At 49.8% G+C, this 68,908-nt stretch overlaps 3 protein-coding genes and 2 long non-coding RNA genes across 17 annotated transcripts in view; 3 read left to right on the top strand and 2 right to left on the bottom strand.

Moving 5' to 3' along the window:
- Positions 1-17,199, top strand: part of ZNF77 (zinc finger protein 77) — a 17,612-nt gene extending 413 nt beyond the window's left edge. Inside the window, exons 1-4 of one of the 2 annotated variants that reach the window (XM_055547424.1) lie at positions 2,848-3,002; positions 13,254-13,380; positions 15,187-15,367; positions 15,785-17,199. In XM_055547424.1, the coding sequence (XP_055403399.1) occupies positions 3,000-3,002; positions 13,254-13,380; positions 15,187-15,367; positions 15,785-16,880 (1,407 nt within the window). In that variant the 5' untranslated portion in view covers positions 2,848-2,999 and the 3' untranslated portion in view covers positions 16,881-17,199. Of the gene's footprint in view, positions 1-2,847; positions 3,003-13,253; positions 13,381-15,186; positions 15,368-15,784 lie in introns of those variants that run through there. The other variant, XM_055547417.1, reaches the window with a different exon arrangement.
- A 124-nt stretch (positions 17,200-17,323) lies between these two features.
- On the bottom strand, positions 17,324-20,132 carry LOC129628018 (uncharacterized). Its single transcript, XR_008702693.1, has 2 exons — positions 19,650-20,132; positions 17,324-19,034 (listed from the first exon to the last, which is right to left on the bottom strand). It is a non-coding gene; the product is annotated as an uncharacterized LOC129628018 (long non-coding RNA).
- Positions 20,133-27,382: 7,250 nt separating this feature from the next.
- On the top strand, positions 27,383-29,209 carry LOC129642088 (uncharacterized). Its single transcript, XR_008709532.1, has 2 exons — positions 27,383-27,679; positions 28,888-29,209. It is a non-coding gene; the product is annotated as an uncharacterized LOC129642088 (long non-coding RNA).
- A 6,791-nt stretch (positions 29,210-36,000) lies between these two features.
- On the top strand, positions 36,001-47,116 carry TLE6 (TLE family member 6, subcortical maternal complex member). 7 transcript variants are annotated; one of them, XM_055547380.1, is made up of 18 exons: positions 36,001-36,459; positions 36,975-37,096; positions 37,284-37,368; positions 37,882-37,955; positions 38,348-38,396; positions 40,152-40,193; positions 42,936-42,998; positions 43,089-43,383; positions 43,494-43,516; positions 43,796-43,856; positions 43,937-44,040; positions 44,131-44,168; positions 44,515-44,767; positions 44,858-45,108; positions 45,531-45,672; positions 46,082-46,232; positions 46,693-46,769; positions 46,941-47,116. In XM_055547380.1, exons 3-18 carry the CDS (start codon positions 37,366-37,368, stop codon positions 47,043-47,045), a joined length of 1,731 nt encoding a protein of 576 aa, XP_055403355.1. In that variant the 5' UTR covers positions 36,001-36,459; positions 36,975-37,096; positions 37,284-37,365; the 3' UTR covers positions 47,046-47,116. The 7 variants fall into 7 exon arrangements, with proteins under 7 accessions (XP_055403355.1, XP_055403359.1, XP_055403365.1 ...); XM_055547384.1 differs by lacking the exon at positions 36,001-36,459 and adding an exon at positions 36,625-36,712; XM_055547387.1 differs by lacking the exon at positions 36,001-36,459 and adding an exon at positions 36,698-36,712 and having other exon boundaries at positions 37,038-37,096.
- Positions 47,117-47,941: 825 nt separating this feature from the next.
- Positions 47,942-68,357, bottom strand: TLE2 (TLE family member 2, transcriptional corepressor). Of its 6 annotated transcripts, none has more exons than XM_055547346.1 (20): positions 68,040-68,357; positions 67,865-67,962; positions 67,463-67,526; positions 66,957-67,001; positions 64,550-64,612; positions 62,214-62,288; positions 61,825-62,008; positions 61,142-61,161; positions 59,912-60,019; positions 59,503-59,547; positions 58,796-58,945; positions 57,188-57,326; positions 56,375-56,535; positions 55,218-55,294; positions 54,189-54,444; positions 53,572-53,819; positions 53,304-53,451; positions 51,558-51,708; positions 49,966-50,042; positions 47,942-48,230 (listed from the first exon to the last, which is right to left on the bottom strand). In XM_055547346.1, exons 1-20 carry the CDS (start codon positions 68,061-68,063, stop codon positions 48,123-48,125), a joined length of 2,241 nt encoding a protein of 746 aa, XP_055403321.1. In that variant the 5' UTR covers positions 68,064-68,357; the 3' UTR covers positions 47,942-48,122. The 6 variants fall into 6 exon arrangements, with proteins under 6 accessions (XP_055403321.1, XP_055403328.1, XP_055403325.1 ...); XM_055547353.1 differs by having other exon boundaries at positions 54,195-54,444; XM_055547350.1 differs by having other exon boundaries at positions 61,825-62,005.
- Between the last annotated feature and the right edge of the window lie 551 nt (positions 68,358-68,908).

The raw sequence follows: 68,908 nt of genomic DNA, 5'->3' as shown, positions 1-68,908 counted from the left end.
GGCCCAGCGTCCTGTCCAGGGGTCCCGCAAGGAAGGGACCCAACGTCCTGTTCTGGGTCCCGACCCATTTCCCCCTTCGGAGTGGGGGTCGGCGGGGACCCGGCGTCTTATCCCGGGGTCCCGACCAGAGTTCCCCATCTCGACCGTGGGTTGGGGACATGGCGCTTTGTCCTGTTATTGCGCGGGGTCCAGGGCGTCCGGACACAGCCTGTGGTCCCGTGGGCGTCGGAGGGAGGACAGGACGGCTTCCAACGGGCCGTTAGACTCAAAGGGAGGCGGGGGCGGGGGTGATCCTCCCTGAACCTCACAGATAAAGTCAAGTCCAGACTAGTCGAGGAGACTGTATGATAAAGGAACACTGTTGCAATAGGGCAGAAGCTCCAACCACACCGCAAAGGGCTTTCGTCTTCAATGAGAGGAGGGGGACCAGGAGGAAAGTTGGGCGAGTGAGGCGCATGGCTTATGAGACCAGCGTGGCTGTGCTGAGTCCAGCTCAGCAACATAGAGCGAGAGACGGGTGCCCGCAGGGCATAAGAAAACACAGACAGAATAGAAAGAAAGATGGGACCGGAGAACTCAAGACCTCGAGGATCAAGAGCCCCGACATTCAATGCTGCATCACTTTTATCGAGCTTCTTGGTATGCAGAAAGTATCTGTTTTTTTAAGATAACATAAGTTTCGCATGTTCCCAGTCATGTCCCCAGTTAATGTTTTTCTTTTGAACTTCGATGTTATTTTCTGTACAAAGGGCACCATATGGCTGGGAGCAAAGATCCCCGCAGGAACATCAGAGAAACAATCAGTGCGTGTGCAAGCAGCTTTCTGACTTGCGCTGACCGGGCATTGCTAAGTCCACACTCCTCTCTCTCCATCTGCTCAAGCAGGTCACTCTGACCCCAGCCAATCAGCCCATGTACTCTGGTTATTTTTTGTTGCTGTTTCCTGTTATTTTTTTCTCATGGTTTTGCAAAGACATCTGGAGAATGTTTTCCCACATGGGTGGACTGGATAGAGCTCCTGTTCTCTGAAAAAGCTGACTAGGGACTTGTTCTGAACCTCAGTGTTGCTCAGATATGGGGGCGACCCAACATTCAGGAACTTGTGGGGAGGAGTGTCCTAATGTGGGGTAAGAAATGGGACACAGAGAACTTGGTCAAGCCCAAATGTGTGGGACTACGGACCTCCTAGTGCCAAAGGTAAAATGTCAAAGTGGGGCTGGCTTCTGCATACCTGCAGGGAGCATCACAGAGTATCTTGTACTCTGGGAACTGATCCACAGTGACTTTCCCCACAAGTTGATTTCTGCCTCAGGAGGTCCTAATGCCCTCCTGTCTTGTGTAGAACAGCAATCGGTATTGAGTCTGCAAAGAAAAAAGAGTTTTATTTGGGGTCTTAAGAATTGCAGTTCGGGGGGACATGGATTTGAGTTGATGGAATACTATTTATGTTTTTGAGGCAAGACAAGAAAATGTAAGCATATTGGGCTCTTCCGAGGGTTGATTTGTGCGGCTCCATTAACCAGCAGACCTTCTCAAAGGCAGGAGTGTCTGCTCCACAAGAAAGATTTTTTAAAAAGTATTCCTCCTTCTCCCACCAGCAGTGTAACTCCAAGATAATATTCCTTTCCTAATCCTGTCAGGGGTCATGCTGATCTCCTGCAGATTTAGACTGTGTATTTTTGGTGAACTTTATGAGAAATGTCATTGTGTCATTTTGATGTATGTTCCTTTGTCTCAGAAATGTATATGACTTAGTGTTCTTGCCTGGAGAATCCCAGGGACGGGGGAGCCTGGTGGGCTGCAGTCTATGGGGTCGCACAGAGTCGGACAAGACTGAAGTGACTTAGCAGCAGCAGTAGCAGTAGGCCTTCTTTGGAAGTCCAGTGGTTAATAATCCACCTTTTAATGCAGGGCACTCAGGTTCATCCCTGGTTTGGTCCCATAAGCAGCAGAGAGCAACCAGAAAAAAAAGGTATATGACTGCCTTAGACTTTTAGTAAGTGGGACAGTCCTCAGAGTTTTATAAGGAACTTATCTCCTGGGTTATAATCCTCAGGTTGGCTTAAATAAAATTCTCTTTATCTTCTCTATTCGATTCACTGTTAATTTTTCATCAACAGTGTAAAACTGAAAGAATGTTGTAGAGAGGAGAAAAGAGTATCAGGCTTATTAAAGGAGAAGCCACAGGGCTGTTAAAGTTGCCTGGAATGAATTATGGTAGACACTGACACAGGGAACCAAATATTTGTCCTTGAGAGACAGGCTGTCATGAGTTATTTAGGGGAAGGGTCCGTTTAAGTATCTTGACTTTCTGAACCACTGGGGCAAATGTTCTGGATGCCTGCATTAAAGCAGTAAGTACTGAAAAGTTCACTTTCCATCTGGGCTGATTCCTGCCTAAACCCCAGTTCTTCAGTGACCTCCTGGCTCCAGTTTATAGCGCTACCTTAGTAATACTGACTCCATTTTATTTTTCCTTTCACACCTGTCTCGTCCTGTCCTGGCTCCCAGACTTTGGGGATAGCCCTGGACAGGGAGCACTGAAAGGAACTGAGTGGCACTTTTATGTTCGGGAAAAGGGTACTGCAACCTGTGAACTGCTGCTGTGTCCGTCTGGCCAAGGGTAGATTCGGCTTGGAGTTCACCGGCGCTGCCAAGTCTCCTGGAACATAATAAGCCAGGCAGTAAAGGGCTGAAGCCGACTACCGGTACTTCCGCCCTGCTTGGCCACGTGGCCTCCAGCCGGCCTGTCCCTCACAATCTAGTCCTTCACCAGTTGTCAATCAAGGCCCGGGAGGGGGTGTTCCCAGAGGCACATCCAATCAGGGACGGGGGAGGGCACGTTCGCTGACATGGTGACGTCGCTGTGCTGCCAGGGCGTCCCATCGCACCTACCTCGCGGGACACTTGGTGTCCCCTCGCTGTCGCTCTGACCTGCCTGAGCCATTGGGCTGCAGGGCCACGGAGAGAGCCACCTGAATGCGGGGTGAGGGGCTCAAATGGTGAGTGCGTGGGGCTGGCGCTGAGACTGGCTGGGGCTGGTTCGAACTGGCCGGACGGTAGTCTCCACCGTCCACTTCGTTTCGCGTGCCGGCCTCCTATTCGGTGCTCATGGGGCTCCCGGGTCCCAATTCGAGTCTCCGGCCCCCGACCGCGATGTGGGGTCTCGTGAGTTCCGACCGCGTCCTTGGCCTGTTGGATGTCTGGCTGAGGACGAGGCAACGTCCGGAGCGGGTGGTCGGGTTCTGGGGTCCTTCCCGGGACCTGACAGATGAAGTCAAGTCCACAGTTGGTCAGAGAGACTCTATTGCAAATGCTGTTGCCAGAGCGCCGAGGCTCGGATCTCAGGGATGTGCCAGCGTCGCCAACCACACAGAAAAGTACTTTTCTGTGTGAGGAAGGCTCATTGACAGAATCAGAGGTCCTGTGGTCAGAGCATCCTCGGCCCAGGTCAGGGGGGACTTGTACTGCCTCTCAGTGATCCTCAGTTTGGTAGTAGTGGGGAGTAACCCAGAGTCAGGGGCATTTGGGAAGAGAAGCTTGGAGTAAAGTTTGGGTTTAAAAAAAATGGATGTTGATCTTAAAAATAACAGTTACTTACTAGGAAAAATGGATTTATTGGGGAACAACAAAAAAATTGCAATTAGGGACAGACGAGGTACAGCAAAAGCTATAAGCATGTCCAACAAACTTATGTATTGGGGAGAAAGGAGAGAATTGGGAGGGGTTGTATTGGTGTAATAAAATCCATGGAGAAAATGGAAAATTCAATTTTTCTCATTGGCTAGTTGCTGGGTAGCCAGTTTCTTGAGAAGATGCAGTGTATGTACATGTTTTTCTGTTGGGTGCTGTAATTGATGATTCTTGTTTTCCATTTTTCTCTTGGGGTCCACAGTCCACATTTCTTTCTCTAATTGATGTCAAGTGGTACTGGGTGAGGCTCTCCCTTCTGGCTCCACCCTTGATTTTTTTTAGGTAGTTTTCACTTTCTTAATTTCCACACGAGCCATTAACACTTGGTCAAGACTGTGGCATTGAAACAACCCAAACCTTCTAACAAGAGACCTTTATTCAAATGAGTTATTCCAGAGGGAGAAGGATCTGTTCCACCAGACACAGGGGGCCCTGCAGGAGAGAGGACACGTGACCCTAAGATCTGCAAGTGTCTCAAGAGCTGGGCAAGGAGAGTTTTCCTTTTACAGAGAGGAGTGACCAGAACCAGGAAGGGCCAGGCGTGGTGCTTGGACCGTAGATCCCTGAGGCCAGCCTGTCGTTGGGGATATGTGTGCTGGCTGGAGTGAAGCAGGCCAAAGTTCAGGGAGAAGTCGAGGGGCTGAACCAAAGTTTGGCCAACAAGCACCTGTTCTGCGTGGTCATTGGGGCAAGCAGGTCCCCTAATCACAATGAGGCAGAAATGGGGCTTTGGGGTTGGGGGGCAGTATCTGGCCTTGCCCTGAATAAACAAAGGGTCTCCGTGTGAGTCTTTTCTGAATCAAGTGGGGCAGTTTCTTGCAGCTTCCCATTTTCCAGAACACCGAAGTGTGAGGGGTCCTTTCACCTTCCATACGTGTTTCCAGGAGCACAGAGCTCACAGAGGGTTCAGCATTGTCCCCTGACATGGGGGAGCAGCCTCCTCTGGTCCAGCTCAGCACGAATAACTTCTCTTCCTCCAGCTTCCGGTTTCAGCAGGTGTAGAATACTGAATTCTTCTTGCCTGGCTTCTCCTCAGTGACGGTGGTAACATCTCAGGTCTCTGCTCTTTCCTGAAGGCTCAGGTTCTCCTGGGTCTTTGGGACTTAACCAGAGATGCCTCTGGGGAGAAGGGAATGTTCTGTCCTCCATTAGAATTGCCAGAAATGCAGGCATTCCCACCCCTTCATGTGAAGTGGGTGGAGATGTGAATGAAAAAGATTCTTAGGAATCTTAGCAACCCTTCCGTGAAGGGTGTCTGGTGCTGGTCCACTTCCTGTTATTAGTCAGTCAGCAGACACAGAAATTCTGGGAACAGTGACCTGTGCTATGGGGACTTGCTCACTTCTTTTTAGATGAGTCACAGCTTGTTGTTACAAGGAGTTAGTGAACTGAGGCCTGTCTTCTCAAAGGGATGAGCAGTAACCAGTTTCTTGAACCAGAAACCTGCCCTAAAATTTCCCTCCCCTGCGTTATCCAGGAACACAGGAGGAAGCAGCAATTTTGCAGATCCTCATTCACACACGGAGATGGGGCATCATGTCTCCTGTAAATGACCCAAAACCGGTGCATCCCCTGGGGTTGGGGACAAGCTAAGCCTGGGAACGAGGGGAAGGAAGGTGCCCTGGGGTCTTGCTGGTGCCCTTCCCCACATGGGTGGCCTTGAACCATAGAACCACCACAGAAGGAGCTGTTAATGGCAGGAGAGTGGGGGAGGGGATCTACCTGCAGAAGTGCTGGGGGTGATGTGTCCCCTAAGGCTGGCTGTTTCCTGACCTTTGCTTTGGGCCTCATCCAGGGAGTTGGTGGATTGTGAGGTGTGCGCCCTGAGTAAGTGTGACGGTCGGACATGGTGAAGTCTCCTTGGGTTCAACTGTTGCTGAGAGACAGTGGATGAACTTGAGCGTTTCCTCCTGGTGAAAATTGAAGCTCAGAGGAGGGGGCTTTTTTTTACCTCCATGGGAAAGCTCAGTCCCTCCCTCTGCCCTGGGTGCACCCCTTGACCCCCACTTCGCATAGCTTTGATCTTCTTACTTGGGGTCTCCTATGTACCATGGGCAGCAGGCTGCTGATCTGAGTGACTCACACTTGGCTGCTCTTCCCTTTTGTTTCCTTGATGAGAGTCTTCTGCCCTGTGGCTCATTGTACAAGTGTGTTAAGATATTTTTCTTCCATTATGTGAAGGTGTAGGGTTTTGTTTTTTTCAGATACACTTGCTTATGTGTGTGTACAGTTTTTTTTAAGAACTATTTACTTATTTTGGAGCTGTGCTGGGTCTTCATTGCTACGTTTGGGCTTTCTCTAGTTGCAGTGAGCAGAGGCTTCTCTTGTGGTTCCCAGGCTCTAGAGTGCAGGCTGAGTCGTTGTGGCTCACGGGTATAGTTGCCCCTCAGCTTGTGGGATCTTCCCAGACCAGGGATCAAACCCATGTCCCCTTCATTGGCAAATGGATTCTTAACCTCTGGACCACCAGGGAAGTCCTTTAAATCTATTGTTAATTTCCTATTGTATCCTCTTTTCCTTTCTTTCTGGGACTCCAGTGATACTAATGTTTTGTGTTTGTCCCACGGGTCTCTAAGACACTTGTCATTTACTTTTTGTCTATTTTCTCTCTGCTGTTCAGATTGTTGTTGTTCAGTTGCTCAGTCATGTCCTACTCTTTGTGACCCCATGGACTGCAGCACACCAGGGTTCCCTGTCCTTCACCATCTCCTGGAGTTTGCTCAAACTCATGATTATTGAGTAGGTGATGCCATCCAACCGTCTCATCCTCTGTCATCCCCTTCTCCTCCTGCCTTCAGTCTTTCCCAGCATCAGAGTCTTTTGCAGTGAGTCAACTCTTTGCATCAGGTGGCCAAAGTATTGGAGCTTCAGCTTTAGCATTAGTCCTTCCAATGGATATTCAGATTTGATTTCCTTTAGGATTGACTGGTTTGATCTCCTTGCAGCCCAAGGGGACTCTCAAAAGCCTTCTCCAACACCACAGTTCAAAAGCATCTGTTCTTTGGCGCTCAACCTTATTTATGGTCCAGCTCACATCTGTACATGACTACTGGGAAAACCTTAGCTTTGACTAGAAGGACTTTTGTTGGCAAAGTAATGTCTCTGCTTTTTAATACACTGTATAGGTTTGTTGTAGCTTTTCTTCCAAGGAGCAAGGGTCTTTTAATTTCGTGGTGGCAGTCACCATCTGCAGTGATTTTGGAGCCCAAGAAAATAAAGCCTGTCACTGTTTCCATTGTTTTCCCATCTATTTGCCATGAAGTGATGGGACCAGATGCCATGATCTTAGTTTTTTGAATGTTGTTTTAAGTCAGCTTTTTCACTTTCCTCTTTCATCTTCATTGAGAGGCTCTTTAGTTCCTCTTCACTTCCTGCTATAAGGGTGGTGTCATGTGCATATCTGAAGTTATTGATATTTCTCCTGGCAATCTTGATTCCAGCTTGTGCTTCATGCAGCCTGGCACTTGGTGTGATGTATTCTGTATGTAAGTTAAATAAAAGGGTGACAATATACAGCTTTTGACATACACCTTTCCCAATTTTGAACCAGTCTGTTGTTCCATGTCTGGTTCTGTTGCTTCTTGACCTGCATACAGGTTTCTCAGGAGGCAGGTAAGGTGGTCTGGTATTCCCATCTCTTTAAGAATTTTCCAGTTTGTTGTGATCCACACAATCAAAGGCTTTGGTGTAGTCAGTGAAACAGAAGTAGATGTGTTTTTGGAACTCTTGCTTTTTCTATGATCCAGCAGATATTGGCAATTTAATCTCTGGTTCCTCTGCTTTTTCTAAATCCAGCTTGTATATCTGGAGGTTCTTGGTTCACATACTGTTGAAGCCTAGCTTAAAGAATTTTGAGCATGACCTTGCTAGCTTGTGAAATGAGTACAACTGTGCAGTAGTTTGAACATTCTTTGGCACTCCCTCCTTTGGGATTGGAATGAAAACTGACCTTCTAAAAAAAAAAAAAAAAAAAAGGAAAGAAAACTGACCTTCTCCAGTCTTGTGGCCCCTGTTGAGTTTTCCGAATTTGCTGGCATATTGAGTTCAGCACTTTAACAGCATCATCTTTTAGGATTTGAAATAGCTCAGCTGGAATTCCATCACCTCCACTAGCTTTGTTTGTAGTGATGCTTCCTAAGGCCCACTTGACTTCACATTCCAGGATGTCTGGCTCTGGGTGAGTAATCACACCATTGTGATTATCCGGGTCATTAAGATCTTTTTTGTATAGTTCTTCTGTGTATTCTTGGCTCCTCTTCTTAATATCGTCTGCTTCTGTTAGGTCTGTACCGTTTCTGTCCTTAATGGTGCCCATCTTTGCATGAAATATTCTTTGATATCTCTTTTTCTTGAAGAGATCTCTAGTCTTTCCCATTCTGTTGTTTTCCTCTGTTTCTTTGCATTGTTCACTTAGGAAAACTTTCTCCTTTCTATTCTTTGGTACTCTGCATTCAGATGGGTATATCTTTTCTTTTCTTCTTTGCCTTTCGCTTCTCTTTTCTCAGCTATTTCTAAGGCCTCCTAAGACAACCATGCTGCCTCTTGCCTTTCTTTTTCTTGGGGATGGTTTTGATCACTGCCTCCTGTACAGTGTTATCCATAGTTCTTCAGGTACTCTATCATATTTAATCCCTTAAATCAGATTGGTTGAATTCTGATGTCCTACCTTCAAGTTGATTGATTCTTTTCTCTATCATATTCATGCTGAATTTTAAACCATCCAGTTTTTTAGTTCAGTTACTGTATTTCAGTTCTAAATTTTCCATTTGGTTCTTCTTTGTAGCTTTTATTTCTTTGCTGAGACTTTCAATTTTTTATTTGTTTCAAGTGTGTTTGTAATTACTCATTGAAGTATTTTCTATAGCTTTAAAATCCTTGCCAGATAATTCCCTGTGTGATTTTGCTGTTGGTGTCTGTTGGTTGTATTTGAGGTGTAGGTTTTTATTCATTGGTTGGTTGATAGCACCTCCCAGCAATCAGCCCCCTGGATGACGATTGTCCTGATCTTTTTTTATTCTTTGCAGCTTTGCAGGTGTCCCTCATCATCAGCGGTGTTTTATTTGGTTTTGCTTCTGCTGCATTTGTAGTAAGTGAAGGTGACCAGTTCCACACCAGTAGCGGCACACGGAAGGCGTCTCTGTGGTTCTCAGTCCGTCTGTTTCAAACGTGCTCATGTCAGAGGAAGGGCTCCCCCAGTTAATTCCTCCATCCAGTCCTCGTGGGGCTTGGGTTGTCTCACATTAAAAAAAAAAAACTTATTTGGCAGCTCATGGGGTCTTTAGTTGCAGCATGTGAACTCCTAGTTGCAGTACATGGGACCTAGTTCCCTGACCAGGGCTCGAACCCAGGTCCCCTGCATTGGGAGCATGGAGTCTTAGCCACTACCCCACCAGGGAAGTCCCTCACATTTATTTTTGATTTGTCAGCAGTGCTGTTATTCTCCTTTTTGTCTCCCAACTCTAAGTGCAAGGTATAAATATTTTATATCTAGGAGAAAAATTGTGGGATTGTAGATTATGGATAAGTTAGAAATACTAGGAAGTGTAGAGGGGTGACTGGAGTTGAGTGTTTATTCCATGCCATTTCTAGTACTTGGAGAATCCAACTTAATTTTGTTCATCTTTTGTGTCCATTTGTGTGAAATGGGGTCTGCTTGTGATTGTAAATTGGTTTTTACTGATAACCATTGGTGGTGAGCATTTATTTCAATGGGTAATTCATCTTCTGTGAAATAGTTTCCTCACCTTGAACTCATTTGTATGTCTACTGATTTCTTATGTTTTATTTACATACTGTGGACATTCATCTTTTTTCATTTCTAGGTATGGCAAATATGTTCTCCTAGATTGTAAGTTATCATTTCTTTTGAGTTTTTACTTTTTAAAATTCATTGTTAATTGGAGAATAATTGCTACAATGTTGTGTTGCTTTCTGCCTTACAAGAAAGTGGATCAGCCATAAATATGCATATATTCCCTCCCTCTTGAACCTCCCTCCCAGCCCCACCCCAATTCTGGGTAATTCTTAACTTTAATAGACTTAGATTGAATTTATCCATCTCGTCCTTTGTAGCTTACTCTTTTTTCCATATATAAGAAAAGTCATCCTACGCTCAAGTCATAAATGTGTTTCCCTGTAGTGTCTCACAGAGTGTCCTACTTTGTTCTTTCACAGTTAAGTCCACAGTGAATTGGTTATTGTACACGTAGTTATAAGAGAAAAGATTTCTTACTCCCCTGGAGATAGCCAGTGGCTGCTGCCCCATGTGTCAGTAGCCCCTTCCCAGCAGCACGTGCCCTGGCATAGATCCAGCTGGGCCTGTTTCTGTGCATTGTGATTTTTTCCATAGGTGTATCTATTCATCCCTCTGTTAACGCCATCCTGTCATAATCACTGTAGTTTAAAACGTTTTAATGTGCATTAGGAAACATCCCACCACCTTACTCCATAGAAAATCTTGGTTGTCTTTAGAAATTCGTCTTTTATTTCAGTTTTTAGAAGTGGTTTTTAAGTCAAACAAAGCAGAACAAACCAATCCTAAGAGAAACCTTGTTGTGCACTGGAATGGTACCTTCATAAAATTCTTAAATGTTTGGGAGAAGGTGACATCATAGTCTCTCTGTGGATATGGCTCATCTCTCCATTTCTTTCTTTCTACTATGGTCATTAAATGTTTTGGAATTTATCCACTAAAACATTTTTATAGACATAATTGAGAAAGAAAACTAGTATTAGTAACAATCAGTTTTTAGTTTTAATTAAAAAAAATTTTTTTTTCCCCTGTGGCATGAGTCTAGCCCTGTTGTTTTAGGTTATTACCCCAGTGCCGTTTTGACAGTCTGTAACCTTCTGCCCATTACACTACGAGTGGTAGCCCTGATGCAGTGCTGGGTGGGGTAAGGAGGGGGCCAGGTGAGACTGAGATGTGGGGAAGGCAAGGGTGTCTGGGCTGGGTGGCATTGAGAGAATGGGCTGGATGGCTCATGCTGGGACTCTCACTCATTTGGGGAACTCATGGGGCAGTGGGGAGGGCTGCCTGGGATGGAGGTGCCAAGTAGGGCACATGGATGTCGGGGGGACACTTGGGCTGAGGGCCAGATGGCAGCCTTCTGCTCCTGGGACACACACACACTCAGACAGCACTCTCAGATGAACACTTGGACACACATACCAATACGCTTCTTAACCTGCATCCTGCCCCCAGCTCTCTGTCTCTCACCCTGCTCTCCTTTTCTATCCATTTATCCAGCATAGCCAGATAACATTTATAGTGTTGTTTATGGTTTGTCTTCCTGCCGGAAGGCAAGCTCCAGGAAGGCAGGGTGCTTGGCCTGCCTTGTCCACTTCTATATGTCTAGCTCCTTAGGCTTAAGTGCTCAGTAGGTAAGAACCTGGTGGCTGAGGTGGTAAAGAATCTGTTTGCAATGCAGGAGAATTGGGTTTGATTCCTGGGTCAGGAAGATTCCTTGGAGAAGGGAATGGCAACCCACTTCAGTATTCATGCCTGGAGAATTCCATGGGCAGGGGAGTCTGGCGGGCTACAGTCCATGGAGTTGCAAAGAATCAAACACCACTGAGCACAGATGCATGCAGATAAGAACTGAGCGAACAAGTGAACCCTGCAAATCACAATCAGGTGTGTGCCACCTGATGCCTACGCAAACATGCCCAGTGGCCCACAATACTGCCACAGATGTTCTCAGACACTGATGTTCTCAGTCAAATGCATGCAGGTGCTTGCTCACCCCCAGACCCACATATCCATGCAACACACAGGTACACGGACCTTGCTGCCACTCACAGGTTCTTTCAGATTCACACCCAACTGTCCAGGTTCCAAGGCTTGTACTTCTGCAGACACACACCAACATGTCCCTGCTCCCCACCCTCTCAGCTTTTAAAAGTTGATTATATTTTTAAAGGATCTGTTTAAACATTTACATTTCATTTGCTTGTTTTGCTTGATCAAAATACATTGAGATTTGTTTTTGTGAGTTTGCAGTCTGCAATGATATGATACTGCCAGTGGGCATTTGTGAATTCTGATAATGTTTTTAAAGTTCATTGATTTTTTTGCTATGGATCAGTATTTCCTTCCTCTTGTTGCCAGTAATATTCCATTGTGAGATTAGACTGAATGTGTTTATCCAAGTCAGTTGATGACCTGAGTTATTCCCACGTTTTGGCTGTCACAACTCGTGTTTGTGTGTGTCTGTGTGTATTTGTTTTTGTGTTGGTGTTTTACTTTTGCCTCTCTTGGGTAGTTAGATAGCTAGAGTGCAATTGCTGTTATATGGTGCTGTGTTAATCTTAAGGATTTGCTGGACTGTTTTCAAAGTGGCTTCACTATTTTACCTTCTCTCCAGCAGTGTTTGAAGGTTCCAAGTTCCTCACATCCTCGCCAACACTTGCTTGTCTGTCTTACAGCTCTCCTAGTGGGTATGAAGAAGTATCTGTGGTTTTTATTTGCATTTCCTTGATGACTAATGTCCCTTTTTTTTTTCCCTTGGCCACACTGCACAGCTTGTGGGATCTTAGTTTCCAGACTAGGGAGCCAACTGAGCAACCAGGCAGTGAAAGCGCTGAGTCCTAACCCTAGGACCGCTAACAAACTCCCAAATAGTCCACATTTTCAGGAGTTTGATTAGCAAACCCCAGTTGCAGCCCAAGGTGAGGTAGCCTTGTCTTTGTAGCTGATATAGTAGGAATTTTATCATTTAGATTTCCAGAATATATCTTTGATTAAAATTCTAATTTATAAAAATAATCATTTGCTTTGTATTTCAGGGGTGTGGTGTCAGCCTATGTTGTCCTAAAGATAATAATTAGGTGTTTTTTTTCCCTCTCTGTTCAAGTAACCTTCAACTCTGTTGCCATCAGATCTTCTGCAGCTCTTCTTTGTGGGGCATCTTCCTTGTACTCTGGGCACTTGGTTATTTATCAGAGAGACCCTGCTGGCTTGACCAATCCCTCAGGAGCCAGGCCTCCTCTTAACCCGACATTAACTCCTCAGGTGTCCCAGGCCCTGGACCCTGACCTGTGTCTGTGCCCTTGGTGTCCACTTCATCCTGGCAGAGTGTTGTGTGTATGTTTCTGTCAGATATGAGGGGACCAGACCAGGCTTTTATATGCTGTCTCAAAGTGAAAGTTGTTCAGATGCAGCGGTCCTGGAAAATCTGTCCACAACCTCCTGACAGTATGCTCCTATTCTTGGAGAATCAAGGAAATAACTTACAAGCAGGCCCCATATCCATTTCCAAGTCATATGAATAATGATTTCATTTTCAGTACTTGTCCAGCCTCATGATCTGCTCTGTTTCATTAAAAACAGTTCTTTTTCATTATGTGTGTGTTTATCAGTTACACTTTGCTTCAGTGTCCAGCACTCACCATCACTGAGGAACCTGCATTAGATTTGCTGGCATGTGATCACTGCCTGCAAGAGTATGAGCTCAGGAGTCCTAGGAACTGAGTCCAGTTCCCGCCTGTTGGCCTCCCCATCCTTCCCACTCGGGGGTGAAGGAGGAGTCTTGCTGATACAGAACATGTGGCTGTTTCAGGACTCAGTGGTCTTTGAAGACGTGGCTGTGAACTTCACCCTGGAGGAGTGGGAACTGTTGGACCCTGCTCAGAGGAAGCTCTACAGAGACGTGATGCTGGAGACCTGCAGGAACCTGGCCACTGTGGGTGAGGACGGCTTCCTCCCTGCACTAAGTCTTTAGCGAACAGTTACTTCTTACAATGTCCTTTCTTATGAGTGATGAGGATGGGAATATTTTGAAAAAAACGGCAAACATGGTCCCCACCTTTTTAAAACCTACCTAAAGTAGATAGCTTTTCCATGACAGTGTTACTATACAGAATTGATTTTTATTACTCTTGATCAGAATCCTGAGGCTCCCTAATTTCACAACTGTGAGCACGGTCTCCATTGTCACCTTGGGCCAGTGAGAGAAGCATAATGGATTTCACCCTGTGAAAATTATCCTGTGATCAGTACACATTTGAGATGATCTTGCTGCAGTTAAACCTACACTTAACCTGTCCTCCACCCTCCCCATGAGGAGCATTCTCTAGGAGCATTTTGGCAGCTGTACTCTGTCCCACCTCCCAGGGGCAGCTGGGTCCATAGACTTCATCCAGGGCCTCTGTACCTGTGATCACCAGGGAGCACACCTGCTTGGGAGGAGCATGTTCTGGGTCAGGGAGGGATATTTGGATGTACCTGTTAGGAGCACAACTCAGGTCTCTAAGAAGGTGATAGGTGTCATTAACTTGGCTTCCTTCTTGGAGTTTTCATCCATTCTTTTTTTTTTATTTTTTTTTATTTTATTTTTAAACTTTACATAACTGTATTAGTTTTGCCAAATATCAAAATGAATCCGCCACAGGTATACATGTGTTCCCCATCCTGAACCCTCCTCCCTCTTCCCTCCCCATTCCATCCCTCTGGGTCGTCCCAGTGCACCAGCCCCAAGCATCCAGTATCGTGCATCGTTTTCATCCATTCTTGTCCACTTGAAGTCTTTTTGGAGCTCCTCTGACAAAGGGATCATTTGGGAAAGTGCATTTTGCCCAGTTCCTTTCTACTTTACTTCTGTGAGGTACTTATTAGTGAACAGACTGCCATTTTGACTCCTTTTCCCTATGATAGCCATCCCTCTCTCCTTGGGTTCAGTTAATATATTAATATAGCTCACAGAACTCAGAGAAACATGCTTCTTACTAGATCACAGGTTCATTATTAAAGGATATAATTCAGGAACAGCTAGATGTAAGAAATGCATCTAGATTTGAAAAGGAGTTTCCCTGCTTCTCCAGGTGCCAGTCTCACCATATCTCTATGTGTTCACCAACCCAGAAGCTGTCCAAACCTTTTTTTCATACCTTCATTACATAGGCATGGTTGATGAAGTCACTGGCCATTGCCAGTTGATTTGATTTCTAGCTGCTCCCCCACCCCCAGAGGTTTTGGGGGTGTTGAGGGATATGGGTGGGACTGAAAGTTTCAACCATTTAATCACGTGGTTGTCTTTATTGGCAATTAGTCCCCATACTCAGGTTCTTTACAACACTTTCTTTCATTAATATAAACTCAATTGGGATGGAAAAGGCTTGTTATGAATCATAGGAAACCTATTTCACCTTTCTTATCCTGAAGCATTTTCTGGAAATGAGCACAAGAGACCACATATTATTCTGTTGTTTGTATTGCTCAGGAAATTCCAAGGGTTTTGAGATCCCTGAGCAGGAAACTGTGGATAAGGACCCAGTTTGAAAAGTACATGTTGGTCATCTCAATAACCAAATATGTGTGTGTGTGTGTGTGTGTTTGATAGATTACAATATCACACATCTCCTTTCTTCCTTTATACAATTATTTTACGTTTTTGAATGAGTCTATGGAAAGAAATCTAGATATGGTCTCTCCTTCCTTCCCCCCCCCCCCCCATTTCTTTCCCAATGATTTAATTATGCTTCCAATTATTGCAGGTTCTTGCCCTCAAGTTAAGGTCATTGTATCAAGTCCTCAGTGGGATATCTTGGAGACTGGACTATGCATTGAACGGGAAGTTGTAAGATTCACAAGAAATGATTCTAGGTCTGTTTTGGGAGAAAACTGGGCATTTCATAACCTACGAGATCAGCATCTAACTCAGGAGAGGTGTGTGAGGTGAGTGGCACTCCCACAGGGAGAAGGGGGATGAGGGATTTCAGCAGAGTGTTAGACTCATGTGATGGTAAAGAAAGGTGTAAACTTAGCTAAACAATTGTAAAGTTAGCTAATAAACAATTGTGTACTCAGAAATTTTACAAACAATATTTTTATAAGTGTGCTATAGATACTGAGCATCAGAAACTTAATTCAGTAGGAAATGATGATTAGAAAACCTCATGTAAAAAACACTGAAAGTTATGGCTCTCTTTGAGCCCTCAGCCAGAGCATTAACCTTTGTTGCACTTTGTCATGTTGCAGGGAGTGCTGAAAACATGCCCATTCATTGAAAATCACAGATATATAGTCAAAATAATAATGAATAACCATAAACAAATCATTAATCCCTAATAATTCACTTCCTGTTTTGACCAGAAATCATTTGGTGGAAAGTCTCTGTGAAGGTAAAGAAGATCATCAATCTCTAAAAACGCCAAACAGGATTATAGATCTTACTGTGCATGAGAGTTATCAGACTAAAATTCAGCCTCATCAATGCATTACATGTGGAAAAGCCTTCAGGGATCATTCTTTCAAGAAGAATCAGCAAAAGTCTCACACTGGGCAAAAACCTTATACATGTGAGGAATGTGGACAAACCTGCAGTTGTGTCTTGTGCCTCAGCCCTGCTGGGGAAACAGACTTTGTAGAGAAACCTGATAAATGTCAAGATGATGGGCGAGCATCTAAGAGATGCGTGAAGAGTCACAGTAGTAAACATTCCTTAGACTGTAAAAAATCTGGAAAAGCTCTCACTTTTCAGGGACATAAGAGAGGTCAATATGGCCAGAAAATCTATGTGTGTGATGTGTGTGGGAAATCTTTCAGTTATTATTGCCAACTTAAACGGCACGTGAGAACTCACACTGGAGAGAAACCCTATAAGTGCAAAGAATGTGGGAAAGCTTTTACTGGCATCTCACACTTCCGAGAACATGTCCGAATGCACACTGGAGAGAAGCCCTATGAGTGTAAGCAGTGTGGCAAGGCTTTCAGCTGGTGCACTTACCTTCGGGAACACATGCGAACACACAGTGGAGAAAAGCCCTATGAATGTAAGCAGTGTGGCAAAGCTTTCCCCTATCTCAAATCCCTCCAAGGACACGTGAGGATACACACAGGAGAGAAGCCTTATGTGTGTAATGATTGTGGGAAATCCTACAGTTGTCCTAAGTACTTCAGAAAACACGTGAAAACACACAGTGGCGTAAAACCCTATGAATGTACAGAATGCAGGAAAGCATTCATCACTTCTTCATCCCTTCGAGAACACATGAAAACACACAGTGAAGAGAAGCCTTACCAGTGCCAGCAGTGTGGGAAAGCCTTCAGGTATCCGAGATCTTTGCAAGGACACATGATAACTCACAGTGAAGAGAAACCATACGAATGTCAGCAGTGTGAAAAAGCCTACAGGTGTCTCATATCCCTGCAGAGACACATGAAGACACACACTGGCGAGAAATTCTGAGTACAAAGACTGGTGGGAAAGCCTTCTCCCTTAAAACCTTATAAATGAAGCAGTCAAGGGGAATGGAAAGAATGCAGGGAAAGCCTTCAGCACTTCATTTATTTTGTACTTGAAAACTCAGGGTAGGATGAATTTTTTTAATGGAAATAAATATAGTTTTTCCTTATAAGTGCCTCATCCTGAATAAGGATCCCAGTGTGTTAATTTCTAGTTCATGTTGCTGATCTGAACACTTAAGATAGTAATCATCCCTCTATGTTCTCATCATCTTTACTACTTGTGTTTTGTTACTTTGGACATTAAATACACAATTATATACTACATGTCTCAATGTCATTACAATGTCTTTTGAACCCAGAGTGAAAGGTTTTTTGGTTTTTTTTTTTTTTTTTTTTTTTTGATTTGTGTTTTTTTTTAATGTGGTATCAGTTTAGAAGAAAATATTTTTGATCTTTACTTTGCCAAATGTTCATAGTATGTGATCATAATATGATCATAATATTGTTGAAAAGTCTTTTCTCATCCATTGTTATAGGTACTGGAATTTCCTGACTCAGTATTTACCCTCCTCTGGAGTCTTTATACTGAAAGGTATATCTTCCATGTTTCTTTTTTGCTGCTGCTGCTGCTTCTGCTAAGTTGCTTCAGTCGTGTCCGACTCTGTGCAACCCCATAGACGGCAGCCCACCAGGCTTCCCCATCCCTGGGATTCTCCAGGCAAGAACACTGGAGTGGGTTGCCATTTCCTTCTCCAATGCATGAAAGTGAAAAGTGAAAATGAAGTCGCTTTCTTTTTTGCTAGTGGATACTATATCTGTGTTCCTCACAGTAGTCAGTAATTGTGGAAGGCCTTGAAAGACCTCTTGTCTTGCCTGGTAATGTTTGTAATTTGGCCTCTGTGCATTGTCCTTGACCTTGGTTAGAAATTGGACACAAAACACTGAGTTAAGAAAAATGACTTGTTTGCATGGAGATGAAAGCTGTTGTCTAGATGATTCTACTGAACTGTATTGTCATCTTGGGTAAGGTTCAGTTCAGTTTAGTTCAGTCGCTCAGTCGTGTCCAACTCTGCGACCCCATGAATTGCAGCATGCCAGGCCTCCCTGTCCATCACCAACTCCCAGAGTTCACTCAAACTCACGTCCATCGATTCGGTGATGCCATCCAGCCATCTCATCCTTTGTCATCCCCTTCTCCGCCTGCCCCCAATCCCTCCCAGCATCAGAGGCTTTTCCAATGAGTCAACTCTTCGCATGAGGTGGCCAAAGTACTGGAGTTTCAACTTTAGCATCATTCCTTCCAAAGAACACCCAGGACTGACCTCCTTTAGAATGGACTGGTTGGATCTCCTTGCAGTCCAAGGGACTCTCAAGAGTCTTCTCCAACACTACAGTCCAAAAGCATCAATTCTTCAGCACTCAGCTTTCTTCACAGTCCAACTTTCACATCCATACATGACCACTGGAAAAACCATAGCCTTGACTAGACAGACCTTTGTTGGCAAAGTAATGTCTCTGCTTTTGAATATGCTATCTAGGTTGGTCATAACCTTCCTTCCAAGGAGTAAGCGTCTTTTAATTTCATGGTGGGAAACTGTATATCCAGAGTCCTTCTGTTAGTGATTCTGAGTTAAAGTTCTTGAGAAGAGGAAGATGCATGAAGTTTGGAGCTGGAGTGAGGAAGCCATGATTCTCAGCTCTTCTGTACCATCAGGAGACAGAGCTGCAGGGCAGCCTGGTGGCCTGAGCTCCAGCACTGCTTTCTCACTTCTGGCTCTGCCTGTGTGGAACAGCCCCAGTCAGACACATGTTTGATGTTAGTTACCTGCTGGGCAGCAGTGTGGACTCTGCTCAGCAGTGTGGACAAGGCCCCTTATCGTGGGTCCTCTTTGGTTTTCAGGTTCACACAATTCCCTGCATGTTCCTGTGGCTCTTTGGGGTCCATCAGGCCACTTCTTCAGGCTTCTGAAGATCCCTCAGTAATTTTTTCATATCATGTGGCCCTCTTCATGTCCAAGGAGTCTCCTAATTACATGATTTCTGCGGGAAGCATCTTGTTCCTCTAATAGGGGATGTTTCCTTCCTCCATCATGGCAGATGTAATACAGCAGCCACAGATGTGGGAAACCTCTTCCCTGGTTGCACTGTTGAGAGGCTGTAATGACACTGCATTTGTTGTTTTGAATACTTCCATAATTGAGATAAGCACTTTTGCATATATTTGGCCCCTGTAAATGTTTTCTCTTACAGCTGGCTGCTCTAAATGATAAACCTACTATGTTTAATAGCAACATTTTTACATGAACTCTGCTATTTTCTGTTGTCACATGTTTTCTTCACGTGTATCCTGCTGAGAAACTGACTCACTAGTTTTAGCCATGTCTCAATTTGAAACAAATGAAAAGGGGAATTTATTCCCAATTATAGATTGAGACAGGTTTGGACCTGGGCCCCTTTGCTGCAGTGCTTTCACCTGAACAAACATCTCCCTGGAACTACAAGATACAGAGAAACTATATGGGAAATAAAAATAACGGCACACATGAGCAGTTGGGGCAAATTACCAACAAGATACAAAATGAACAAAAACCCAGCTGCCACTTCTGAGGTTTTGGGGTCAAAAGCAAGGTCCTATGCATGATCCTTGCCCAGCATCCACAGGAGGAGAGACCCACTAAGCCACTCTTAGGGCTGAACTCATGGACCTGCCCCCACCCTGACCCCTTTTAAGGGACCAGCCCACCACCCCTCCAAGATCCATCAAGGGCACCTGTTACTTGTCTTCACTCCCTCCTTCTGCAGCTGGAGTCCCAGTAATTCAGTCCCTTGCCTGAATTCTTCATCTGGCCTAGCAACTTCTGTTGAAGAGTCCAAGGACCTGAATCAGTAACAAAATAAAAACATTGAGGAAATTGAATAAAATATGGTCAGAAAGAAAATGGTTAAATATGGCACATACAAAGCAGATGTCAGCAACTAATTACATCTTCAAGTATAAACTGGTTCTCCACTAGGAGTAATTCTGCCCCTGGGGGGTGGGGGGGACCTTGGCAGTGTCTAGAGACAATTTTGAACATCATGACTGACTGGGGAGGGGCTGCTACTGGAGCGTGCCTAGGGGCTGGGATTGCTGCTCCACACCCTACAGTGCACAGGACACTCCCACCAAAAAGCAATCTGGTACCAAATGTTGAATCTAAGAAACCCTGGTGTATAAAAACTGAATCTTAAAAATAACATTGCAAATACTTTCTTGACAGTCCAGTGGTTAAGACTCCACACTTACAGCACTTCCAGCGCAAGGGCATGGGTTTAATACCTGGTTCAGAAACTGAGATCCCACATGCCCCATGCTGCAGAAGAATTTTAAAAAAGCATTGCAGGAAGAGAGGGGGGAAAAGCTGGAGGTGGATATGCACAGTAGGATTGTTAACAGCAGTTTTTAAACACATTTAAAAAGAAATCCTATGTACACATAGACTACAAGACAACATGTCAAATTAGAAATGGCCACCTCTAGGCAGGGAGGAGGAGGAATTATCTGTACTGTTTTACAAATGTGTGTGACAAATACAGCTGAAAGATAAAATGTGTAATACTTCTCTACACTTCTTTGAGTTGTTTCATTAAAAAGCAAATATGTAAATGGTGTTTCATTGAGATTAAAGAATTACTTTGGATCTGAAAGAAAATCATTTCTCTGTGAAAATTCACAATAATAAGGGGACTCTCCTGGCGGTCCGACTCCACGCTTCCACTGCAGGAGGCACAAGTTCGATCGCTGGTATGGAAAATAAGATCCCACGTGCTGTACGGTGTGACCACAAGAAAAAATATGATACCTAATGAATATCTGGGGTTTTTCTAGCGAGTCAATGGTAAAGAATCCGCCTGCCAACGCAGGAGACCTGGATTCGATCCCTGGCTTGGGAAGATGCCCTGGAGAAGGAAATGGCAACCCACTCCAGTTGTCTTGCCTGGAGTATCCCGTGGACAGAGGAGTCTGGTGGGCTACAGTCCAAGGGGTGTCAAAGGGGAGGGACACGACTTAGTGACTGAACAATGAATGTCTGCTCCACATCGTGCATTACTTAAACAGGGTTTCTTGGTATCTGCTGTACTAAGCACTGGGGATAATTCTGAGTGGTAAATGCAGCCCCATTCAGTATAGAGTGTTGAGAAGCACCCCTGGCTTCCACCCACTAGATGCCAGTAACACCCCACCCCCACCTGTCACGTGGGAGAAAATGTCTCCAGAAAGTGTCAAGCCTGTGGGTGCGATGGGATAAAATTGCCCCAGGGATAAGAAGTCACTGCTCTAGACCATTCATTTGATACTACTCTTTTCTCCAAAATCCATGGTCAAAACTGCTGTCCTGCTGCCTGCACTTAAGGCGGTCTAAGACTTTAATATGAGGATGACCACCACGATGACGAACCGACACTATAAAGTGTTATACTTTACATCACACTCAGTACTTCCTAAATGCTGGTACTGTTATGTACGTTCGACATACAAACTACAAGCATCTTATCTTTGTGGTTCCCAAGGAAATAGGACCTGAGTCCACGATGCCCTCCAGAGCCGACGTTAACACGTTTGCACGTGGCTTGCTTTGCTCTGAGCCAATGGAAACTACGCTGCATTTGCATCTCATCTACACGCACACCTCCGAAATCCTAAAGTAGGTCCGATCCGGGTCCTACAGAGGGTCAAACAGTCTCGCTCCCCCAACCAAAACCACGGGGGTCCACTCCCGTGCTACCATCCTCCTACCGACCATGATTCGGCAATTCTAACTCCTAACAACTTATAACAACAGTTCTGTCCTTTGAACTGTGCCCCGCCCTTTGACGCATTCCCGGCGCCGCCTGCCATTCCTCCAGACTCGGCCGGAGCAGACACAGGGCCAGCTGGTCGGTGAAATTAAAAGCAGTCGCCGCCGCCGCCGCCGCCGCCGGGTCCCAGAACCTCGCTCCTGCTTCCGGCTCCGGGGCTGCTGGTAGCGGGAAAAAAAAGGCAGGCCCAGGGCTTGGGATTGGTGGAGCCTTAAGGATGGGCGGGCTAACCTCGTCCTCCAATCGCGGAGCAGAGAAACTTGACTTGTGGGCAGTTCCTGACTGTGAGCTGTCATCTCAAATCACAGCTCACTGGGACGCGATAGGGCCCAATGCCTGGCCCCGCCCCTCTCCTCCGCTGTGGGCGTAGTTATTACCGGAACGGTGCCGGGCGTCCCGCATTATCCCTGAGCGCACAGGTTACTCTGATAAGGAACGGCCACTAACAAAAGCAATAAATGTGTATTTCTCCGAACACTTTCTTCATGCTGACACACCCCTATAGAAAACATTCCCTTTGTTGGAATGTTTCTTCCCCGAAAATCTATTTCTTCCAGACATGGGCTCCTATTTTATTCGTTTCTCTACCTTTTCAGTTCAGTTCAGTTCAGTCGCTCAGTCGTGTCCGACCGCATGAATCGCAGCACGCCAGGCCTCCCTGTCCATCACCATCTCCCGGAGTTCACTCACACTCACGTTCATCGAGTTGGTGATGCCATCCAGCCATCTCATCCTCTGTTGTCCCCTTTTCCTCCTGCCCCCAATCCCTCCCAGCATCAGAGTCTTTTCCAATAAGTCAACTCTTTGCGTGAGGTGGCCAAAATACTGGAGTTTCGGCTTTAGCATCAATTCCTCCAGGGCTGATCTCCTTTAGAATGGACTGGTTGGATCTCCTTGCAGTCCAAGGGACTCTCAACAGTCTTCTCCAACACCACAGTTCAAAAGCATCAATTCTTCGGCGCTCAGCTTTCTTCACAGTCCAACTCGCACATCCATACATTACCACTGGAAAAACCATAGCCTTGACTAAACGTACCTTTGTTGGCCAAGTAATGGCTCTGCTTTTGAATATGCTATCTAGGTTGGTCATAACTTTTCTTCCAAGGAGTAAGAGTCTTTTAATTTCATGGCTGCAGTCACCATCTGCAGTGATTTTGAAGCCCCCCAAAATAAAGTCTGACACTGTTTCCACTGTTTCCCCATCTATTTCCCATGAAGTGATGGGACTGAATGCCATGATCTTCGTTTTCTGAATGTTGAGCTTTAAGCCAACATTTTCACTCTCCTCTTTCATTAAGAGGCTCTTTAGTTCCTCTTCACTTTCTGCCATAAGGGTGGTGTCATCTGCATATCTGAGGTTATTGATATTTCTCCCAGCAATCTTGATTCCAGCTTGTGCTTCTTCCAGCCCAGCGTTTCTCATGATGTACTCTGCATAGAAGTTAAATAAGCAGGGTGACAATATATAGCCTTGATGTACTCTTTTTCCTATTTGGAACCAGTCTGTTGTTCCATGTCCACTTCTAACTGTTGCCTCCTGACCTGTATATAAGTTTCTCAAGAGGCAGGTCAGGTGGTCTGGTATTCCCATCTCTTTCAGAATCTTCTGCAGTTTATTGTGATCCACACAGTCAAAGGTTTTGGCATAGTCAATAAAGCACAAATAGATGTTTTTCTGGAACTCTCTTGCTTTTTCCATGATCCAGCGGATATTGGCAATTTGATCTCTGGTTCCTCTGCCTTTTCCAAAACCAGCTTGAACATCTGGAAGTTCACAGTTCATGTATTGCTGAAGCCTGGCTTGGAGAATTTTGAGCATTACTTTACTAGCGTGTGAGATGAGTGCAATTGTGCGGTAGTTTGAGCATTCTTTGGCATTGCCTTTCTTTGGGATTGGAATGAAAACTGACCTTTTCCAGTCCTGTGGCCACTGCTGAGTCTTCCAAATTTGCTGGCATATTGAGTGCAGCACTTTAACAGCATCATCTTTTAGGATTTGAAATAGCTCAACTGGAATTCTATCACCTCCACTAGCTTTGTTCATAGTGATGCTTTCTAAGGCCCACTTGACTTCACATTCCAGGATGTCTGGCTCTAGGTGAGTGATCATACCATCGTGATTATCTTGGTCCTGAAGATCTTTTTTGTACAGTTCTTCTGTATATTCTTGCCACCTCTTCTTAATATCTTCTGCTTCTGTTAGGTCCATAGCATTTCTGCCCTTTATCGAGCCCATCTTTGCATGAAATGTTCCCTTGGTATCTCTAATTTTCTTGAAGAGATCTCTAGTCTTTCCCATTCTGTTATTTTCCTCTATTTCTTTGCAGTGATCGCTGAAGAAGGCTTTCTTATCTCTTCTTGCTATTCTTTGGAACTCTGCATTCAGATGCTTATATCTTTCCTTTTCTCCTTTACTTTTCGCTTCTCTTCTTTTCACAGCTATTTGTAAGGCCTCCCCAGACAGCCATTTTGCTTTTTGCATTTCTTTTCCATGGAGATGGTCTTGATCCCTGTCTCCTGTACAATTTCACAAACCTCAGTCCATAGTTCATCAGGCACTCTATCTATCAGATCTAGTCCCTTAAATCTATTTCTCACTTCCACTGTATAATCATAAGGGATTTGATTTAGGTCATACCTGAATAGTCTAGTGGTTTTCCCTACTTTCTTCAATTTAAGTCTGAATTTGGCAATAAGGAGCTCATGATCTGAGTCACAGTCAGCTCCCAGTCTTGTTTTTGCTGACTGTATAAAGCTTCTCCATCTTTTGCTGAAAAGAATATAATCAATCTGATTTCAGTGTTGACCATCTGGTGATGTCCATGTGTAGAGTCTTCTCTTGTGTTGTTGGAAGAAGGTGTTTGCTATGACCAGTGCATTCTCTTGGCAAAATTCTATTAGCCTTTGCCCTGCTTCATCCCGTATTCCAAGGCCAAATTTGCCTGTTACTCCAGGTGTTTCTTGACTTCCTACTTTTGCATTTCAGTCCCCTATAATGACAAGGACATCTTTTTTGGGTGTTAGTTCTAAAAGGTCTTGTAGGTCTTCATACACACACACAGAAATCGTTCAGTCGTGTCCGACTCTTTGAGACCCCATGGATTATAGCCTACCAGGCTCCTTGTTCCATGGGATTCTCCAGGCATGAATACTGGAGTGGGTTGCCATTTCCTCCTCCAGGGCATCTTCCTGACCCAGGGATCGAAACTGGGTCTCCCGCATTGTAGGCAGACGCTTTACCGTCTGAGCTACCATGGAAGTCCTTCAACTTCAGCTTCTTCAGCGTTACTGGTTGGGGCATAGACTTGGATTACTATGATATTGAATGGTTTGCCTTGAAACCAACAGAGATCATTCTGTCGTTTTTGAGATTGCATCCAAGTACTGCATTTCGGACTCTGTTGACCATGATGGCTACTCCATTTCTTCTACAGGATTCCTGCCCACAGTAGTAGATATAATGGTCATCTGAGTTAAATTCACCCATTCCAGTCCATTGTAGTTAGCTGATTCCTAGAATATCGACATTCACTCTTGCCATCTCCTGTTTGACCACTTCCAATTTGCCTTGATTCATGGACCTGATATTCCAGGTTCCTATGCAATATTGCTCTTTACAGCATTGGACCTTGCTTCTATCACCAGTCACATCCACATCTGGGTATTGTTTTTACTTTGGCTCCATCCCTTCATTCTTTCCGGAGTTATTTCCCCACTGATTTCCAGTAGCATATTGGGCATTTGCCGACCTGGGGAGTTCCTCTTTCAGTATCCTATCATTTTGCCTTTTCATACTGTTCATGGGGTTCTCAAGGCAAGAATACTGAAGTGGTTTGCTTTTGTTAATAACTGCGTTGGTTGTAATAGGCCATCGTGGTCACTGGATGGCGACATAGCTCGTGTTTTCACATTTGTGACTATTTTGTTTTTTGCATTGGGTGTACGCCGGAAAAAAATAAAGCATGTGGATTCCTAAAAAAAAAAAAAATGCTTGGAGAAGGAAATGGCAACCCACTGCAGTATTCTTACCTGGAAAAATCCATGGGCAGAGGAGCCTGGAGGGCTGCAGTCCATGGGGTTATATGACTGAGCACACAGACATGAGGGTGGAGGGAGATGGGCTGGTAGCAATAAACTGGTAGAACTAAAAAAATTTTTTTAATTTCTCTTTGAGAATTTCTGTATTCCAGTCTCTGTTCTCTGCATAGGGGAAGAAGAGTAAACTAAGAAAAAAAATCCTTGCCCTCATCCTTCTTAGATTCCAGTGGGGAGGGGCAAAAAAATTAACCATATTGATAAAGAGCATATATATAATAGATATAATATATCTCAGTGTCTACAGGAGAGTGGCAGTGAGCACCTGTCTTTTCTGCCTCCCCAGACCCTGCACAGATCTTTGATTCTCATCACACAAAGAAGCCTCTACTCTGCCCTAACCACCCCGTCTGAGGACCCAACCCTAGCCTTGTTCCATGTTCTAGGCAGAATGCTTCTGGTACTGGAGGGCTGCCAGAATGACTGAGGTGAGGCTGGGACAGGCCTGGGGACTCTATGGGTAGTTCCTAGCTGTAAGCCTGTCATCTCAGGCACTTAGAGAACCTCAGGTGTGTGATGAATGGTGGCCAGTATGTGCTGCAGTTGGTTCAACTTGCATTAAATTAATAGGCCCCCAAGTCTCCCTCCCACCACATGAAAAAAGTAAATTAATAAGCTCAATTTTGGAAGAATTGGAAATTCTTACAGGTCTTCCTTTTAAGATCATGTCACTCTATTCAGAAACAATAACTTCATCATAATATAGCATATATATATCAGTTCAGAGTGAATCATGGACCTGAATGTAATAGAAAAAAAACACTGAAACATCTAGAAATATAGGAGACATCTTTATGACCTTGGGTTAGGCAAATATTTCTTAGGTAGGATACAAAATGTGGCAAATATACACAGACATCGAGTCGGTCATTAAAATTTTAAAGATTTTCCCTTTGAAAACCACTGTGAAAAAAGCAAGCAGGCAAGCTACAGCAAGGCGCTTTCGTCCAAGTATTTGTATCCACAATATACAAAGAATATGGGATTCCCTGGTTGCTCAGATGGTAGAGTCTACCTGCAGAATGGGAGACCTGGGTTCGATCCCTGTATCGGGAAGATCCCCTGGAAAGGGGAATGGCAACCCACTCCAGTATTCTTGCCTGGAGAATCCCGTGGATGGAGGAGCCTGGCAGGCTACAGTCCATGGGGTCGCAGAGTGAGACAGACTGGGCAACTTCACTTTATACAAAGAATATTTTCAATGGAGAAAAACTGTGACCACAAGAGGGCGCCCTTTCACTAGCAAAACCTTCTAGTTGTATGTTTGGGAACAAGACGCCGAAGTACTTTAGGATGAAAGCCTGTTGTCCAACCAAATTGGGTCTGCTCAGCTGCTGGCAGTAAAGCCAGTTTACTGACCCAGGTTATAATGAAAGAAAGGGCATCGTTTATTGCAGGCACCAAGCAAGGCTTCCCAGGCAACTAGTGCTGTAAAGACCTGAACTCACTCCCCAGTGATTTTCAGGGAAAGATTTTCAGAGACAGGATGAGAGGGGATTTGTGGAGATGTGCGATCATCTGGTGGACATTCTTCTGATTGGTTGGTGATGAGGTAATCAGGAGTCAATATCATCAGCCTTCTGATTCCAGCCAATCTGGGGTCTACCGGCTTATGAGTAGCAAGCAGTTAACTTCTTCCACCTGGTGGAGGTTTCAGTCTGAGCAAAACAACTCAAAGGACCTGGCTTAGAATAATAACTATAGCCTTTGAGGAACTTGACTTTTTTTTTTTTTTTAAGTCCTTGACTTTGTTTAATGACTAAGTCGTTGTTATTTTGTCTTACTTGACTGTTTTCCTTTCTTTCTGCATTTTCTCACTTCTCGGAATTTATTCTTGGAATTCAAGGAAACCCTAGGAGGTTAAAGGTTTTTTGTTTTGTTTTTTAACAAACAAGAGGCAGGTGGAGGACCTGGGTGGGGGGTGTAGTTGTCCTGGGAGGGTCCCCTTGGGTCCTGCTCTGTTCCAGGAGCACAGAATATACCTCCTGAGTTAAGGGGGAAAATATGCATAATTTTTATATATGTATGTATATATACATAGGCTTCCGAGGTGGCACTACAGGTAAAGAACCTGCCTGCAATAAGGCAGGAGATCTGGGTTCGATCCTTGGGTTGGGAAGATCCCCTGGAGAAGAGAATGGCCACCCATTCCAGTATTTGTGCCTGGAGAATCCCATGTATAGAGGAGCCTAGCAGGCAACAGTCTGTGGGGTCCCAAGAGACAGACACAACTGAGCGACTAACACACACACACATATATACACAGGGAAAATGATAAAGCAAAAGGGACAAGCTATTAACATTGGGGAAAGTGGGTGAAGGGAATATTCAGAGTTCTTCATCTGATCCTGTAACTTTTTCATAAGCTTGAAATTATATCAAAATAAAAAGTTACCAAGTTATGCCCTAGTTCATACTAGAAAGCATAGATAGCCAACCAGTGATCAAAGAACATGAGTGATGGATTTTAATTGTCTGAGACCATTAGCTTTCATTCGTTTTCCTGTATCTCTGGTTTGATTGCTGTGTTTTCCAAGAATATAACTGGTGATATAAACTCATTAAGGAATTTTATTTTATTTTTTAAAGATTTATTTATTTTATTTTTGGCTGTGCTGGGTCTTCGTTGCTGCAAGTATGAGGGCTTACTATAGTCGCAGGGGGCAGGGGCTACTCTGTAGTTGTGGTGCACAGGCTTCTCATTGCAGTGGTGTCTCCTGCTGCGGAGCACGGGCTCTAGGGGTTCAGGTTTCAGTAGTTGCAGCCCATGGGCTCAGTAGCTGTGATTAGGGGGCTCTAGAGCGCAGACTTAGTTGCTCTTAGTTGTGGTGCACAGGCTTAGTTGTTCTGTAATATGTGGGATCCTCCTAGACCAGGGGTCGAACCGCTGTTCCTGGAATACCAGACAGATTCTTAACCACAGGACCACCAGGGAAGCCCCCTTTAAGGAATTTTATAATAGCTTACTTGCATTGAAAACAGTGGGTCCCAAATGAAGCTGCTACCCCAAGTCACGTGAAAGCTTTTTGTTTTTTTTAATCCCAAATTTTCTTCTCACATTTATTTCCATAAAGGATAAATTGACACACAGATTGGGTCAGTGACGGGGAACATTCTCCATCATCACGTGGAATTGTCATGTCCCTCCCTGTGAATCCATGGAGAACACACGTTCTTGCAATGGGATGACCAGACCAGCTGCATCAGCCCCCCCACCCCTGGTCTGGCTAGAAGTGCAGATTCTCCAGCCCTACACCAGACCTTCTCACCAGAATCTTCAATGCTGGAGGCCAGCCATCTGTGTTTTAACAACTCTCCCTGTTGTTAAAGTCCCCACCAGTGATTCTGATTCACACGCAAGTTTAAGAACTATTGACTAGGGCTTCCCTGGTGGCTCAGTGGTAAAGAATCTGCCTGCCAATGCAGGAGACACAGGTTCTATCCCTGATCCGAGAATATCCCACATGCCAAGAAGCAACTAACCCCATGAGCCACAACTACTGATTCTGTGCCCTAGAGCCAGGGAGCCACACTACTGAAGCCCAACACTCCGTAGAATTCTGCAACAAGAGAAGCTATGGCAATGAGAAGCCCATGCACCACAACTATGGAGTAGCCCCTACTCCTCACAATTAGAGGAAAGCCTGCTGTCAGCAGCGAAGACCAAGCACAGCCAAAAATAAATAAAATTATATTTTAAAAAAAAGAGAATCATTAACTCAAAGATATGAAGGTAAGTACTCTAAGAAAAAAAAAATAACACAACAGATTCCAAGGAACCCCACCAAGGACCCAGTAGAAGATGCTCATTTGTCATTTGAGATCTTTGAGTTCTCTTTGTTTTGTTTTATTTTGTGTGTATATTTAATTGAAATCTGGTTGATTTACAATATTATATCAGTATCAGTTTACAGCGTCATGCATGATTTAGTGTTTGCAGACAACACACCATTTAAAGTTATTACAGAAGAATGGATTTATTTCATATTTAAAAGCAATGCATCAGCGTACTTATTTGTGGAACTTTTTTTTACAGTATCCTAGATGCTAAATAATAGAAAGATGGATAAACAGATGAACTGAAGGGTCAGGGGTCCACCCACCACAAGGACCCAGACCCATTTGACTCTGTGATTCTGGTGTCCAGCGTCAGAAGATGGGCAGAAATGAGCTTCAACATCAAGGCTGGAGCTGGACAGCCTGGCAGCTGATGAGGACAAGCTGGCATCTGGCCACCAGGAGACTCTTTCTGAGAAGGACAAAATTCCTGCCACCGGGAATCCCCTAATGTAAGAGTTTTTCCCAATGGGAGGATGTGGAGCAACTGGGCCCTTGGGCTCTGCTGGAGGGGAAAGAAGATGGGGCACCCATCTTGGAAAGAACCTGGCAGCTTCTGAAAAAGTTAAGCAGACACCTGATCCTACCATTCCTAGCTCATAGGCATCCCCCAGAGAGAGAGGAAAGCAAATTCCAACACACATACCTGCACACAGATGCTCATAACAGCTTTACTCATGATCACCCCAAACTGGAAACAATGTCCATCTGCAGGTGATTGGATAAACAGAGCAGTCCATTCATGCAGTAGAATAAATAGCACTAGCCATAAAGAGGAATCAAGTATGGACCCACGCAAAAACATAGATGAACCTTAAAAAAACATGCTCAGTGAAAGAAGCCAGACACAAAAGATTACAACTGTATGACTACATTTAGATGATATTTCCAGAAAAGGAAATATCTACAGGGACAGAAAGCTATGGACGGGAGCGAAGGAGAGAGCAATTCAAGAGGGAGGACTTTTTGGTGGTGCAGTGGTTAAGACACTGCACTTCCAATGCAAGGGGCTCGGTTTCGATTCCTGGTCAGGAGATTAAGACCCCCACATTGCTGTACGGTGCGGCCAAAAAAAAACTTTTTTTAATTAAAAAAAAGTACAAGAGGGAAATTTATGAGGTGATGGAAATTTGCAGAAATTGGATCGTGGTGATGGTTGTCCAATTGGACAAATTTACTAAAAACCATCGTGGAACCCTATGTTGAAAAACTGGTCAACACACGTTTTCTAAATTATACTTCAATGAAGGTGTAATAAGTTTTGCCAGCAGAGGGTACCAGAGACCACAAATTCAACTCAGAACTGGCCTGGGGAGGGGCTTCTCCTTTACCAGCTGCCTTCTTTTACCACCTCATAGAGGGAGTGAGCAATGGCACCCCACTCCAGTACTCTTGCCTGGAAAATCCCATGGATGGAGGAGTCTGGTAGGCTGTAGTCTATGGGGTCGCTAAGAGTCTGACACGACTGAGCGACTTCCCTTTCACTTTTCACTTTCATGCATTGGAGAAGGAAATGGCAACCCACTCCAGTGTTCTTGCCTGGAGAATCCCAGGGACAGGGGAGCCTGGTGGGCTTCCGTCTGTGGGGTTGCACAGAGTCGGACACGACTGAAGTGACTTGGCAGCAGCAGCAGCAGCAGGAGTGAGTGGAGAAGGCAATGGTACCCCACTCCAGTACTCTTGCCTGGAAACTCCCATAGACAGAGGAGCCTGGTAGGATGCAGTCCATGGGGTCTCGAAGAGTCAGACACGACTGAGCGACTTCACTTTCACTTTTCACTTTCATGCATTGGAGAAGGAAATGGCAACCCACTCCAGCGTTCTTGCCTGGAGAATCCCAAGGACGGAGGAGCCTGGTAGGCTGCCATCTACGGGGTCGCACAGAGTCGGACACTACTGAAGTGACTTAGCAGCAGCAGCAGAGGGAGTGAGGGGACTCCCAGGGAGGTGTTCTGCAGCCTCTCCATGCCATGGGGGTCTCACTGGAATAAAGTCACCACCTGCCTTTAGATGACGCCATGACAATGAACAACTGGCCATCTAGGGGATTGCCAGGAAGCCCTCAGCAGTCCACCAGCCTTGATCCGGATGAGCCCTAAATTACACCAGGTGGCAGGATGCCCAAGACTCTTAAGCATGTGATGGGGGAAGGCGGTGATGTTGAGACATCCCATGGATCACACCCCTTTACTAAGTCCCAGAGTTAGGGTCCTTACAGGACAAAATATGAATTGGGATGAACTGACACTCTCCAATTGGCTTCCCTGGTGGCTCAGTGGTAAAGAACCTGCCTGCCCATGCAGGAGATGCCGGTTTGATCACTGGATGGGGAAGATCCTCTGAAGGAAGAAATGGCAACCCACTCCAGTATTCTTGCCAGGAGAATCCCATGGACAGAGGAGCCTGGTGGGCTACAGTCCCAGGCTACAGGGGTCGCAAAGAGCTGGACACAACTGAGCGACTGAGTATGCAGGCACAAAGATAGATTTTAGTCCTAACCTGCACCCCGCCCCCCCACCAACATACACACATAGCTGGGAATGGGACTGTGTTTGGAAATAGCATCTTAGCAGTGTAGTTAGTTCAGATGAGGTCCTACTAGAGGGGGCCCCTAAATCCAGTGACTGGTGTCCTTATAAGAAGAGGGAAATTTAGGGACTTCCCTGGTGGCTAAGACTCCACGTTCCCAGTGCAGGGGGCCCAGGTTCTATCACTGGTCAGGGAACTAGATCCCACATGCTACAATTAAGATTGAAGATCCTATGTGATGCAACTAAGATCTGATGCAGTGAAATAAATACTTAAGAAGAAGAGTGAAATTTGCACACAGATGCTGTGTGAAGACAGAAGCAAAGCTCTAGGGGTGATGCTTCTACAAACCAAGGACACAGGAGGCCGGTAAAGCCAGAGGCTGGAGGAGGCAGGAAGGACCCTCCCCTGCAGCTTGCAGAAGTAGCAGGGCCCCAGGCTGCCAAAGCCTTGATTTTGGACTTCCGGCCTCAAGAATGCAAGAGAATACATTTCTGTTGTTTTAAGCCACCCGGTTTGTGGTTATTGGTGACAGCAGCGCCAGGAAACAAATACAAACCTCCTTCCACCAGGTGGCACAAAGCAAACCTCAGTCAATTCTTAGTAATTTGATCAATTCACTTTTCCTGGGGTCAGGCTAAGATCAAGGGGATTCTTGTGGAGGCTGAGAGTGGGGCCAGCTGGGCACATGGGGCTGTGAGCAGACCCTAGCCCAGCCAGTGACTCGGCTATTCTGCTGTTCAGTCACTGTTCTGCTGCTTCTTGGTCCTCCGTCTGTTGCCTGGACGCGAAGGCCCTTCTACCTGCTCCGGTCACTTGGCCATTGTCTCTGGCCCACAGGGCCCTCTGGGAGGTTCTGGGGATAGCAGAGAGAACATGCAGGGAGGGGGGATTGAAACCTGTCACCACCTCCCTCTGGTCACTCCACCCTGGGCTCTCTCTAGAGCCTTCTGTTGGGTCCGCACCCAACCCAGGTGACCCTGAGGCCTCTGGGCACCCAGGTTGGAGATCTCCAAGGCTCAGGGAATTCCAAAGCTTTGGAAATGCAAACCTGCTTTCTCTCAAATGTTCATCAGACCTTGGTTTTCCAAAGTAAATCACAGCAACTCAGAGCCAAGAAGGAAATCTTTGCTTCCTTCCCTCCTCACTGCTGTGTCATCTATCCCTTTCCTGAGGGCTCAAGGAGGTTGCGTGCTTGTCAGACAGGCTGGAGCAAGTGGGAACAGTAAAAGGAAGATGCAGGGGTGAGCCTATGCCAGCCCAAGGGCCCACCATGACCCCAGCCACGGGTGCAGGGGGCTTTCCACAGGTGAGAATAGAAGTGCTGCTATGAAATGCCTCCCATTTCTACATGGACCTAGGAACTTCTCTCTCTCTCTTTTAAAAAATATTTCTTGGGCTGCGCTGGGTCTTAGCTGTAGCGCTTGGGATTTTTTAGTGTGGCATGCAATCTCTTAGTTGCAGCATGTGGGATCTAGTTCCCTGACCAGGGATCAGACCCGGGCCCTCTGCATCGGGCGTGCAGAGTCTTAACCAATGGACCACCAGAGAAGGCCCAGGAATTTCTCTTTTGTTTTTTTAAGAATTTCAGATCTATAAAACTAACACAACATTTAGTAAATTAAATGTTTAGTAAGGAACTAAAGAGCCTCTTGATGAAAGTGAAAGAGGAGAGTGAAAAAGCTGGCTTAAAACTCAACATTCAGAAAACTAAGATCATGGTATCCGGTCCCATCACTTCATGGCAAATAGATGGGGAAACAATGGAAACAGTGACAGACTTTATTTTCTTGGGCTCCCAAATCACTGCAGATGGTGACTGCAGCCATGAAATTAAAAGACACTTGCTCCTTGGAAGAAAAACTTTGGCCAACCTAGACAGCATATTAAAAAACAGAGACATTACTTTGCCGACAAAGGTCCATCTAGTCAAAGCTATGGTTTTCCCAGTAGTCATGTATGGATGTGAGAGTTGTACCATGAAGAAAGCTGAGTGCTGAAGAATTGATGCTTTTGAACTGTGGTGTTGGAGAAGACTCTTGAGAGTCCCCTGGACCTCAAGGAGATCAAACCAGTCAATCCTAAAGGAAATCAATCCTGACTATTCATTGGAAGGATTGATGCTGAAGCTGAAGCTCCAATACTTTGGCCACCTGATGCAAAGAACTGACTCATTGGAAAAGACCCTGATGCTGGGAAAGATTGAAGGCGGGAGGAGAAGGGGACGACAGAGGATGAGATGGTTGGATGGCAGAACCGACTCAATGGACATGGGTTTGAGTAAGCTCTGGGAGTTGGTGATGGACAGGGAAGCCTGGTGTGCTGCAGTCCATGGGGTCGCAAAGAGTCGGACATGACTGAGCAACTGAACTGAACACAACACTGTAAATCAATTATGTGCCTAGTCATTTAGTCACATCCAACTCTTTGCAACCCCATGGACTGTAGCCCACGAGGCTCCTCTGTGTGTAGGATTTGCCAAGTAAGAATACTGGAGTGTGTTGCCATTTCCTTCTCCAGAGGATCTTCCCCACCCAGGGATCGAACTCATGTCTTCTGAATTGGTAGGCAGGTTCCTAAGCACTAGCGCCACCTGGCAAGCCCCAATACTGGAGATTTCCTATACTCCAATACAAAATCAAAATGAAAGAGAATCTCAGACCTGCACTAACCAGTGGAACTTTCTGAGACGGTGGGAATGTTATAGATCTGCAGAGCAGCCAGTCGTCCCCAGTCAGGTGCGGCTACTGAGCGGTTGACATCGATTCAGCCCGTGGCCCCAGAGGAACTGAGTTTGAAATTTTATTTCATTTTAATTCATTTAAATAACCACAGGTAGCCAGTGGATATCGTGGGAGACAAGACAGCCCCGGATAATAAACTGGTGTGTCCGGCTGACCCTCTACAACCACGGAGAGGAGTGGAGCACGCAGAGGGAGGCAATTAGCAGGCTGGACCATAAATAAAATACACTTCAATTATGGGCCAGTGAAGGGATGGTGGGCAAAAACCTGTATTTGAGGCTTATACATGGTAGCTCTCACTTTGTCCTCCACAAACAAGCCACAGAACCCAATTTGTGTGTTTACCTCATAACCTCTGGGGGCTACGCGTCCTAGGATCCGAACCCTCAGTCACCCGTTTCCCTTCCACATCCACCCCATCTCCACGACAAAGCTCGGACTTTGGTGGGGAAGATTTCTCTGGTTTGTGTGAATCCCAAGCCTGCCTACCCCCACCCCCCTTCACCACCACTTCCCTGCCCCGCCTTCCCCACCCCAGTGCCTGTGGCCAGGTGCAAACACATGGGAGAATCAGCATTGTGTGAGTTTTGAACACAGCAGGGTTTAGGGCTACGGAGATTACAAGATTAGCTTCAATATAAACCAGATTTGGAGAAAAATAAGAACTGTGTCCGGGGCACAGATGCCTTCCTGAACTGGTGACCTCTGAGCTAGAGTTGAAGGTGAAGTATCCAGCCGGGGGGACAGCCCAGGAGGGAACAGCCAGGGCGAAGGTTCTGGGGAGGGTACGAACTTGGCTTCTCACTCCCACACTCTGCACTGGCCACTTCCCATCTCAAGCAGGCCATTTCACACCAAAAACAGGACCCCTGAACCTCTCCACACACACCCCACCCTTATCTCTGAGGTCACCCCCAACCTTAGAGTAGAACTAGGCTTGCCCGCTTGGCCTTGAACCTGGAAAAGGGTACTAGTTCCAAGGCCTTCGCAGCTCCTGCCTTTGGTTCTCAGATTTCTCAGAGCCTCAATCCCCGGGCTTGGAGGGTTGCTGGGAAAATTCGCTGATAAAATGCACAGCCCCAGGCTTGCCTCCTAGTAGGCTGGATAAAAGGGAGTCTTTGAATTTTCCCCAAGAAAGGGGACCGAAGCTTCGTTTGCACTGCACGTTATTTAATACTGAGGAGAAGGTGCTTAGTCCATATCTAAGGATCGGAGTGAGAGTGCTTCTATTCCCCGCCCCACCCTCAGCCAGGAGCCGCTCCAGGGCAGGACGAAAAATTGACGAGGCTTCTCACAAAACAAGAATACACACCTCCCAGTCTCTCCTCAAGCTGCACCTTGTGACCCCAAACCCCTTGCCTTAACTAAATATCCTCATCTCTGCCGGAACCCCAAATTGCTTACAACTCTGCATGCTGCCCTTCCCCGCCTCGGGACCGCAAGGGTTAAGCGCAGGCGCTGGGCCCGCTGATTGACAGCCCGTCCCGCGGCTGGGGAGAGCCGACCAATCAGAGATAGGAGTCGCGGCACACGTGGGTAAGCGCCCTTACGATTGGTCAGCGCCGCCGGCGGCCGCCTGCGGAGCCCGATCCCACGTGCAGCTGCTGCTAGTTCATTGACCGGCTTCGTGGTGCAAGTGGCGGCGGGGCCGGGGCGGGCAGGGGCGGGGGCGGGGCGGGGCGGGGCGGGGCCCGATGGGTCAATTGGCCTCCGGGGAGGGGGGTGCTTCCTGTCCGCCTGAACTTGGCCGACCCTGGCGGCTTCCTTCTGGGCCACAATCCTAAAAGAGGTGGGTAGGCCTTTGGATCTCTTGGCAGACCCCAGGGTCCCTGGGCTGGGGAGAAGGTTGGAAGGGTGCTGAGGGGCAGAAGTAAAGAAGTTTAGTGCCGCAGAACTGATTAGGTCTCTTTCTTTCTGAGAAATTTCTCATTCACCTAGCCAACTCTTATTCATCCTTCAAAACCCCTTTCCAAATGATGTTCTCCGGTGCTTTAGGAAATTGTCTCAAAACTAAATTTGAGCTTTGATATCTTTCTCTGGGGTTCCTCAAGCCCTGACTGCTCCTAGAAGGAAGTGTATATCTTTGGCACCATACCCTCTGCCCCACCTCATAGAGTGAAGCCCCAGGAGGCTCCCCACCAGGAATCAGCACAGCTGGAAGCCCCAGAGAGAGGTGAATGAATGAACATCGGATGTAGAGAATGCAGTGGGATGCTGGCAGTTAGGGAGGGGATTGGAGGCCCAGGACTCAGTCCTGGAGGGAAGATCAAGGTGGGCCAAGGGTGGGGTGGGGCTAGTTGTGTCTCTGTTGCTGATCAGCCTTCTGCGCTCAAGATCTGTCATCTCCTTGTTAATTTTAGAGTCCTGGCTAAAGTCCTTGTTACTGAAGCCTGAAGAGTGACCTCTTGGGGTCATCTTAGCCCCCACGGGCACCCTCAAAACATGGTGAGGCATTACCCCTGAGGGGAGGGGCGAGGAGGCAGCAGCTCAGCTCAAGTCTGTCTCTCCTGCTCCTAAGGGAGAGACATGGGCTGGGTGGTCAGGCCTTTAAGCTGGAGATACTAAGTCATCATACTTTAAGGCACTTTCGTTTTAAAATTAAACATTTTATCACCCAGGTGATAAACACCTGGCTACATCATCTATTCAGTTAATATTTTACAAGTCCCTTCCCCTTTCCTGCCCTCAACCCCATTACTTCCCAGAGAAAACCACTTCTAACAGTTTAGGCCAGGGGCCGGCAAGCTTCCATAACAGGCTAGAAAGTAAATATTTTCAACTTTAGGCCAAGAATCAAGATGGAAGATACTGTGTGGGCACTTAAATAATAACAGAGAGAGGGCAAATGACTTTCAGGTCTCAGGAGGTCCCACCCTGCCCTCTTTGGGGCTGATGACCTGACAGCAAGTATGCTGGCAGTCTGTGGGTTTTATTCATCCCCCACTTTGACTTCTCCAGGCGCATCCTGAGGCCAACCTTCCAGCCCGGAACTATCAGGAAGCCCTGGATCGACTCAAGCAGCATTTCCCCAGGTGAGGACAATCCCCGGGGGCTAGAGGCACCGCTGTGGCCGGAAGTCCCATAGAGGGAAAGAACCCCAACTTTGTCTCCATGGCCCAAAATGCAGGACCAGTGTGGGCAGCAATCATGTGGGAGGGTGAAGCAGAAGAAAAGGAAAACCAGTAATACCAATCCTGGCTTTCATTTCAGTTTTTGACTGTGTGTGGTTCAGTGTGAATTTGCTCACAATTATATTTTATAAAATACTGCATTAAAATCATGTTCGTCTTGATGCTACCTTCAGTGTGGCACGTGGAAGGGACTAGCTCCCTTAATGGAACTGCCCTGCTGGGGGACTGAGGGCAGGGCACATTCTGGGGAAGGGTCTTGAGGCCTCCACTTCCAGCAGGTCTGTCTTCCCCAGCAGGTTCCCCACTCACTTGGCGACGCAGGTGGACCTCGCTTACGGCTTGGTGAGCCCCGCCCCCACCTGTCAGCCCGTCTGGAGCCACCTGGAAAGGCTGTTGTGTTTAGTCTCATAATCCGGGTTAGGGGACACCGCCTCTACTTTGCTTGCTTTAGGCAATGCAAAGAACCCACTGAGCCCCAGCTTCGTGTGTTTTTCTTCTTTTAAATGGAATTCAGTCATAGACACTTTTATTTTTATTTTTTTGGCTATGCTGGGTCTTTGTTGCTGCTCTCAGGCTTTCTTTAGTTGTGGCAAGTGGGGGCTACTCTCTAGTTAGGGTTGAGAGCTTCTCATTGCAGAGCACAGGACTCAGTAGTTGTGGCTTTCAGGCTCTAGAGCACAGGCTCAGAGCTGTGGCACCTGGGCTCAGATGCTCTGAGGCATGTGGGATCTTCCCTGGCCAGGAACTGAACCCATGTCTCCTGCACTGGCAGGCGGATTCCTTACCGCTGAACCACCAGGGAAACCCATGTGAGTTTTTCTTAATTAATAAAAACCTTGCTGTGAAAACAAGCAATTCCATATTTAAATTAGGGAGATGTTTCTTCAGGCCACAGTTGGTTAGGAATATATAGCATATGACTAGAGTCCCTGCCCTTCAGCAGTTTGTATTCCAGTGTGTGCTGTCTTCTGGAACTTTCCACGATGTTAGGAATGTTCTCTATCAACAGGGTCCGGTATGGCACCCACCAGCCCCACGTGGCTACTGTGCTCCTGTAAGGAGCTGAATTTTTATTGATTTAAAGTTAAAGAGCCTTATTTGACTGGTGGTACCCTCATTGGACAAAGCAGCTCTAGGGGGAGGAGGGAGACAAATATGTAACTAGAGAAGCAAGATGTCACAAAAATGTAAGTGCTTAAAAGAAAATAGAAGGTGAAGGGGTGAAAATGAGTCAGGGTTTTGAGCTCAGGTAGTCAGGAAGGGCTTTTTGGAGGAAGTGACGTGCTCAGCGAGACATCAAAGATAAGGAGTTTCTGTCACTCTAGAGAGAACAGGGAAGGTTGTTGCAGGCAGCAAGTATAGCTTGTGCAGAGGCCCTGGGGAAGGACTGTGCCTGGTGTTGGAGGAACAGTGAGGAGGCCCGTGTGGCTGGAGAAGTGAGTGAGGGGGAAAGAGGGAGGCAGAGAGGGCAGGGAGGGGACAGGGCAGGTCACAGCCCCCTTTGGCCTTCTCTTCATATCTAGAATGACAGTCAGTTGTTGTTCAGTCGCTCAGTCGTGTCTGACTCTTTGTGACACCATGGACTGCAGCATGCCAGGCTTCCCCGTCCTCCACTATCTCTGGAGCTTGCTCAAACTCATGTCCACTAAGTGGTGATGCCATCCAACCATCTCATCCTCTGTTGCCCACTTCTCCTGCCCTCAACCTTTCCTGGTGCCAGAATCTTTTCCAATGAGTTGGCTCTTCGCATGAGGTGGCCAAAGTATTGTAGCTTCAGTTTCAGCATCAGTCCTTCCAATGAATATTCAGGGTTGATTTCCTTTGGTATGGATTGGTTTGATCTCCTTGCAGTACAAGGGACTCTCAAGAGTCTTCTTCAGAACCACAGTTTGAGAGCATAACAGCCAGGGGTCTCCCTAATTACCTCCCACTCTGAGTATGGTTGGCCGTACCCCACTTGATGAGAGCAGAGACCAGAGAGGTATCACAACTTGTCCAGGGTCACACAACTGGGGAGAGGGCCGCACAACATTAAGTCTTGCACTCTTGCTCACGTCTGTCGACTGCCTCCTCATGTGATTGCTGGTGTCTTTGCAGGTCCTGAAAATCCAGCAGGGGATCCAGGAGCATCTCAAGCAGGTGAATGAGTGATGGGAGCTTGGGTGTCAAGGGAGGGCTGCCCTCCTTGCATTGCAGGAGAAAGGGGGAGAGAGGGAAGAGAGGAGGGCAGGGAGGGACAGGGCAGGTGGTGCAGGCCCCAGCAGGCTGCAGGGGAAGACTTGGGCTTCCCCCTGCCCCCTGGGAGGTGGGAGGGCTGCAGATAGAGGGGGTGAGGCCTGAAGTGGAACCCCAGGATATGAGGTAGCCCCACATCTCAGGAGTGTATCTCCGATCCTGTGCCTCTCTTTCTGGGCCTGCTCCCAATCCCTATGGGGCTGGAGAAGGCCAGGGGCCCGTCAGCACTACACAGGTCAGTTACTTCTGCTAGGAAGGGGCCGTTATGTGCCAGGCACAGCTGAATGCAGTCTCCATGTATCTGAGGTTCTCAACGGCCTGGCTCACAATGGTAGGGGAGAGCAGGCCTGCACCAGGCCTCCCCTCCTCCCACATGGGGCGCCTTGCCCAGGCTGAAGCACAGCTTCCACCCCGCCTGTCCTCCCGCCACCTGGCTCCTTTCTCCTGGGCACTGGCAGGACTTTTCCGCCTGTGCCACATGTGACTGGCGGAGGGCCAGGGCCGTGTCTGCGACTTAGCAGAGCCTGGGGTGAGAAGCTCAGGGAACAGGGAAAGACAGATCCAGAGTAGAGCGGGGTGGAGGAGGAGGGGCCAGGAAGCAAGCAGAACACGGTTATTCATTCAACAGATATTTATCCATCACCTCCTTGCCAAGTACGGTTGTAGGCGCCAGGGAAATAGCAAAAGAGAACACAGACAAACCGCTGCCCTTGGGGTGAGAGGAACTTGGTAAACAGAAGTGTCAGATGGTGAGGACTGGGCATGGTGGGAGGTGGAATTAAGCAGCCCCAAGGGGATGTGGAGGGAGGGGGGTACCAAGGTGGCAGTGGGTTACAATTCAGGGTGGTCAGGGAAGACTGGCATTTGAGCAAATTCTTGAAGGAGATCAGAGGAGGCAGGAGGATAGGTATCTGAATGAGGAGTAGCCCTGGCAGAGGCACAGCCTGTGCAAAGGCCCTGCGGCAGGACTGTGCCTGGCCCTCGCGTGTTGAGGGAACAACCAGGAGGGCCCTGTGGCTGGAGCAGAGGGAGCCGGGGGGAAGAGGAAGGAGAGGAGGGAGGGAGGGGATGGGGCAGGTTGTGCAGGGCCTTGTGGGCTGCAGGAGGACTTGGGTTTTTGCTCTCGGGAAGGTGGGAGCCCTAGAGGGCTGTGGGCAGAGGAGGGGGCGGGCCCTGACTCAGATGCTCACCAGCACCCTCTGGTGCCTGCTGCGGGGAGGAGGCACAGGAGTTGGGGTCCAGTTAGGACTATCCAGGTGTGGGAGGCCAATCACTGGGAAGGTTTGGTGGTGAGAAACAGGCAGAGTGAGGATGTGTTTGGAGGAGGAAATTCATAGCAGGTGCTGAGCATTGAAGGGTCTGAGGAGGATCCCAGAGGGTCTCCACCAAGCACCTCTCCCCCCACAGAGAGCCCCAGGTAATGCTTACTCCTGGTTCTGCACAGACCACCACTCCCTCTCCTGTTTTCAGTTCCTCCTCTACCAGCTTCCCCCATGTGCATTTAAAATCCCGAGCAGCAGCAGCAGGGCCCGTGCTCCCCAGCCTGCCTGCACACAGCTCTCCCCAGGGAGGGCCAGCTCGCAGGCAGGAGGGAGCAGCACTTTTCATGCTGAGTGCATTAAAGTGCCAGTAAATTGCGCATTAACGAGCCAGGGCGAATTGGGGAAGGCTCCCCTGGGCCTTGTGCTGCTGGGAGGCCCAGCTGGGGAATCCATCTCTGGCTGCCCTAGGAAGCAGCCGCCTGGAGCTACGGAGGGCCCCGGGAGGGGGTCCTCACCCCAGCCTCTCCCTCCCCAATCCTGTCCGCCCCAGTGACAGGCAGGAAATGGGACTAGGCTGCGAGTGGGGACAGGTAAACACAGCCCAGCCACCGCATATCCTGACTTTGGGAAATTGACTTTGGGGCTCTGAGCCTCGTTTTCTCATCTGCAGAATGGGAACCTCAGTGGTGCCCATTCAACAGAACTAAGAGCCACGGTCAGCACCCACCCAACATTCCTTAGCAGTTATTTCTTTCTGTGAATCAGAACATGTCCCCAGGATTTCGGAATTCACCCTGGGCCAAACAGTATCTTGGTATCCACCACGGAGAAGAGGCATGTGCATTGGTAAAGCCCATGGGCACTGCCTCCAAAGCCACAGGCCAAAGACCAAACCCGTGTCCTCCTCTGCAGTAGACATGGGAGACATGTGGCTATTTACATTTTAGTTGGCAATCAAGTGCCACATGTCAAGGACTCAACCTTAGCAGGCAGGTCTAGAACATTCTTAATATCACTATATTTAGTCTTCCTGGGCTAAATATAGCTGCATATATGCACATTCTCACAGAGCCTTTTATCAGCCCGAGAAGGTGGGTCTCCACAGCGAATTCCTGGCAGTACTGTAGGGGTGCTTCCTGTCTTGGATGGTTTGTGTCCTCGGCTGGAGGCCAGGAACATTGTAGGAGCTGCTGCCCTTGGTTCTTTTTATTTATTTGACTGTACCAAGTCTTAGTTGAGGCATGTGGGATCTAGTTCCCTGACCAGGGATTGACCCCAGGCCCCTTGCATTGGTAGTGTGGACTCTTAGCCACTGGACCACCAGGGAGGTCCCCCAGGGCTGTCCTCTAATGAAGCTTTAATGGGATGACCTTCTCCCCTCCAGGCAGAAAACTTCCTACAGATGATGGAGACCTGCAGCCAATCCCTAGGCTTCCAGCTGGGGGAGGTAGGTTCCTGGGTCCTCCAGGAGGGTGGGGATGGGCTCGGGGCAAAGGCTGCATCCTTGTGTCCCTCACCCACGACCCTGCACTTCCAGAACCAGGGGAGCCAGGCCTCCCGCAGTGAGCAACCCAGCCAGGACCCCCAGCACCCAGGGGCCACGCCCCCACAGACGTCCAGTCTCCAGGATCTAGACTTCGAAGACGTCCTGGTCATGAGGTCATCCGACTGGTTCCAGCAATCCCCCAGAGTGGACAGTGACACAGTCCACCAGCGAGACACGCAGCTGTGCTGGGACTCGGAGCCCCAGTTTTCACAGGATATTCTGACGGAGCAGCTCTGGGAGATTTTTGCTGGGACCCAGGACCAGGGAGAACGCTCAAGACACAGGAGTGAGCCTCCCTGGGGGTGAGGGGACGGGGGCTCAGGCCACGTGGAGAGGCAGCATCTGTTGATCTTGGTTGCCCTGCCTTCTCTCCCTTATCCCTTCCTGTCATCCTAGCGACAGACCAGGTGCCAGGCCATGTAAGTAACTGGAGTCCTCAGTACCCAGAGGAGTGGGCTTTGTCTTGACTGGGCTCCCTGGTAGGGACCTCTGGGTGCCTGTGGGATTGGCCTGCCCACCCCCTTACCCCTTGGAGACCCTCAGAGAATACCTGCAGCTCGGCCTCAATGGAAGGATGGGACTTCTGGCAGCTAGAGCATCTTATCTACACTGCCTGGACCCTCCCACCATGTTCTGCTTCTCAGACTAACCCTGGCACATCTTTGGTCTGAACTGATTTCCCCAATTCCCATGGGCAGGAGAGCCAGGAGCCAGGACCACGATACTTGGGAGTGAAAATGCTTCCCAAGGACACTCTGGGTAATCCAGGGGGAGAAGGGCAGTCTGCCCTGGGAGGGAGGGGGCATGCTTGCCACTGATTCAGTCTTGTCTCTGCCCAGTTTTCCTCCCACCCACGCCCTCCCCCAGCTCCTCTGAGGGTTCCCGAGAGGGAAGCCCAAGCCTGGGTGCTGTAGGACAGGAGATGCTCTCCCACATGGCCCAGGTAAGACCTTGCACTCCACACAAAAGCTAGGGGGGAGGTGGTCAAGACAGGAGGGGGATGTGGCTCAGGTGTGACCTCATCCACCCACAGGAGCTTTCCAGGAAGACCTATCAATTTCTGAAGCCCATGTAAGTATGTCCCAACCTGTGGTCTGAGGCTAGGGAAGCCCAGATGTAGGGATGAGAAGACTTCCTGGAGGAAGGGGCAAAATGCTTAGGGTCTTGAAGGATGAATGGGAGTTTGGGATAGGACAAAGCATTCTGGGCAGAGGGGAGCAGTGTTCCATTACAAGAGAGAATACCTGGAGGAATGTGTGTAGGACCTTGGGGGATGTAGAGTGTGCTGGAGAAATGAGGCTTGAGAGCATCCATAAACCTGAAAAGGAAGGAAGCCCTTTTGGGGCTTGCTGGGTGCCCTACTCCAGGCAGAGAAGCTCTCAGGCAGGCTGCTGATTCTGAGGCCTACTCTCTCAAGATGCTGGGACTTCGAGGACTTTGAAAACACATGGAATAGGCCTGATGCCTTGCCTTGGCAGTCCAGGAAGCTGGCTGTTCCACACAGAGTGGAGAAGATGCGGAGACTAGAACATGGGGAGCCCGTGCTGGCCACGGCTGTCAGCAGCTTCACCCGGCACGCCTTCACCTGCAGCAGGGGTGGCGTCAAGGTGTGGAGCCTGGTGGGCCAGGTGATGAAGGCCAGGTTTCCAGAGAGCTTCTTGAGAGTAGAGGTGAGGGCTCTGGGGTGGGGCTTGTGGGGAACTGGGAGTGCCCTACCCCCTGCAGGGGAGGAAGCTCACTTCAGACTCTGCCCACCCCAGACACCAGGGGCCTACCTGCGCACCTGCCTGCTGTTTTCAAACAGCACAACCCTGCTCACGGGCGGCCACAACCTGGCTGGTGTGAGCCTGTGGGACCTGACGGCGCCTTCCCTGCACGTGAGAGCCGAACTGCCCTGCGCGGGCCTCACCTGCCAGACCCTGGCTGCCAGCCCCGAGGACAACCTGGCTTTTGCTGGCTTCACCAACGGCAGCGTCAGGATCTGGGACCTGCGGGACTGGAGTGTGGTCAGGTGTGGCCCAGGGGAGAGCCTCTTCCTGTCTCAGCCCCTGAGCAGGAACCCAGCAGTTTCAAGGCGAAAGCCCCTCTCCTTTGGGAACTCTTACATTGGAGAGTTGAAGACCTGGGTTCATGTCATGGCTGGGCTGTTTGTTTGAAGCCCCGTTGTGGGACTTCCTGTCTGCCTTGGTTTCCCCATCTGTCACCCCGATGTGATTGGGCAACATAATTCCCAGTTGGGGAGCTGTGCCAGGCCCTGTGGGGTGCTGAGCAGCATCCCAGCCCCCACCCACTCAATGCTAGGAGCACAGATATCCCCAGGCATGGTCCCCTGGGGCTTAGACTCACCCCTGGGGAGTGTGATTGGGTGTCCCCGGGGGTGCAGAGCTTAAAGTCTGAGCTCTGACCTCCCACCCTATGCCTCTCCTGGGCCAGGGACCTGCCGGGACATCCGAACGGTGCCAAGAGCATTGCTGTTAAAGACCAGCACGTCTGGACGGGGGGTCTGGATGCCTCCCTGCGGTGCTGGGATCTGAGAGCCACTGGGGAGCCCCAAGAATACCAGTTTGAATCTCAGGTGTGCAGCTGGGATGGGTCCTGCTTGGTCAGTAGCAGCTGGGCCTGGGACTGAAGGAGGTTGATGCTGGGGGAAGGGCAGGGGGAGTGGTACCTCAAGTCTCCGTGATGCTGTGAAGACAGGGTTGCTTAGCTACATCCCCCTCCATTGCCCAGATAACATTGGATGCTTTGGTACTCTGTATCAAGGGATCATATTCTGAGTCTCTGTGATAACCTGGTAAGGTAGAGAGAACCACACTCATTTTGTAGATGAGCCAACCTAGGCCGGAAATGTGAAGTTGCTTGTTGGTGCCTCCCAGCCAGGAAGCGGGCAGGTGGTCAGGCCCCCAGGGTGGGTTCCTGGGCTCCTGCCACCTCTTGACCTGGCTAGGACCTGACCAATGTTTTCCTTGCTGTCTTCTCCCCAGATAATGAGCCTGTCCCCCAGCCCCCATGAGGACTGGGTGCTAGTGGGCACGGCCAATGGCCAGCAGTGGCTGCAGCCCAGCCTTGGGGGCCAGAAGCGCATGGTGGGGTGTAAGGACGGCACCATCCTTGGACTCAAGTTCTCCCCTGTGGGTGAGTGGCCAGGAAGGGACCGGGGAGTCCCCCGTGGGCCCCAGCGGTCCTCGGCCTCCCACAGGGCGCTTCCTCACTCAGACCCACTCCACCCAGCCCTTTCTTCTCTTTTTTTAATATTTATGTATTTGACTGCACTGGGTCTTAGTTGCAGCATAAAGGATCTTTAGCTGCAGCATGTGGGATCTAGTTCCCTGACCAGGGATCAAACCTGGGGCCCCTGCATTGGGAGCATGGAGTGTTAACCCCTGGACCACCAGGAAAGTCTCCTTCTCAGCCCTTTCTGACCCTTCCTGACCAACCCCCCTGACCATGCCCTTCATCAGCAGGAACTCCCCTGAGAGATGCTATCTGCAGGGGCTCACTCTGGGAGGTGTGAGGGGCTCCAGTTCCCAGATCCCCAGGGGTCCAGTCCTCAGCTGCCAGCTCTGTGATTGGGCCCCCCTCTGCCTCTTCCCAGGCCAGTGGTGGGTGAGTGTGGGAACAGACAACCTGGTTAGCATCTTCAGCATGCCCACGGGGACCCTGGCGGTCCAGGTACAAGGGTAGGGCAGGAGGGTGGCGCATGTGTGTTCTGGGTGCCGAGGGGCCAGGTCTAGGAGTCCAAATGCAGAGGCCCCCCACCAAAAGGAACCACGTTTGAATGGATGGGCAGATGTTAAGAACAAGAATGGGTGAGTCCCTCGCTCTGCCCCCCAACCCTCCCAGGTGCCCGAGAGATCCTCTGTCATGTGCTGTGACGTGTCCCCCAGCAACCACCTGATCGTCACAGGGTCCAGGGACCACGCCTCGGTGTACCAGCTCACATACTGAGGGCTTGCCGGGGTGGGTGGGCTCTCACGATGAGTGATTTGTCATGTGTAATAAAGCAATTGGAAAAAGCACTGGTCCAGTGCTGTGTCCTGTCCCCTGGCACCTCATGGAGGTTTGAAGGGACTTTGTCCAGCCCAGGTCTCTACATTTGAGTCCACCTCTCCTGAGAGTCAGGTCAGAGCCACTGACCCATGCCGTCAAGAGAACTGGACACGGAGCCCCCTGCCTTATTTTTTTCCCTGAGTGTGTGGAGGAAATGGCAACCCCCTCCAGTATTTTTGCCTGGAGGATTCCATGGACAGAGGAGCCTGGCAGGCTACAGTCCATGGGATTGCAAAAAGACTGAAGCGGCTTAGCACGTGTAGCATGAGGGATCTTAGTTCCCCAACCAGGCATGGAACCCATGCCCCCTGCAGTGGAAATGTGGAGTCTTAACCTGTGGACTGCCAGGGAAGTCTCTGGAGTCCTTCCTGCTCCACTGAGCTCTTCTGATCTCATGGAGAGATGCTCCCAGCCCTGCCTGCACAGCCCCAGGAGTGGCTCCTCAGTCCTTCCCAAGATACCCGTGTCCCATTAGACCAGGGCTTCTACTCCCCAGGGGTGAGTCTAAGCCCCAGGGGACCATGTCTGGGGACATCTGTGCTCCTGGCATTGAGTGGGTAGGGGCTGGGATACTGCTCAGCACCCCACAGGGCCTGGCACAGCTCCCCAACCAGGAATTATGCAGCCTCAATGTCAGCTGTGCCGAGGAGGAGAGACTGGTTTACAGGGGGTGGCTCTTGCTGGCCAGCACTTTTCCACCCACTAAGTAAGGTTCTGAAATCACCATTTGCTCACCCTGTGCCTCCAGGATGAGCAATGTCCCCAGTTCCCCAACCCAAAACAAAAAGGCAGTTGTGATAAATACATTTATTTCCCCAAGGTCCTCCTGTGTATCTGGCCCCACATCCAGCAGGGGAGGACACGAGGGGTCAGCCAGAGCATGGATGAGATTTAGGGCTCATGGTAGGACTAGGGGGGAGGTTTGGAATGACCCTCCCCTGGGAGTCAGGCCAGGGATGCAGGAAGAAGGGGGTCTCAGTAGACCACCTCATACACGGTGGCCTTCTTGTCCCCAGAGCCTGTCACGATGTACTTGTTGTTCCCGGAGATGTCACAACTGAGCACAGAGGAGGACTCCTTGGACTGTGGACAGGAGGGGGCGGGGGAGGAGAGAGTGAGGCGCGGCCAAGGCCAGCACGGTCTGGCTCGTGCTCCTGACCACCTGCACACTCAGAGGGAAGACACAAGGCATCTGGGGCAGTGCCTGTCCCCAGGGGTGAGCTATGGTCAAGGCCGGAGTGGAGACAGGACTTGGGGGCCCAACACAGGGAGCCTAGCTGTGAGGACAGAAGGAGGGTAACAGTTCTTCTAGAGAACAGTGATGATGCTCCTGGGAAGAGCAGGACCTCAGTTCCCTAGAACAGGAGAACCACCATCTCCTGGGAAGCTCAGAGAGGGTGTGTACCAGACATGAGGTCACACAGCACAGAAGACAGCTAAGGCTTAAAGTAGGATGACCTACACCAGCACTCTGCAAGCTGTTTCTTTTTTTGTCCATGCAGCTTAAGGGATCTTAGCTCCCCTACCAGGGATTGAACCTAAGCTCTGGGCAGTGAGAGCACAGAGTCCTAACCACTGGACCACCCAGGGAATTCCCTCAGCAATCTACTTCTGAAAAGGGCCCAGTGGTAAATTTTCAGGCTTTGACCTGAAAGCTCATTTAAGTCCAATGAGCTCTGGCCGGTAAGTGCAAGGACCAAATCAGTCAGTGTTACATCATCTACTATTTTTTTTCCCCCACAACCCTTTAAAACATGTAAAAACTGTTCCTCATCGAGCAGGATGGCTCTAAGAAAGATGCCAGAATAAGTGTTGTGGAGGATGGAGAGAAATCGGAACCCTTCCATATTGCCAGTGGGAATGAAAAATTTGGGAAAGAGTCTGGCAGTTCCTCCAAAGATTAAACAACTCTCAGCAATTCCATTCCAAGATATCTGCCCAGGAGAAATGAAAACAGGCATGCACAGGAGAATGTACATGAATGTTCACAGCAGCACAATTCACAGCAGCCCAGAAGTGGAGACAACCCTAGTACCCACCAACAGATGATGGATGAACACAGTATGGCCCATCCGCACAGTAGAATATTAGCCTCTATATTCCTTAAAACGGAAGGAAGCTCTGACGCCTGCTACATCATGGATGGACCTTGGGGATGTGATGCTCAGTGAGAGAAGAGAGACACAGAAGAATAAATTTTGTGTGATCCCACTCACATGAGTCATCAAATCCACAGAGACAGGAAGTAGATGGTGGGGCCAGGGGATGGGAAGTCAGTGTCTCATGGGGACCGAGTTTCAGTATGGGAAGATGAGAAAGTTCTGGAGATGATGGTAGGGATGGTTGTAGGACAGTGTGAATGTACTTAATGCCACTGAGCCCTGCATTTAAAAATGGTCAAGATGGTGAATTTTATATGGATTTATCACAACACTTCCCTGGTGGCTCAGATGGTAAAGCGTCTGCCTACAATGCGGGAGACTTGGGTTCAATCCCTGGGTCAGGAAGATCCCCTAGAGAAGGAAATGGCAACCCACTCCAGTATTCTTGCCTGGAAAATCCCATGAACGGAAGAGCCTGGTAGACTACAGTCCATGGGGTTGCAGAGTCGGACATGACTGAGCAACTTCACTTCACTTCACAACTAATAACACAAACAGTTTGTGCACAGATGTGGCCTTCAGGCTGACTGCCTGCTTTAGTAGCTGCAGGCTGTTGAGGACGCTCCCCTGTTCAACCCCCACCCCTCTCTGGGTCCTGGGGCACCTGGCGTCCTGCAGTGGTGGTGGGGGGGACAGAGACCTCAGACATGCAGTACCTGGAAGATGCTGGCCCCGTACGGTGTCCTCCAGGCATTGAGCAGGTTGTCCTTCCCCGTGCTCACGAACCACCGCCCTGGGGGAGGAGGGTGAGGAGTTCAGGAGGGCGGTGGATTGGAAGAAGCCAGGGTTAGGGGTGGCGGACAGAGACAGAGCAACTCTCCCTCCCTTTCCTGCACCTCTGCCCTCCCCTGGCGGACAGGAAGCCCCTTTGCTGAGGCTCCAGCCTTACCCCCAAGTGCCAGACAGTGAACCCAAGGTCCCAAAGAGCTCCAACTGACCTTCAAGAAGGGGGAGCCCCAAGAGAGGGTGGCCAGATAAAAATAGGGTGCCCAGGGAGTTCCCTACTTGTCCAGTGGTTAGATTGTGCTTTCACTGCTGAGGGACCAGGTTCAATCCCTGCTCAGGGAACTAAAATCCCAAAAGCTATGTGGCGTGGCCAAAATGCGGGGAAAGAAGCAAAACAAAAAGAAAAACCAGGGTGCTCAGTTACATTTGAACCTAAGATCAACCACCCATCATTTTCAGTACAGGTAGGTCCCAAATAGTTCATTATCTATTTTCTGACACATATTTATTTATTTGGCTGCGCCAGGTCTTAGTTAGGGCATGTGGGATCTAGTTCCCAGACCAGGGATTAAACCCAGCCTCCCTGTATTGGAAGCCACTGGGCCACCAGGGAAGTCCCTCTGTTTGTTTTTTTTAAGTATATGTAAGTTCCATGAACTACTTGGGATATATCAATACTGAAAACAACAAAAAAATTAGTGTAAGTAATGCAATATTTGAGATCTATCTGCACTAAAATAGTATAAATTATATCTCATGCATTTTGGGGACATACTTATGCTAATAAATTATGTGCTGTTTAGTGTACAAGTATATCCCACAAGGTGCTTGAGACATGCTAACAAATTCTTTGTCCTTTAGAGCAGCGATCCCCAACCTTTTTGGCACGAGGGACCGGTTTCATGGAAGACAGTTTTTCCATGGGGAACAAGATAAGAGGGGGTGGCCTCAGGGTGATTCCAGCGCATGACGTTTATTGTGCACTATTCCTATTATTGGAGAAGGCAATGGCACCCACTCCAGTACTCTTGCCTGGAAAATCCCATGGACAGAGGAGCCTGGTGGGCTGCAGTCCATGGGGTCGCTAAGAGTCGGACGCAACTGAGCCACTTCACTTTCACTTTCCACTTTCATGCATTGGAGAAGGAAATGGCAACCCACTCCAGTGTTCTTGCCTGGAGAATCCCAGGGACGGGGGAGCCTGGTGGGCTGCCATCTATGGGGTCGCACAGAGTCGGACACGACTGACACGACTTAGCAGCAGCAGCATTCCTATTATTATTACATCAGCTCTACCTTAGATCATCAGGCAATAGATCCTGAGGTTTGGGACCTCCGGTTAGAGTATGTCCCATGCAATAGGGACATACTTCTATTAAGGAGTGATGTGCTGTTTATCTAAGATGCAAATGTAATCGGGCATCCTCGTTTTCTGTTGTGAGTTTTTGTTGTCGTTATGTTTTGGCAACCCTGCCCCAGCGCCCCAGCTCCCAGAGGCCCCACCCAAGCCCCAGAGACGCACCGCAGGAGGCGAACTTGAGGGACAGCACGCAGCTCTCGTGGAGATGCAGCTGGTATTTCTCGGGCTTCCGGACATGTAGGAGCTCCACACTACTGCTCTCCATGCCAACGGCCAGCCAGTCCTGGTTAGGACAGTGGCCCAGGGAAAAAATCTAGGAGTGAAGAGAGGAGACAAAAAACCCCTTGGCATGTGGTGGGGGGATGCCCAGAGCTTGGGGGGCCCGGGGAGGAGGGGAGCGGTCCAACGTTCTGCCGCTGCAGCTCCTGCATGGAGAGGCAGCTGGCCCTGGGCCTGGAGCAGAGCGCAGCAGGCAACTGCGTGTCGAATCATTAATATTAATCAGAATTACACGGAGCCCCGGGGCCTCACATCCATTATCTTCTCTGAACGCACAACAGCTCTGGGAGGGAGGGAGGGAAGGGGTGAAGCCAGCGAGCACCGCAGCTCCCCTTGAGCAGATGGTGGAAGGGAAGCTGAGGCCATGTCCAGCTCAAGGTCACAGAGCAAGTCCGAGAAAGACCAGGCCTCCCGACACCCAGCCTGGAACGCTCCCTACTTGCCAACACCTCTTTTTACTTTGATTTGAAAGGATGCAGTGGCCTCGTCGGTCTGTGCGCCACGTCAAGCACAGCACAGAGAGCAGTAAGGCCCTCTTCACTCCTAAGCCTTTCTAAGTCTTCCTGATAAATGAGACACATGTGGAAAGAACCATACATTCACAACAGAGAGAAGAGTAGAAGGTTTTGCATGTTCCCGGCCATATAGAAGCGTCCCTGTATAAAGAAGAGGGTGGGCTGGGGGGATGGGAGATATTCACCATGGGATCACCAGATATGAAGCCACCTATCTAAGTGTTGGGGACAGGGGATGGACAACTGTATCCACCTGCACTCCTGATGTCCTTATCAAAGGAAACTTCAAGCTAAACAGAAGGTAAAATGAGTTTGGAAGCTAGTTCCCAGCAGGCTTCAAGGAGACAAATTGGAGATGGGTTTTGAAGGATGGGTAGGAGTTTACCAGTTGGAGGAAGGAAGGGAAAGGCATGTCAGTCAGAGGGAACAATAAATGGGAAGATCTAGAGGGGTCACAGGGCACGGTGTGTGTAAGACTAGAGCACAAAGGCCTTAAAAAAACATGCCAAGGAGCTCACAACCTGCCCCCAAAGCAGCAGGAGATAGGATCTGAGTCCAAGGTACCTGAAGACTTGTCCTTGGCTCAGCCTCTGAAGGCTCAGCCCCGAGGAGCCCCATGATTCTGTCCAGCTCCTTTACTACATCCTTCAGTCTCGATTTTCAGAGCACCCCTAACAGAGACCTCTCTGTGTCCAGCTCCTACATCAGCTTCTATCTATCCCCTGGGGTCAGCAGCTCCTCCGTGATGAGTCCTGGGGTGGGGGTAGGTCAGGAGCTCTCAGTAGGGTCAAGAGGTTGAAGGCTGGGAGGAGAAACCAGCTACACAGAAGACAAAGGAACAGGGGAATGACTTGGCAGGATCATCTGGGAAGATGATCTGAGGGTCTTAGTAGCCTCACAGCTTGGTATGAATCATCTCCTTTGTGTTTCCCTGTGTCTGTCTTTGAAGGACTGATTAAAGAGGAATGACTGTGGATGTGTCTCAAGGACAAGAAAGATGGACACAGAGGGTAGGTGTTTGGTGCTGTCTGGCGTCTGGGTGCCTCAGGGGGAGAGGAAGGGAGGCTGCCTTCCTGGAGCTTGTGTCCCACTCCTGCCAGACCCTGTGTGGCACCTGGGAGCTGAAGTCATGCTGCTGCAGCTGGCGCCCCTCCCGCAGGTCCCAGCAGCGCACGGTGTTGTCCAGGCCCCCTGTCCAGAGCCGAGTGCCATAATCCGAAATGTCGATGCAGCTGGCCCCATCCGTGTGGCCCTGGAACTGCCTGGAGAAAGGAGGGCCCAAGTGTCAACCCTGGAGGCGGTGCTGCTTTAGCGTCTTCCCGGGCAGCACCAACAGAAGAGGGCAGGAGCTTGCCCGAGGTCACAGGGCACCGGCCACCCACCTGACCATGGTCTGGTTCTGCAGGTCCCAGACCACGATGTTGCCATCGCTGCAGCAGGAGAAGCAGACCTTGGCGTCAGGACTGACGGCCAGGGCATAGCAGGCGGGCGCCGAGGAAGTCAGCTCTGCCTTGATGCGAGGAGTGGGTGCCGCCAGGTCCCAGATGGACAAGGTGCTGGCTTCACCACCCACGATCAGACTCCGGCCGTCAGGCAGCAACTTGCAGGAACGAATGTAGTTGTCCCGGTTCTGGGAGGGGAGAAAAACGAGGACAGTAGGTGGGACCTCCAGCCAAGCCTGCAGGAACCCAGCTGAAGAAATCATCCCACTGGTCTATAAGCTCTGCCCCTGGTTGGCCCTTGAATTCCACCCATTGGCCCATAAACCCCATCCCTGTTGGGCTATAATCACCTGTCGGTGCCCTAAGAGCTCTGCCCCTAATTGGCCAAAAGCCCAACCCTGGTTGGCTTATATACTCCACCCATTGACCTATAGCGCCACCCCTAGGTGGCCTATAAGCCCTGCCCCTCTGGCCTGCAAGGTCCCCCTCCCTTGTCTGCAGGCCCCGCCCCATGTGTCTACAGGCCCTGCCTCATGTATCTGCAGGCCCCGCCCTACCCTCACCAGGCAGTCCAGCTGGGCCACTGGCATCTTGGCGCCGGGCTGGCCCACGTCCCACACCTTCACGCAGCCCTTGCCACCCGTGTACACGTGCTGTGTGGAGCCGCTGATGGTGACTGCGCAGACCACCTCGCCATGCGCCAGCGTGTGCAGCTGCCGCGCGTGCCGTGGGATGCCCGCGCCTACCAGTGCATCGGAAGGGAAGGGCACCGGCTGCATCTGCCCGTCCGCAGACACGTGGAAGGAGTAGGCCCTGGACGGGAGGTGGGGCATGAGGCACAAGGAGCCGGGACACTCCTTACCCTCAACCCCCAGGGCAGGGAGGGGTCTTCCCCTGCCTGTGCCTCCATGTGTTTAGGGACAGGGCCCCAGGATCAAAGATGACGTGGCATGGTCAGCGCGATACAAAAGAGGAAGTGGTCCGGCTGTGGCCTGGCGCGTGGGAAGCAAGCACTTAGTAGGAGTCGGTGAAACAGAAGATCCAGGAAGATGCCTTGTGAGTTTCAGACAACACAGTCCAATAGCAGCCACACAGGGCCAGTTAAATTTAAAGAAATGTAAAATTTCAGTTCCTCAGTTGCAGTGACCACATTTGAAGTGCTCAATAGCCACAGATGGCGGATGGCTCTCAGATCAGACAGCCCTAAGTATAGAATGTTCTCCTCATGGCAAAAAGTTCTACCGATCTTGGGGCCAGCTCATTCTCTGGGGTGGGATGCATTATTGGGTATGGAGCAGCATCCTTGGGTCCCATGCTTCCAGAGGCTAGAAGCATTGGGGTGTGACAACCAAACTTATCACCAGACTTCACCAAATATCCTGGGGGAGGGGCAGCACAAAATCTACGCCCTGCTGAGAACCCCTGTCTAGATCTTGCTTGTTACATATCTCTTTATCCAGACAGCAACTCTGGGAGCCCAATTATCTTACAGAAGAGACTTTTGCGACAGGCAGAGGGAGAGCCCAACCCCCACCCCACTATATAAGCACCTCAGAGGAGGCAGGGAGCGCCACCCTGGTACTCACGGCTTTCCCCCAGGGATGGTGGGCAGGGAGGAAGAGATGGATGACCCTCGGAGATGTGGGTGAGACTCAAATGCCATCTGCCAAAACACCAACGGGGGTGTCACGGGGAGGGTGACTAAAACCCGTGTCTGCCTCTCCTGCACTCACTTGCCACATCCCTCTATGTTTATCAGAGGACCCCTCCCCACCAATTTGTTTATCAGCCCCTCCCAAAAAAGGGAAGGTGCCCTCTTCTCGACCTATCCTACAGATGGGAAAGTGGAGGCTTTCACATGAGGGAACCCCAAGTTCTCTAGCTGGAGAATCCTAGCACCCCAGAGTTGGAGGGATCCTGATGAATCTCCTGTCCAATGCTCAGAACAGGGGTCAGCAGACCATGGCCCCCTGCTTGTATTTGTAAATAAAGTTTTATTGGCACACACAGCCATACCCATTCCTGTATTTTTGTCTAGGATGGTTTTGAGCTATGAAAGCAGAGTCAGGTAGTTGTGATAGGAGCCAACTGGTCTGCCAAGCCAAAAATGCTCACTATCTTGCCCTTTACAGAAAACACTGCTGACCTCTGTTTTACAGAGTCACGTGCAAGTGCCCATCCAGCCTCTGGCCTGGGATAACTCCAGTGACAGACATTTTATTCCCTCTGGAGGCATCTACACCCACTTCAGGATGGCTCACTCTAGCCAGCATTCACCCCAGTACTGGGGCCCACACAGACCTTGTCTCCTCCCCTTGCTGCAGCTCGGGGCTCTCATGCCTCTCCTTTAGCTCCTCCTCATGGATATCACTTCTGTCCTCTCCCTGGGCTAGTTCTTTCTCTGCAATCTATCATAATCATTGAAGTCCCTCAAAAATCAGGGCAAACTGCTATACACCATCTGCCAGAAGGCTGAAGGGGACCCTCACATTCCATGTCTGGGGTTTTGTTTCTCTTAATGCAGCATGATCACAGTTGTCTTTTCCATAGTCACAGGTGCTTATCTGTACAAAGCTTGTGGGGCTACTGAGACCGTCAGATCATCTTCTCACATGCACTCACCAAGTCAGGACGCCCCTCACTTTCCCCATTCCCTGGTCTTTCCACGTATAACTGGTTTCTCCTCCCAGCCCCAGCCTCTGGGTCCTGCTGACACCTGGCATCTCTCACCCTGAAGACTCACCATGGGAGAGCGTCCGTACACCACAGAGCCGCTGGCCTGGGGGGACAGGTGGAGGCTGACGTAGGAGCTGGGCACGGAGAGGTCCCCGTTAAGGACGCTGTGGGAGCCCAGGCTGAAGGATGTGCTGAAGGGACTGGACAGGGTCAGGGGACTCCTCAGGGCTGAGTAAGAAGAGACAAAGACAGGTTTTCAGACATGTTGGGCTCAGGTCCAACTGCCTTAGGGGAGTTCCAAGGCTCTCATGTTCTAGCACAGCATCCAGCATACCCTGTCCTATCTCTAGACACTTAACAGATGCTGTTCACTCTGGCCAACAAGCCTTTCCCTTTCCTTTTTCAGTTACTGAACTCCTACTTTAAAACCCAGACTCAAATTGTCCAGCAACATCTCAGGAACATCCTCAAACCTCCCCCACTCTACCTCTAACCTCCAACCATGCCCATCTTGAGTCCCTCCCTCTACCCCAACCCCATAATAATGATGGGGAAAGTGAAGCTCAGAGAAGTCAGGTCACTTGCCCAAAGTCACACAGCCAGTAAGTGTCCAAAGCTGACCTCAAATGCAAGCATGTGTAACTCCAAAACTTGTCTTTCTAGGGTACTGGAGCCCCCAAGAAAGTTACTTCCCCTCTCTGGGCCTCAGCTGACCCCTGCCACCATCAAGCCAAGACAATGAAGAAACAAGAGGCCCAGCATGAGGCAGTGTCTAGCTCAGAGTCATGGAAAGTGCAAGGTAATGCCAGGGCTGTAAGCCAGACCTCCTGCCTCCCCACCCCCATTGTCAAGAGCTCCCCAGCAGGGAGCAGGGACTCACCAATACTGTCTGTGGAAGGGGCAGGCTTGGCTGCTAGCTGGCGGAGGTGACTGGCCGAGCTGGGCCCAGGGGTGGATGCGTCCTGGGGCGGGGAGGAGTCGCAGGATTTGGAGGCGGGAGTGCTGGCCGGAAGATCGTTCTGGGGGAAAGGGCAGGACTGAACACCACCAGACACCTGGTGCCTTGCAGCCCAAAGATCTGGGCGGAAGGTGAGAGCAGGTACACCTGGGGCAGACCAGGGCTCATGGCAGGTATACACAGACACCTGGGGACAGGCCCCACGGGTGACCCCCTGAGCACGGGGCCCATGTGAGCACCCGTGCACAATGCCAGATGGACATCTGAGCATCCGCCCTTGGGGTGCACACACAGGAACCCACGCAGTCTTGGGAGAATCGCGCATGTGTGTGATAAGGTATACAATGCAGCCGCAGGGTAAAAAAGGCGGTGAACATTCACACACTTGGGGCAAGTTGGGCCCGTGGGGATCATGAAAGAAGGCAGTACACAGACTTAGAGGGTGTCACATCCTTTAGGGCAGAGGACCAAACTCTAGGATGGGCTCTACAGGCAGGAGACCACAGCGTGTTCCCAAGGCAAGACCCTAGTACTGCTGGGCACCCACTTGCTCCCCACGAGGAGGGGATGTCCCCCACTGCTGTCCCTCCCCATGGGGACCCTGGAAGAGAGGGGAAGCTGAACCTCCATGTAGGAATAAGCTCCATCTCAGCTTTCTGTCATCGCTTTCTTTGCCTTTCAAGAAACTTCACATCCTCATCTTGTGTGGGCTGCACCCTATCTTTCCTTCACAGGATCACACGTTTTGTGACAACCACATTCACACACCCATAGCAGGGAGTAGTTGGGGCCAACATGGGGACAGGGGGGCCTTCTGGGGGCTTCTTCATTAAAATAGCACTGCCCCTCCCCCTCTGCATCTCCTTGGCATAGGAAGAGGGCACAGGAGATGCCATGGGAGCCCCAACCTTGGCAGTTGCCATAGCAACCTGCTGGGAGGGGAAGCCTAGAAACCGACACAGTCTCCCTGGTAAGTGCAGGGCAGGGGTCTGGGGAAGAACTGGGGGCAGGGACAAATCGAGCTGAACTGAGAATGCCCAGGAGGGTTGGGAGGGTGGGGGAGTGCTTTCAGGTGGTCCCCTACACCAGGCATCAAACATCAGGAGAAGCAAGGAGAAAGTTTTTCTGGTATGAGTCATCTTTCCTTACAGTTGGGGCTGGTGTGTGTGTCCCCAAGGCCTTAACACTCCCAGGGCTGGAGTCAGCCTGGCCAGTTGCCAGTTCTATAGTTTCACTCACTGTGTTTATTTTCACTGACTTCCTATCTATTGCTAGAGACACTTGTTTTCCACCTAAGATGGTGAGTTACCTTTTAATATTATTTACAAAGTTGCAGAATGAGTCCACTTAAGAAGCATTACTGGGCTAATGCAGAGGTGGATTTTTAGGGACATAATAATCAGGAAGGGAATGCTGGAGCACACCAGCCTGGCTCATTTCTCTCATCCCACATCTAACGCGGCAGTCTGTTTTCAGGTCCCTGGGATGAATAAAATGAGTTTCAAGGCACCCCCCCCCCCACCGACTTACCAGGACAAGTTCCTTGGCTCTGGGGAGCGGTGAGCCAAGGCTGGAGGCCAAGGAGGCTGGACTGTCCACAAGGTCCCGACGAGCAGGGATGCAGGTAGGTGCCTTTCCACATGGGGTGGTTGCTGGACTGGGGGGCTCGGAGGGTTGGTCCTGGGTTTGAGGAGGTCATGATGAATGGGGAGGGCACTGAAGTGGCAGAGGAAGGAGAGCTCCTCTCTATACCCTACCTGTGTCCCACCCCGACCTCTAGAATGGACATCTAGGACCCACCTTGGGAGGATTATGAAACCTCCCTGTGCCTCAGTTGATTCATCTGTACAATGGGTTTAAGGACATAAGCTACACAGAGCAACAACTCTATATGGGCTTGGTTTTGTTTCCCCCCATCAAATAGATGAGGAAAAGTGAGGCCAAGGAAGGGGTGTCACTGCCCTGAAGTCATGCAGAGAACCAGGGCATGAAGCCACTTCCATTGCCTGCCTCTGGGGTTCTCTGGGCCTCAGTTTCCCCACCTATGCTATGGACAGGAGGTCAGCCTGGGATGTCCTGGTTTTCCCTACTGCCCCTGGCCCCATAGCATCCCCATCCCAGCCATCCCACAGAGAGGGGAACACAAGGCCCCCCAACTCTCCCAGATAACCCACTGCCTGCTCTGTGCCCAGATCAGACCTGAGGTCAGAGCGGGAAGAGCCTGGACCCTGACTCACCTCGTCCACCACCAGGTTGTAATCGCTCTTGTCCTCGTCACTTTCCTGGGGGGACACGGGGGGAAGAGAGCTCACCCTGGCCCTACCCCTGCCTCCACATCCCCTTACATCTCCTTGGGAGGGTCTGATTGGGATTCTGGGGCTTGTTTCATTTGTTCAAGTACAAAGGAGGCCAGTGGGGGAAATCTCTCAACGGAGAAGAATGGAGAAGATGAATATGAGCACCCAAGAGGTGCTGTGTGGCCTCAGTTTACCCCTCTGTGCAGTGGGGTGAGAGCCGGAGGCCAGGAGCATCCTTACCTCCTTCCCAGCTCTCGACCCACAGAGGCAATCAACCTCTCAGGCTGGTTGGCCTCACCCCACCCCCATCTGCCCTTCCAAGTCCATGCGCGCCTCCCCCTCTACTCACATAAGGTCCTGATAGATCCTTCTCCTCGGCTCTCTGCTTTCCATTTCCACCCAGGCCACTGGGCCGCTCCTCTTCCACCACACTCTCCGGGGGTGAGGGAGATACACTCTGCAGAGCCACATGGGCCAGGTGGGAGAAAGAGTCAGAGCCCTGAGCCCAAGACTGGGTCCTGGCCCAGCAGAACCGAGGAGCCCCATTACTGTTATTAGGATCTGTGCCCCAAGCTTCTCATCTGGAAAAAAGGACCTTCCAAGGGCAGATTCAGTGGAGTTGTGACAATCACAAATGTCCCCAGATATCACCCAAGGGCCCCTGGGGGGCACCCGTGCAAACTGAAATAAGCTCTGAGTGCAAAATGCATTCGGAGCTTGGAGACAGAAAAGATCCCATTAAGACTGTTTTATGTTGTGCATTTGGGTTCTGAGGGAGGCATGAGCCAACCTTGCAGGTCTCTTTGCATGGCCCTGCAATAAACCTTTCTCTGCTCAAAAAACAAAAACAAAAACACAAAACCTTTTATGTTGATTACAGGTTGAAATATTGTAGATGCATTGTGTTAAATAAAATTTACTGTTGAAATTCATTTCACCCGCTTAACTTTCCTAATGTGGCTACTGGAAAATTCATAGTGATGTTTACAGAAAGTTAAATATGTGATTGAAAAGGCATGGAAACACACACACACTAGAGTGCGTGTAAAACCATGAAGTGGGAATAAGCCCTGTGGGGTACACCCATGTCCATTTTCTGACTGTGACACGGTATTTTAGTTCGGAAAGATGTTATCACTGGGTGAGGGGTACAGGGGACCTCCTTGTACATTTCTTTGCAACCTCCCTGCACATCTGTAATGATTTCAAAACTAAACAATTTTTAAAAACTACCTACAGGGCTCACGTGATATTTCTGTTGTGCAGCCCTCTTGTAGATGATAAAAATGGAGAGAATGAGGGATAAATTAATGATGGAGGAATGGATGGAATGCTACCCAGGCATGCATTAATTTATTCTATTGCAAAAATTGCTAGAGATGGAAAATTTGAAATAAATAAAACTCTAGTCTTATGGGCAGCCCCCTACCCTCCCCCCCAAAAAAAGGCTACACAGTGTGAAAGCGGGATGTGGTCTCCTTCTGAGGCCCCAACAGCTCAGAACAAGCAGCTTCAGCCACATGTGAATACAAAGCAAATGTTAGATAAGAGGGCAAGTCCCTGGAGCCCCTCAACTTACCCTGCTAGGGACTCTCTCCACTGGCGGGCGGGGGTGAGGTAAAGAGAGAGAAAGGAAAAGAAGTGGGGGGTTATATCCCATGGTGCTAGAGCACTCAGCCGTCCACAGCACATAAAGCCCTCTTCCCAACTCAGAAACTCCCTCCTCCTTCTAACACCCTAGCAAGGAGTGGACTATCCCTTCCCTGCACCATTCAGATAGATGCCCAGAGAGGTTTATAACTTGCCCAAAGACACATACCCCATGGAGAACAGAATTGAACCTGCAACTCTGCAGCCCGCTCCGTTCCCTCACATTTATTTTTTTATTTTATTTATTATTTCTTTTAAGGCTGTGCTGGGTTTTCGCTGCTGTGTGGGCTACTCTCTAGTTGAGTTACGCAAGCTTCTCATTGCAGTGGCTTCTTCTTGTGGAGCACGGGCTCTAAGGAGCGCAGGCTTCAGTAGCTGTGGCTCCTTGGCTCTAGAGCACAGCTTCAATGATTGTGGCACACAGGCTTAGTTGCTCCACAGCATGTGGAGCATCCTGGACCAGGGATTGATCCCGTGTCTCCTGCATTAGCAGGCAGCTTCTTTACCACTGAGCCACCTGGGAAGTCCCATCCCTCTCATTTAGATGAGTTTAGTGGTCCTGCTACCCTCTCCCCACTCCCCCAGCTCCTGCCATCGGGGATGTCCACTCACCTCTGGACCCCTCCGCCTCCACGCCTGCCCGCTCCTCTTTGGTGACCGCGGCCAGCTGAGCCTGGGCGGCCAGGGCTCCCGACAGGGCCAGTAGTCCCGTGGCACTGCCGCCCACCAGCCCCGCTGGGCGAGGGGTGAGGGGCACAGGGGGGGCGTGGTGGGCCAGTGGCTGGAGCTGCTGCTGCTGGAGAGGAGGGGGGTGGGCCAGGGGCGGGCAGGGGCGGGCCCTGGGAGCCCCCGCTTCCCCTAGCCAAAGCCGGAGAGGCTGTGTCTGGGCAGACAGGGCCCGCCTTGGGGTTTCCAAGGCTACCGGAGCCCAGGTTAGCTAGCTGCCCACCCAGCACCCCCAGCTTCACCACCAAGGGCGGGGCGGGCGCCAGATGACTCACCCCAATGAGGCTGTTCAGCTCCCCAACTGTCACCTGCTTGGCCCGCTCCACGGCCTGCAGGACCTGCTGTTGGTGCTGGAGGTGGGGGTGGGGTCAGGGACACTCAGGAGAGCACCCTTATCTGATCAGAGACCCTACCTCTCAGACAACACCCTCTGGGACTCCCCCCTTTATTTATCAGTCACACCCTGCAGGCATATGGGATCTTAGTTCCCTGACCAGGAATGCAACCCGCACCCCCTACAGTGGGAGCACTGGACCATCAGGAAAGCACCCGCCCCTCTTCTTCTCTCACGTGCTCTATTTTCTTTCTCTCCTTTCAAAATCAGGAAACAAACAAAGCAATGCAGTGCAGTTCAAACCAATACTTAGAAAGCAGAGTTTATACACCAGAGTCCCCGCCTTTGGCACTGCTGACGTCGTGGCTGGGTCACCCTGTATGGGGACCGTCCCGGGCACTGTGGTGCGTGGAGCCCCATCCCTGCCCCCAACACTCACTGGATGCCAGAAACACCCCCAGTAGTGACAAGCACAAAGGTCCCCACCATCACCCAGTGTCCCCTGAGGACAGAATCACCCCCAGTAAAGAACCACTGTACAAATAAGCAGCCGTGGACCAATCACCCAGGTCACAAAATACAAACTGGCAGTCTCTAAAGGACCCCCATGCACCCCACCCTCATCCCGCCCTCCTTCCTTCCTTCCTCTCCCCCCTTTCACACGGTGATAAAACATCTTCGACTGCACTGTTGGATACAGAAGCCATTTGCAGCCACTGAGCACTTGAAATGTGGCTGGTGCAACTGAGGAATGAGATGCCTCCTTTAATTAATTTGACAGAAATTTACATATTAATTTAATGTAATATATTATAAAAGAAATAAAAATTAATACAGATGTAAATGGCCACACATAGCTAGTGGCTCCTATGTTCTCTCTAAGGCTACTTTTGCACCCAAACTACCCAGGATGGAGATTGGGGCTGTTCCCACTAAGGAAGTGTCAGGATACTGATGGGGTGTCCTGTGTGGGGCACACCTGAAAGGGTGTGTCCAGGCCAGGGGTTGGTATGTTTTGACTGCAAAGGGCCAGAGAGTCAATAATTTTGGTTTTGTAGGCCAGAGGGTCTCTATGGAAACTACTCAGCTCTGCCATTTTATAGGGAAAGCTGCCATAGACAATAAGAACATGAATGGGCATGGCTGTGTGCCAATAAAACTTTATTTTACAAAACAAGGGAAGGGCCAGTGATTTAGTCCTCAGGTTGCTGTTTGCTGACTCCTGGTCTAGAAGCATGGAATTTCCTGGGACACATATGTGTGTCTTAATTCACTCCTTCCCAAAGTCCTTTTACCCCATTTCCTACTGTAGTTTGGCCTCTGTCACGCTGGGCCACCTTGTTCAGACACCATCTCTAAATCTGAGACCAGACAGAACGAATCTCACTCCATCTCAAGAGCCCAGAAACCTTGATGGGGTTTTGATGGGGTCCAAACCAAAAGGAGCATCTTCCCCTTTTGTGGTCTCCAACACAGTAAGGGTCCCCTGTGTAGCCACCTTGTGTCAGAATCTGTCCTCTCATCTCTCTGGAGATAGAATGTTCCAGATGGAAGCAGGAATGGGGGTTGCAAAGGTCCCGAAGAGCTTAGGGCATTTGCACAAGGGCTAACTTTATTTTTTAAGTTTCAATGAAGTGCTCACACTCTCTTGCCTTATCTGTCCCTTTCCACATTTTTGTATTATTGTGATTACAAGTACATAAGAGTTACCCTTTAACCATGTTTAAGTGGCATTAAGCACATTCACATTGTCCTGCAACCATTCCCACAATCATCTCCAGAGCTTTTTCATCTTCCCAAATGGAAACTCTGTCCCCATGAAGTATTGACTCCCTGTTCCCTCCCCCAGCCCTTGGCCCCACCACCTACTTCCTGTCTCTGTGGTTCTGACTCCTCCAGGGACCTCCTGTGAGTGGAATCACATAGTATATGTCCTTTTGTGACTGGCTGATTTCCATCAGCATAATGTAGGGACTAAGTACCAGGGACAGACTTTTATTAGGTGTTTACTAAACACCAGCATCATCTTCACCACCTTGCATGTAGCCACTGTTCTAAATTTTATGACAGAGGCACAGAGAGGGCAAGCCACTAGCCCAAGGCCACGTGGCCAGGATTTGGACGGAGGCAGCCTGGCTGCAGGTTTGAGCACCAACCCCCTTCCCTCTCAGCCAACACCTGCCTCCATCCCGAAAGTCCCAGCCCAGCCAGTGCCTAGACCCCCAGGCCAAATCCTTCTTCCAGTTCCCCTCCCCCACCCCCTCGAAGCCCACTTACCTCCTGAGTCAGGAAGGGGATAATCTGAGCACAGATCCCACTGAGACGCTTCACAATCTCGGCCTGGCAGGAAGCAATGGGGAGGAGGCTTGGAGGGCAGGCTGTCAATCTACAACCTCAACTCCAGGGCACAACAAGCCTTGCAAAGCTTGGGGTGAGGGGCCTGTCACCCACAGGTGCAAATATGGGACACAGGCTGAGAGTCTGGCAGAGAGGCTGTCCACCTGATGTCCAGTGCAGCCTTGAGCTGGGAGACAGGACGGATATACCACCTGCCAGACCCACTCAACAGAGATTCCCAGAAAGCAGATGCAGCCGCCCAGTGCAGACTGGGACCTACCCCTGCTCCCCCAGGAGCTTTGAGTTCAGCATAAACAGAGGGAGTGGAGCCCCCGCCTGAAGTCCCAAGTTCAAGCCCTGGCTGGACCCAGGTCTTTCCCAGGCATGGCCCCTCTCTCGGTTGCCCCTGTGCCCTGTGGCTGCAGTCAGCAGGCCATCCCAGTATACCACACTCAGGAGTGTGATGCTATAAGAAATACACATTGTGGGGGAAAGAACTTGAAAAAGAATAGCTACATGTATATGTATAGCTGTCCCTTTGCTGCATACCTGAAATTAACACAACATTGTTAATCAACTCTAACCCAAATAAAACAAAAAGTTAAATATATACATTTGCTCTTTGCCCTGTTCTTGGCACAGAACTCCTACAACCCTAGGGATTTCAGAATAGCAGCAGCGAGAGGAGCATCTTTTGTCATTCACAATAAGTCCATGTCACCCACACTTGAGTGACACTTAGGGATGGAACTTCTCTCAGTCCTACCCCCAACCCCCGACCTCCATGGAGGGGAGAGGTGCTGGGGGTGGCAGAGAGCTTCCTGGTGGGTGGATGCATGTTTGTGCTGGGAGACAGTGCCTGGAGAGGGCATAGAAGCTCCAGGCCCTTCTCCATAACCTTGTCCTGTGTATCTCTTCCATCAGGCTGTTTCTAAGTCATATCTTTTATCATAAATGGGTAATGTAAGTAAGAGCTTTCCTGAGTCCTGTGAGCCATTCTGGCAAAACATCAGACCAGGGAGTGGGTTATGGGAACTCTGATTTATACCTGGTGGGTCAGAGGCCCAGGAGGCAGGGGCAGTCCTGTGGGGCCCTAATCCTAGCCCTGAACCACTGGGGTTTGCACTGACTCTGGGTAGGTGTGTTAGGGTTGAACTGAAGCACAGGGACACCCAGCTGGTGTCAGATTTCCAGAACTGTTCTGTGTAGCAAAAACACACACATTTGGTATCAGAGAGTGGGTTAGAAATAGTGTGGTTTTACTTGTAGGTTTCATCTGGGACCGGGGCTGGGCAGGGAGTGCCCCATAGAGGCTGAACAGAGGGGAAATATGTGAGTGGGTGGGGAAGGGGGTTTTCTGTCAGTCTGTGCTTTGCCTCTGCCTGAGTTACAGAGCTGCTGGATGCACCTGGGTGAGGCTGTGTCTTCCATCTCATACCAGGAGGGTGGAACCAGGCTCCCAGAGCTGGGATCCACCCCATAAAGAGGTCTATTTCATGCACCCATAGGACCACACCATGCTGCAGGCAAACAAGCCCCCTCCTACCCACACCAGACCCAGCAGAACCCACAGAGACCCAGAAAAGCATGCCAAGGCAGGCTCCCTTCACGCACTCCCAGCTCACCCTCACTTCTTCCCACCCACCAGAAAGACCCTAGGCTCTGCTGATTTATTCTAATATTCTGATGGACAGAACCCAAGATTCCATCAACCTTAGAATCTCCGGGTCCCTCTCGTCCTCTTAGAGAACTTTATCTTGGGTGCATGGGTGGTTCTATGATAAAATTCTCACCTCCCCTTTAGAAACCATCAAAAAATCTTGAAGTCAGCCTCAGGATCTGGGGGTTAATCTCGGGCAAATGGAGCCAATTTCAGAACCTTCAGGTATAACTCAGAACCCTTAGATCACTCTCAGACACAGAAGACAGTCTCAGATCTTGGATCATTAGCATTAATCTTAGAACCTTCAGAACGGTATCAGAACCTAGGGGTTCCATCTCAGACCCTAAGGATCCATCTCCATATGTCAGATACATTGGGCTGAAAGGGACCTCTAAGACTGTCCGTCTGTCCCCTTCTTAGGACAGAAGTCCCTCCCCAGGCTCTGTGACCTGGCTGCTGGCCTCTGCTACAAGGAAGCCTGGCCCCCGTCTGCTGCGCACATCTCTCCTGGACAAGATCTCCAGAAATTCATTTTCAAGGCTGAAATCTGGCCCCTGGTCCCAGAGATTTCAGGATAAGATGTCTGCTCCCTGGCCCTGTGACTGCTGGAGATCTGGGTCCCTCTCATAGCTTCCAGACCCCTCTCCTCCCTACTGGACACCCTTACCCCCAACACACTGTTACCTGCTTATGCATTTCGATGTTGAGCCCGTAGGACATTTCATAGTACTGCAAAGGAAAGGCCATCTGGCAGTGTCCATCGTAGCCATGGATGTCCACCTGCACTGGGTGACTGGGTCTTCCAACAGCCCCCAGACTCAGGGGATCACAGCAGGACCCAGAGCCTCCCAGCTCCTTGGGGGCCCAGAAAGGGAGCCCAGAGGAGAAAGCAGGACTCTCTTCCCTCCATTCTCTCTAGGGGGTGGGGTAGATGAGCAGTGCCCAGAGACCCCAGCCCCTCAGAGATGCCCAGGAGGAGAGGAGGTATCCTCGATTTATTGCTCCAAGAGCTGGGAGACAGCCTGGAACCCCAAGCAGCCCATTTTACAGATGAGGGAAATTGAGGCCCACAGCCAGCTGGGGACATGTCCCAGAGGGGTACTGGAGTTGGGGTTCATGCCCGTCGTGTTTCAACTCACAGACAAGCCATCTTCCCCACTGCCTCCCACCCAGTATGACGACCCCCTCACCATGACATAATGTCGCTGCATTTCGGTCTTCTCACTGGCCAACTTCTCACACTCCAGCTTGAGGCTGGGAAGGGGACGGAACGTTGGGATTCCATTCTCCTTGCCCCCCAACAGAGACACCCACGGACCCCTTCTGGGCCAGTTTCCACAGGGATGAGATTGGCTCTCCCCCGCCCCACCTCCACACACCCACCCCCCAACTCCCGCTCCCAGGCCGGCCCCATCCCTTGCCAGGCTCCAAGTGTCCCAGCACTGGAGGGCTGTCCTCCTCACCTACGCTTCTACCTCGAAGCCCTCCTCTCGGCCCTGGGGTCCCTCCGTCCTCCCAGCACGCTGGTGACTCCGCCCCTCTCCCCCAGGCGAGCCCCCTGGGGAGGGGCGCCCCGGTCCCCCACCCCTTACCTGTGGTACTGAGCCTGAAGAAACTGGAATTCTTCTTTGATGCGGTCGCAGATCTCCAAGATCGAGAACTTGAAGGGCTGGCCGGACTGAAGCGGGGTCTTGGGGGGGACGCCCAGGTCTGAGTTCCTGGACGCCCGGCGCCCGCCACCTCCCCGCAGCCCGGGCCCCCACTCACCGGGTGCCTTCCCTGGGGGTACATCCTGCCGATCCAGGAGGCCCTCCGCCACGACTCCGGAGCTTGACGATCTAGGGGGGCCAGGCGAAGGCGGGGTGGGGGAGAGGCTGGGGTGGGGGGTCTGCCCGAGAAAGAAGGGGCAGCGGCGTGGGGCAGGGGACCCTGGAGTTCCCCCGCCCCCCGAGCGAGCGCGCGGTGTCGCGGGGACCAAGGGGCGCCGAGGCCCCCGCCGGGCGTGGGGCGCGCGACCGGCGCAGAAGGTCGGGCGAGCGGCGGCCGGTTTCGGAGGCGCGGGCGGCGGGCCCCGCGCGGAGCCGCCTCCCTCCGGCGGGGCTCGGCCGGGAGCCGCGGGCAGAGCCGCCTTAAGGTGGCGCCGCCGCCCCCGGCCCGCCCACCCGGCCCGCCCGCCCCGCGCGCCGCGGCCCCGGGACCACCCCTTCCCTTACACCCGGGAGCAGCAAGGAAACTGAGGCTAGCGTCCAGCCTCGCAAACGTCGCCACTCCCCACTCTCCCGAGGACCCAAGAGAGAAAAACCAGTTAAACACCTAGTGACCCACTGTGAGGGTAGCTTGGTACGGGGAGGACAGGAGGGGGCCAGAAATGGTCTTTCTGAGGAAATGGGCTTAGACTTAAGGATTGGGAAAACAGCCTGCCAAGCGCTGGCTGGAGAATCTGCCTACAGGGACAGGGTCTAACCTGTAAAAACATCAGAGGAGGGTCGAGCTGGGGGGCAGAGCCAGACCCCTCCACCCTCACTGGGCCTCGGTATTCGGTATTCGCACCTGTAAAATGGTCAAAGCAGGGGCCATTTTTCCACTACGCGCACAAGAACAGCCCTCAGCCTGCCCTGGAAGGGAGTAAACTTCCA

The sequence above is a fragment of the Bubalus kerabau genome, chromosome 1 (assembly GCF_029407905.1).
Source record: "Bubalus kerabau isolate K-KA32 ecotype Philippines breed swamp buffalo chromosome 1, PCC_UOA_SB_1v2, whole genome shotgun sequence".
NCBI lineage: Eukaryota > Metazoa > Chordata > Mammalia > Artiodactyla > Bovidae > Bubalus > Bubalus kerabau.
The sequence above is the reverse complement of the archived record's forward strand: the minus strand, read 5'-3'. Positions and strand labels throughout refer to the sequence as shown.

Excerpts from the sequence above, each read along its gene's own strand:
- TLE6 (XM_055547380.1), top strand. Across the intron at positions 38,397-40,151 it reads TGGACCTCGCTTACGGCTTG|GTCCTGAAAATCCAGCAGGG; the intron begins GTGAGCCCCGCC and ends GTGTCTTTGCAG. Across the intron at positions 40,194-42,935 it reads TCCAGGAGCATCTCAAGCAG|GCAGAAAACTTCCTACAGAT; the intron begins GTGAATGAGTGA and ends TCTCCCCTCCAG.
- TLE2 (XM_055547346.1), bottom strand. The coding sequence starts at position 68,063 with ATGTACCCCCAGGGAAGGCACCCG. Across the intron at positions 67,002-67,462 it reads TGCAGCGACATTATGTCATG|TACTATGAAATGTCCTACGG; the intron begins GTGAGGGGGTCG and ends TTTCCTTTGCAG. Across the intron at positions 56,536-57,187 it reads CCCTTCCACAGACAGTATTG|CCCTGAGGAGTCCCCTGACC; the intron begins GTGAGTCCCTGC and ends CTTCTTACTCAG.